General features: G+C 39.4%; 3 protein-coding genes across 16 annotated transcripts; 1 reads left to right on the top strand and 2 right to left on the bottom strand.

Moving 5' to 3' along the window:
* Positions 1-18,687: 18,687 nt before the first annotated feature.
* Positions 18,688-24,109, bottom strand: LOC114474603 (zona pellucida-like domain-containing protein 1). Its single transcript, XM_028465022.1, has 10 exons — positions 24,013-24,109; positions 22,943-23,181; positions 22,531-22,715; positions 22,376-22,448; positions 22,187-22,284; positions 21,172-21,252; positions 20,739-20,907; positions 20,568-20,670; positions 18,944-18,964; positions 18,688-18,824 (listed from the first exon to the last, which is right to left on the bottom strand). The coding sequence occupies exons 1-10, from the start codon at positions 24,107-24,109 to the stop codon at positions 18,688-18,690; spliced, it is 1,203 nt and encodes a 400-aa protein (XP_028320823.1).
* Positions 24,110-26,475: 2,366 nt separating this feature from the next.
* zpld1b (zona pellucida-like domain containing 1b) lies at positions 26,476-35,259 on the bottom strand. Of its 4 annotated transcripts, XM_028465052.1 has the most exons (13): positions 35,101-35,259; positions 34,979-35,015; positions 34,710-34,899; positions 34,321-34,434; positions 32,459-32,679; positions 32,169-32,350; positions 31,911-31,983; positions 31,415-31,512; positions 31,084-31,164; positions 30,696-30,867; positions 30,487-30,592; positions 26,899-26,928; positions 26,476-26,793 (listed from the first exon to the last, which is right to left on the bottom strand). In XM_028465052.1, the coding sequence occupies exons 3-13, from the start codon at positions 34,783-34,785 to the stop codon at positions 26,621-26,623; spliced, it is 1,326 nt and encodes a 441-aa protein (XP_028320853.1). In that variant the 5' UTR covers positions 34,786-34,899; positions 34,979-35,015; positions 35,101-35,259; the 3' UTR covers positions 26,476-26,620. The 4 variants fall into 4 exon arrangements, with proteins under 4 accessions (XP_028320853.1, XP_028320855.1, XP_028320856.1 ...); XM_028465054.1 differs by lacking the exon at positions 34,710-34,899; XM_028465055.1 differs by having other exon boundaries at positions 32,459-32,586; positions 34,710-35,259.
* Positions 35,260-46,699: 11,440 nt separating this feature from the next.
* On the top strand, positions 46,700-70,787 carry picalmb (phosphatidylinositol binding clathrin assembly protein b). Of its 11 annotated transcripts, XM_028463927.1 has the most exons (24): positions 46,700-47,425; positions 54,747-54,889; positions 55,004-55,079; positions 55,171-55,273; positions 56,439-56,532; positions 56,638-56,749; positions 56,870-56,976; positions 57,065-57,106; positions 57,517-57,528; positions 58,086-58,171; positions 58,268-58,391; positions 58,481-58,614; positions 59,871-59,971; positions 60,106-60,258; positions 60,588-60,671; positions 61,276-61,368; positions 61,557-61,667; positions 63,005-63,121; positions 63,229-63,259; positions 63,339-63,438; positions 63,754-63,813; positions 64,646-64,753; positions 65,111-65,216; positions 69,296-70,787. In XM_028463927.1, the coding sequence occupies exons 1-23, from the start codon at positions 47,296-47,298 to the stop codon at positions 65,201-65,203; spliced, it is 2,214 nt and encodes a 737-aa protein (XP_028319728.1). In that variant the 5' UTR covers positions 46,700-47,295; the 3' UTR covers positions 65,204-65,216; positions 69,296-70,787. The 11 variants fall into 11 exon arrangements, with proteins under 11 accessions (XP_028319728.1, XP_028319729.1, XP_028319733.1 ...); XM_028463928.1 differs by lacking the exon at positions 57,517-57,528 and having other exon boundaries at positions 46,701-47,425; XM_028463932.1 differs by lacking the exon at positions 60,106-60,258 and having other exon boundaries at positions 46,701-47,425.
* The last annotated feature ends 1,302 nt before the right edge of the window (positions 70,788-72,089 follow it).

Here is a 72,089-nt window from a genome sequence, read left to right as displayed (position 1 = left end):
TGCAGGTCGAACAGCTGTAAACTGCAGATGGAATGCCAACTGCAAATTTTTATTGCAACAATAATGTGGTATTTCATTAGCCTCATGAGAACAAATGCATTTTGCTGTCCATTCATGAAGATCAAATGATGTGGAGTTGCTCAACAGCAGGGATTGTAGCTGTTGGCCTTCAAAGGAATAGGAAATGATAATAATTTCGATCAAAGAGCTGCTTTTTTTGCATGATGCGATAGGAATACTGTCATCTGGAAAAAAGCTGTACTCAGATGCAGAAACAGTACAGATTGTCCTTGCACGACAGATGTTTTAGTTATAAAACACTGACCCATGAACAAACTAGTTTAACATCCTTATTGATTTTAATATGATCCCGCAAAACCACTTTGCATTTTCACTCTCTTCTATGAAAAAACACCTTTTTGTAGATTAATGGCCTGATGATACATTTTTCATTGTTGAAATAAATCAGTAATGTGTTCTTTCCTGTAATCTGGAGATTTGACTCACAAACAGCCACTCTGAACTAAGGATGCCCTAAATCAGAGATTGGCAACTTCTATCACAGCAGGGGCCGAAATGTGTTTGTTTGATCGAAGGGCCACGTTATCAACGTTTAGAATAATGACCAATTTGAGCATTAAAGGAGGTAAAACAAAGAAGTTTATGGTAATTTTTTGAGTTTTTAATGTCATTCTGTGTATGTTTATTGTTGTCCTGTTTGTTATGATTGCATATTGTGCATTTCCATTGTCCTTTTGTGTATTTTTCCTGTGAAATGTATGCTTTTTGGAGTCATAATGTGTATTTAAGTTGTCATTTTTGCTTTTTTTGGAGGTGTGCAGAGTATTTTTTTGTGCTTTTCTTGTCCTTTTGTTGACATTTTCTGTCATTTTGTATGTTTTTCTGAGTCATTTTGTGTATTTTTGTCAAAGTTTTGCGTTATTTTGAGTAATTTTGTGTATTACTGTTTTGGTTTTGTTCAGTTTTGCAAGTTTTGTGCATTTTTTGGGCGTTTTCTGTGTTTGTCTTTTACTGTATTTTCCCTCAATGTTGTAATTGTTTGTATTTTTTAATGTGTTCTTGCTTTTGTTTGGTGTATTTTTTACGTTTACTTTGGGGGTCGCATAAAATTAGGCCGCGGGCCACAATCACATGAGCCCCAGATTGCCCATGTGATTGGGGACCTATTGTGATTGGCCAATATAAGTAAGAACAGATTGAAGTGAGTTCTCATGAAAACTGATTATGGTACAAACAGGCCAAACAGAAGACGTAGCAAATGCCATAACCAGTGATGATAGTCACATCATTCTTTTTATGCAAAGAAACGTAAGGGCAGGCTTTTTGTTTTTTTTTGTGGGGTATTTTTTGTTATTTTATTTTTTTAAGAATTAAGTCTGGAATTAAATCTGCTCCTACGGTCGATAGAATTTGTTGTGTCTTGGTGGATTTATTTCACATGTTTTATGAAATAAAACATATATTCTATGTCCAGAATACAACTTTTACAATTTCAATATAACATTACAGCCTTGGGTGTTGTTGGCCAAAACTGATATCGATCCGATACAATAACGGCACTAATCATACATACTTTTATTGTTTATTTTTTAATGTGAGATGCTATAGAAAAGGCTTGATCTGTCAAGATCCAGGTTTGTGTTGAAGAACCCACATGCAGAGGAGTAGGCAAAGTAACAAACCAAAGTAACAAAATCAAAGCAGGAACGAGGGAAACGTCACAGCACACGATTAGGGTAACAGACAATGAACCAGTAATCAATACTGTGCCCAAGCTGTCAGCTAATTAGTGAGGGAGGCTTGGTTGGGAATGGGCCACACCTGGGTGGAAAACATCTCACTCACAACCTAAACACACTGACGTCACTGGGAGGTGGAGACACGAGCAGGAAGACCTGGGAACGCACGAGTTAACCAAACATGAAACAAGAATTAGAAAATAAAAATACACAGAATTAAATTACGTAAGACCCACAGAAAAAACTAAAAGAAGGGCACAAGGGCTTAACGCAAACAAAACTATGCAGACCTTGAGATGGTAAAGGGATATTACTCAGAGAACATTAGTCAGCAACAGCAGTTATGAGAAAAAACTGACCCATTTATTCATATTAACCAATGGGTTACATACATTTTACTATTAAATGACATTTAAAAAGACCCTGAAAAATAGCTTAAAGGTACCATATTGTGCATTTTTCACCAATCTCCATTTGTTCTAAGAACCCCAAAATCATAGTATTTGAGGTTTATTTTCCCAAACTCAACTGTTTTCCAGAGTTTTAGCCTCTGAAAAGTGACTTTCTGACCAACGGGCTGTTTGCTGCCTGCTTATACATATTCATAGGTGGGCGTGTCTATACACTGACTTGCCTACATGACTCGCTCTGAGACAGATCAGTGATCAAAGCAAATTTCTCTTGCTATGCACACACACTTGTTATTGTTTTCAGCCAAAAAACTGCACATTACAGTAAAACACATGGATATTGTGTGAGTCCGTCTCCGCGCTGCGTGTTCATCCAGCAGCAGCAGCAGCAGCTTCAAACAATCACTGGAGTTTTAAGCTGCTAATTCACTTTCTTCTCCTCCTCCTCATCTTTATTAAATACAGGAATAGTGCATTTAAGGTGATAATCATTTGTTTATCACCTCAACCGTTGCGTTGCATTGGGTCACAAACACGTCAGATCAAGTCAAAAGCGATACGATGTCTGCTCTCTGGGCGCCTACACTGCATTGAGTGTTCACCGTGGAGGCGTGGCATCGGCAGCAGGCACTTCCTGGAGGGGGCGGTTCATAATTCTAGTGATGTCACTAGCATTTGAACCGCTCATATTTCAGAAGAGGGCAGAGAAGCAGCTCAGAGAGCAGGATTATTGAGGATTTCTCAGTGATGCAGGAAGGAAGCCCAATAATACTTTGGGGGTGTTTTTGATAAAGAATTAACATTTAAACCTTTAAATAAATCCAATAAAACAATTATGTTTTGGAGTGCTTATATCAAAGACGTTACATGCAATTTGATATCAATATTAGATCGGGAAAGCCTTTACTGTAAATATCTTTTTTTGTACAAGACAGGTAAAACATTTGTGAATGAGACCTTACTGTCAAAAACCAAGCACAGGCTGTATCAATATGTTTACCGATTTACACTGCCAGCTCATCAACATAAATGTGAGACCACACACAGAAGTTTAAATTAGAAGTACATTTATTGATTTATATAATTAGAATAAACATATGTCGTACAACCAAGGATTAAGAGGAAGAAAAACCAAATAATGCTACTGACCTAAACCAGGTACATAGCCCAACCAAACAAACCCTGGGTGGATACAATGTTGTCATGAGATCAGTAACTAGTAAATTAAATAACTGTGAACTTGTACATAAACACTAATTTAGTTCACTTTTAAGCCCCTAAAATAAACACAGCTTTAGTTTTTGGTCATTTTCTCGTTTACGATGTATTCTCCATCTGCCTCTGACTAAAATGACTAAAATGATTGCCTGAACATAATTCTTGTAGTTTACTGGCTGTTGCCTGCCGGCTCCTTGCAGCTGGAGACAGTTTCATTATTTCTGATCATTAATGATTGCTTATAGAAAATAAAAACCCTGATAAACTCTTCTTCTCTTTCTAGTCATCTGACAAATGACCTATTTTGATTGAAAATCCTGTTTACAAACATAAGTACTTTGACATTTTGTAATGTGAAACAACATTTTCAAGTGATTACATGAAGCCTTTGCTGCCCACAACCGGAAAAGAGGAAATAGTATAGTAGCTAAGTCTTGACATTCGCACAGCAATTCTGTTCATTTGAGTCATTAGGTTAAATAAATGGTATTGGATCATTTGGTTAAAAGCTAGATAGAGATTACTGCAGACTGCAAATTATTAGACAGATGACATTTTTAAAAGACACCATGCAGCAGAGCAAGCAAATTTGTTTGGAGTGAAACAAATTAAACTTTTCAATTTAATTCAACTTCAATGACAGAAGGTTTCTGATTCCTATTACAGCATGAAAAGGGTGTCATTGTGCCTGTGATTTGGAGATCAATATAATACAATAAAAAAATAACATTTTCATGCAATATTAGTGGAAGTGCTGGATTTGACTACAAAGGGGTGTGGCTTGGAGCGTTCTATGGGGAGTTTTCATGTTCTTCCTACTTTTTCTCTACTTGTATTTTATCCATTTGCACCAAATACCATATTTGCCAGATAATGGCAGTTATTTGCATCAGTGATCCTGATCATGATAGAATGATTATATACACTTGGGAGACATTTCTATGATTAGATGCACAATCTAGATCGGATCCAGATGAAACTTTGTGGGATAATTGAGGAACCAAGTCGACAGTAAATTATGAACCGAGATATGATCTTTTAAAGTTGCTCCAATGATAAGAGATGAGGGTTTTTCAATTATTTTTAAACTGATCCAGAATTTGCATATTGATCCAGATCCCCGCCAAACTTTAATGGAATCTTTCGTGGCGTAATGTGTATCTTTGGTTTACATTTTGTCAAAATCCATTAAGTACTTTGACCTAACCCTGCTAAAAGGCAAACAAACAAATGCTGGTGAAAATATTGAAATGATGTTGAATGATGATGATGATGAAAATGTGTCGACACACCCACACAACACAATTTCTCAATGAAAGATTACGACAGGAAAAGCCTCAAACTAATCTCGAGTGTTTTCCATGAAACAGTTTCCGCACAGCAAGAAAAATCACAGAATTATCACACGAGACACTGAAAACAGGAATAGACGGTACGGCAATAAAAACCTCACGTGAGACAAAGCCTGAGGGAAACTACAGTACATGAAGTCTGGTTTTAGTCTCCTTTTAGCAGCCGTTATTATGCCTAATTCTGGAGTACACAGCAGGGATTAACAGTTAAATGGAGACAAAATTCACTGAGGGGAATTATTAACACTTTCAGGCTTTTTCCCTTTTTTTTTTAAATGGGAAAACATGTGAAGAATAGTTTGCTTTTTAACAGGATGCAATCAAATCACTGATGTCTCAAACTACTTCCTATTCACAGATTTGCAAATGTTGAAAAAGCATTTGGAAAGCTTGAGTTTGGAACCCAGAGATGGTGTGAATATGAAAAGGGCGGATTCATTCTGCTAAGTGTGTTGTTCTCTTCCTCTGGCTGTCTGCCTCCTTCTATGAATTATGAACCATGATCCCCAGAGGCTCCGTCGGCGACCACAGATGGATTGGGGGCAAAGCCGCCCATCTCAGTCCAAATGCTGAGGATGTAGTTGTTTGTGTAAGTGCTGCTTTGCCCACTCTAGCTCTGAGTACCAATCTGCTCACAGGTTAAAATGTGGGCTAAAATGATCAACATGTCTGCTTGTTCTAAAGTTATGCTTCACAAATTGAAATAAAACAATTCAATTACATACCACTACTATCCTTTTAATTTAAGAAGGGGTGTACATTCTTAGCTATAATGGTATCTATTATATTCATAAAGGCAAACTAGGATGTTTGCATTTCCTGAAGAAAATGCAATTGAGGATGCAGGTGATGGCCCGCGATGCACTGCATTAGCTTAGCGTTAGCTAATTTTAGCATTAGCCTAACATTAGCATTAGCCTAGCAATAGCACTAACCTAGCCTTCACATTAGCCTAGTATTAGTAATAACCTAGCATTAGCATTAATCTAGCATTAGCATATATCTTAATAATATATTTATCATTGTTGTTCTCACTGTTTATTTATTGTCTTTGTGCCCCCCCCCCCCCCTTGTAAATACACCTATTTATCTTTCGTTTATTTTCTCTGTATCTTGCACCACAAGAGTTGTCCCTTCTATTAGCACTAACTTAGCATTAGCCAAGCAATAGCATTAACCTAGCATTAGCTTTATTAACTTAGCAATAGCTTAACCTTAGCAATAAAGTTGATAAAGGTTGAAAAAGTTTGAAATGAGTTGAACCGTTTATTAACTTCCAATGCAATATTAGATCTTGTATTAGAATTATTTTTACACAGCTGATTATGTGAGAGTGACAGGCTTAAAATTTGTGCTGGTCAAAAAACAGAAAGTGTGTGTTTTTGAATAAAAGCGCTGCATGCTTCTAACTAAGGTATATTTCTTGATCTGATGCCGTTCGCACACCAGACTTTTTTTTTCATCATGTGTGTCAAGTCTTCTTTGACTACTAAGAACTTTTAAATTCAGACATGTCTTCTTATAGCACTGTATAGAGGAAATGTGTCTCAGAGATTGAAAGTGTTGTTTTTTTTAGTTGTAGCACTTTAGTGAGAAAGATTCTTCAAGTGAGGACTGTAATCCAGTTTCCTGTTGGCAGCTGACAGGAGTACCTGGTGTTTTCGTTCTCAACATTTGACATTTTGTGCAGTCAGAGACAGTCTTTTCTAAACTCGTGTTACGATTGGTATTGGGGCTTATTGCAGTTAAACTGTGACGTAGCGTATGTTCTAAAATTGATAGCACATTAAAAATAAAAGAGGTGAATGAGAAGATACTGCTGTTTTTGTTGGATGAAACCAGGTTGTAATGAATTAAAAGCTAAAATGCTAGTAAAAGAATAAGAAATATAAAAACATTGCACGCATTACACACATTTATCCTAAAACCAAAATATTAAATGTAATTTTTCTTCTCTACAGGTTTCTCAAATTGTGTGATTTTTTTTTTCTTTCTTCTACTGGTTGACGTCACACTTAAGTGGCTGTGTCAGTTGTGTGTGTTTTTTTTTTCCGGTTTAGGATGGATATTGATCCCTCCTCTGAAGCCCTCACTGAGCTATGACTCTGATCTTTCGACCACCCATTAGTTCGCGTACAAATCCTGAAAGCCATTTTCCATTTGTCTAACTTGGTCATCGTAAGGTCAATCCACTTTTCTTCTTTAGTCAACATTCACAAAGATCTTAGTTTTAATGGTTTTGATAAATCACGTAATGTGTGCCTTGCATTTCACTTACCGTACTAAATATTTGACTGTTTTCTGTTTACAGAATTATACATTTTAAAGTTCATGCTCTAATCAAATTCCCAACTCCATAATGTGAGCAGCAGAGTTTTTCCAATCACTAAAACAGCATCCCATCCATGAGTCAGTGGAAAGATCTGCAGATAATAAACAAGTCCGGAACTACTGCTTCAAAAAACATTACCGTGACAACTCCAGGGCATTTACAGGCAGCCTTTAGTAGAAGGCGTGCTCGGCCGTGCATTATTGATGGGGCTTAAATTGAATATGTCTTTGTTCCTCCATCGACGGACACAAGGCGTGTGTCTCCTCCACACGGAGGGTGGAGGAGGGGGCAGGACTGGGTGGCGGTTATGGCTCACCCCCATGTCCCGTCATGCAGGAGGTGATTCATCCATCACATTAAGAGGTGCCGCATCAATCATTAACAAGGAGCCCCACGTTGAAAGGATGATGGACAGCTTGACAAATAAGTTAAGATGAAGTGGGACAAGGTGATGCTGGCCTTTCTCACTTTTCAGGCAATTTATTCAAGACACAACAATGGCATATTTCCAAATGCAGCCATTGACATGATTCAGGCTAGAACACTATGATTCAAAAAGGATTAAATAATATTAGATAATGTGCTTTCTCTCTCATTCTCTCTCTGTGCTTTGAATCAAACTGAGCTCTTTGAATAAAAACCACTTTCAGGGTGTTTACAATTGTCGGGTGCAAGCGTCACCTAATACCCTTCATGTGGGTGGCCAGCTTCCATTAAAGCAATTCCAGCTTCTTCTTTTTTTTTTCCTTTTACTTACCTGCTCAAAAGCATGCAAAGCCTAACAGGCTAGAAGTCCTCAGAAGCTCTGGGGGGATTTTAAATGTCAGTAGAGTATTGGCTTAGCGCGATTAGGATTATTCCGGTATTAAGATTTGGCATTTTGCCTGTCTAGAAGTCTTACATCTATTTGTCTTTAGTCAGCATACCAAAAACCTGCAGCTACACGTGATTTTACCTTGTCAACCAGGTGCTGAAGTTTCAGATATTTATGCATTACATGGTTCACCTGAAAGTAGCTCTTGGCTGTTTTGCTCATCGATTTGATCATCTTCCGCTCATTATTTTTGGCCCTGAAACCAGATTAACTGTCACTGACTCATTTCCATTACACAATCTGAAAACAGCGATAACCTTCTTGGAATACAGTTTAGCAGCCAAATACGTGTTTTTTGCAAATGCTGCTGCATCAGCAGCCTGTTTTCACTCATCATAGCTGAAATTATCCTCCTACATGATTGTTAATTTACTGCCAAGGGTCTTAAAACCAGCATTTGATGGTCTGGACATTGGGTTAAAATTGTGTTTTAAAGCTTTTTTGGATTTGAAACTCTTTATTTTTTGATGACCAGTTGATCAGTACAGAAATATAGTGTATTTCATTAAAATACTTTAACCTTCTTAACCACAAAATCAAATTTTTTAAACTGCACTGTATGTCATGCATATGTTTTTCTGATCACCTACTGATGCCAGTGTGACCCCAAAAGCACGGCCAAAGTGACATTCCTGGTGTTTTTACAGATTGAACAAGACAGTGGCGGATGTTGATATTGTGGCCTTGACGGAAATGGAAAGACCAAAATCCCATATCGTTGTGTACATGATAAACAAAGAAGAACAGAAATGACTTCAAGGAATCACTGCAAAGAAACTAAAGAAATTACAGTAAAAACAAAATAAAAATACTTCCGAGAGAAACTTTTGTGCTTTGCCGCCATCTTTACATTCTTCTACGGCGATGAGTGAAACCTTTCTGAAGTTCAAGACATTATCATTTGATAACAACCCATTGCTATTGGTGGAGTCAATAACAAACCTTCGAGCAACAACATTTTTTGGTGAGTAAATGCCAATCAGAGGATTTATGAGAACAACTTTCAGATGAACAGTTGATTTATGTAGTTCAGCAGCTTTAAACCAACTCCTATTGATTTTAGAACCCCTAATAAAAACCATCAGTTGTTATATTATCATACCAGTCACACAACATTGGAACCTCTCGAGGTGGACTCACATTTAATCAAATCTTTCTTCACCTGATGTCCATTTATGATCCAAGGTAGGTAGGTCATTTGATTTTTTGGTTTGATTACCAAATTCAAGCTGTGTGCCCTCTAGATATATTTAAAAATCCTTCTGCACATTTTTCCACTCCACCAGTTTAGATGTCCTCTCTGGATAGACAGACAAGGCTTTTAACAGTGACAGGAAGGGGTTGAATGGTAACTAACAAATAAAATATTGTTAGTTTTCCCTCAAACTAAAAACTGTTGTTTTTTAGAATCCGAGTTTTTTTTACTAGGTACAAAGTTTTTCAGCCACAGTTTTTTTTCCCTCTCCCTTTCGGACTATTTTTAGCTTTTGTATGATTCCTCTCTGCATCTGACAGGTGTGTGGGCGTCATTCAAAAACACTTGACTGCATTTGTCCACCAAGCACACCCATGTGAAGGAATTCACACGCAGATTATCAGAGGTTTTTGCAAACAATTTCATAGACAAAAATGCCTTGTAAAGCCTAAAAGGAAACGATACTTCCACTAAAACCTCTTCTAATTTTTGTGTATCAGGCATGACGATATCTGATCATTTGGTGATTCTGAGAGGTTTTGTTGTGAAACATGTTGCGCATGTAAATGTTGTTTACAATAGTGAGTTGGCCCTGTTTCTGTTTCCCAATTTCTCCTGTGATTTCAGCTTTCAGAGCTTCTTCTGATTGCGCTCATTTCAATCAGCAGACTGAAACTCATTCTAAAATTGTATTTTCATGCTAATTTTAATAACAGTGACTGGATATTTCCGCGCTCGAGTTTGAAGGCAGTTTCACAAACACATTTCTTTGTGGCCATTTAACTCAGATAAACTCTCTGCAACGTGATTGGCCTGAAGAATTTGTGTTCCCTAAATTACAACAGTCAAGTCCATTTCATCACACCAACTGTGAATTTATGTTAATCAGATGAACTAGCTCTCACACAGACTGTAAAAACATCACATATTCCTGTTCAACTACATGAGAACTAAGGACGCTTTCACACCGGAATAGTCCTGGACACGGGGACAATGGGAGGACAACAACTGATAATTCTATCACCTTGATTTGGCTCAGTTTGAATTCACCGCTCCAAACAGCCTTAGATGCAGTTGCATGAACTAGTCAATTGGAGGTGCCATTACACGAGAAGAATACTCTTTTCACAGGAAAACTGAAAGAGAAGAAGAGGCTCTCATCTATTGGTCAAAGCGAGCGCGTAGATAATTCTGCCTTCTCCATCTGTTGCTTCACAACCTTCAACAATAGAGCAGCAACTAATTGCTGTGCTTGCGGTTCTCCTGCTTGCCCACAATGCCGTGCGCTCTATGTCAACTTGTCTTTGGCACTTCCTGTGTTTAACCCGAGCCTAGTGTTTGTATTCACAGTGCAGCTGAATCGCTTTAGACTTCAAATGGAAACGCTCTGTCTGGCCAAAACTAAAATTTACCTGCTTGATCCGCTCTAGACTTGGTTTACGTGTTCGCACCACTCAACCGAGGCGGATTATCAGAGAATCCTAGAGTGTTTTAACTGCTCTACGACAAAACTGTTATTTACGACCAAAACTCCTCATTAGTGTGAGGAAAGCCGACGACTCCAAACACATGACCCCGGAATGTAGCAATCAAGAAGCGAGCTGACTGAAAAACACAAAAGGCTGTGCTCAAGCCACTCACAACACAGTACAGTAGTCCCTCGCTATAACGCGGTTCACCTTTCGCTGCCTCGGTGTTTTGTGGATTTTTTTTCACAGTGCAATTTTGCATGCATTTTTTTTACAGTGTATGAACGCGCATTGTGTTCTGCGTCCTGATTGACTGCTCTGTTCACACCAAAAGCGTCACGATATGTCCATACGTCCAGATTACATACAAAGACAATAGATAGACGCGGCCCAGATGCGAAATCTTTGCTGTGCGGCAGTGCGGTCCGATCCGCCCGTCATTTGTTGACGATGACGTCAGGCCGGTCTGTTCACCCATTCAACCATGGAGTAGAAGCTGTGTGTGAACACCTGGAGCTGTATGACACGGCCTTCAGAACCAGGACCGACTAGGAAGGGTTTGCCGTGGAGGAGAATCAGCGAGGATGTGGTAGTAGCAGGCAAAAGTTCTCTCTGTAGTTTTCATCTTTGAAAGCTAGGATAGCATTAGCCGCTAATCACACCGGCTTTTTTCACTGGTTTATGTTTATGAGAGGAGAAAAAGGAGCGCAGCTCCTTGCTTCAGCAGGCAGTGAAACTCACCGAGTTGGATGTGTCGCTGGTGGGCGGTGCTTCGCTTCCAACTCGCATATGAAGCAAATGGGGAAATTTTTTGATCCTGCGCACTTTGAAGTGCTGTATGTTTGCAACTTTTCTCCCCGACCGACAAAACTCACAATGTCGACGTCTGTCTGAGAAAAGCGTATAAAGTGTGTGGGGAGGGGTTTTACAGCCTTAAAACACGTATAATATTTGTAAAAAATAAAGCTGACTACGCCTTATTTTTAGAATGGGGGACTACTGTATTTCTAAGTTGAAAATTTAGATCTCCAGGTTCAACCGTGTTAATCAGAAGCAAGTTGAAATATCTCAAACATGTCTGATAGCTATGATATTTTTTTTTAAAAATTCGACTTTACCCAGTAGGAGCTCCAACTTCAGGTGGCGTTCCAAGTCACTTTTCCGACTTTTCCAAGTCGGAAGTTCTGAGTTGCTTGGAACGCAGCATTAGGTCATGTTCTTAGATCTCGTTTGATCATTTGATATATCTGGCTTGGAGTAATGATTGTGTGTGATATGTTGTGTCGAGATTAACGGAGCACACACTCACACGCAATCCAATCCAAACTGTTCTATGCCTGATGTTATACCTAGTGTGCAGTCTGTAACAGATGAAACATCTCTTCTGATTTAGAAAGTTATTTGCCTATGCACAACAATTTAGATTTCTTTCATCCACTTTCAGTTGCTGTTTTTCTGACAAAAGGCTACGCCCTACACTCATCCATCGAACACTCTTTCCTGGCAGCACTAATTGGACCAGCACTGAGCCACACTCTAAACGTGAGCCATTCTGATGCTGCACCTAAACGGACAAATGTTTCACACTGTACCACATAAACACCAGCTGCTGCCAAAGAAATCCTTGTCCAGCCATTGTTGGAATTGCTGTATGTTACAGTAGCTGTAGCCTGGAGGTCTCATGCAGAGATGAGGAGAGGTCTGCAGCTGTCTGGGAGGCTCTCATCTCTTCAACTTGACTTCCTTAGATTTTTCTTTTAGCTGCACCAAACTTGTAGTCGTAACCCCCAACTGATGCTGTCTTGTGGTATTTCAGACACTTCATTAAATCTCTTGCTGCTTTCTAGAAGCACAAAATACTCATTTTTCCCCCTTTTTTCACATTAGAAGCATGACTTCAAAAGAACTCTAAACATTTTATGACTTGGTATAAAATCTGTGGCTTTACCCTTTAAATTTTTGATTAACATCCACAGATGCATTATTGCTGTTCGTCATCCTTGTTGGTTTATTGCTTGGTTTACAGGCAATTTCCTGAGAGGGCATCGCAAAGCCATACATCAACAGTGTTGTTTAAATGAGACAAGATATCATCTTAGACTGTAAATGTGATAACGACACAAGTTGTATTGCCCTGCTTTGAAAGGTTGAATAATGGAGATTCAATATCATTTGAGATCTTTGTGATTATTTGTTGCTTTTACACTAAAGTTTTGGTTTTTCGGCTCTTTGGTGGTAAAACCACTTTAAAGTTCCCATATTGTGCATTTTTCACCCATCTCCATTTGTTCGAAGAACCCCAAAATCATAGTATTTGAGGTTTATTTTCCCAAACTCGCCTGTTTTCCAGAGTTTTAGCCTCTGAAAAGTGACTTTCTGACCAACTGGCTGTTTGCTGCCTGCTTAAGCATATTCATGAGTGGGCGTGTCTATACACTGACTTGCCGACATGACTCGCTCTGAGGGAGATCAGTGATCACCAAAATGATTTTCTCTTGCTATCCACACACTCTTGTTAAAACACATGGATGTTTAAGTAGCTATTGTGTGAATCCGTCTCCGCGCTGTGTTCATCCAGCAGAAGCAGCAGCAGCTGTTTCACACATTCACTGGAGTTTTGAGCTGCTAATTCACTTTCTTCTCCTCCTCATCTTTAATAAATACAGGAATAGCACGTTTAGGATGATGATCATTTGTTAATCACCTTAACCGTTGCGTCGCATTGGGTCACAAACACGTCAGATCAAGTTAAAGGCGTTACAAAGCAGCATGGCACCGGCAGCAGGCACTTCCTGGAGGCGACGGTTCAGAATTCTAGTGATGTCACTAGCATTTGAATCTCTTGTTTTTCAGAAGAAGGAAGAGAAGCAGCTCAGAGAGCAGGATTATTGAGGATTTCTCAGTGATGCAGGAAGGAAGCCCAATAATACTTTGGGGGTGTTTTTGATAAGGAATTAACATTGTAACCGGGTTAAAAGCTCAAAAAAGTTGATTTGCATGATATAGGACCTTTAACTCTTCTTCCACTAGCTTTCCACATGGTTAAGAAACGTGTGATAATATTTGACCAGAACCATTTGTGAGGTCAGGGACTGATTTTGAACAAGATGGCCTGGCTCAAAACTCACCCCAGGGATGTTTTTTTCCGGTTGAGGTCAGGAATCTGCACAGCCCAGTTGAGTTTTCCACATCAAACCTACTTATCTTCTTTGGTACAGACCTTTCTTTGTGCACCAGTGCGTAGTTGTGCTCGCAGAGGAACAAGCCATCTCTAAACTGTTTTGTAAAGTTAGGAGCAGAAAATCACCCAAAATGTCTTGAGAGTCTAAGAATGTCCCGTGCTGTCAGGTGGAGAAACATGATTCATTTCTACAGAGGAATCTTTTCTGGAATTAAGGGATTGGATCATGTCGAACAAGTTGTGTCCATGCAGTTCTAAGGATGTGTTACTATTCCGATCATAAGGTGTGTTAGAACAAGTAAATATCTCAAGTAAAGTTAAGTGTTAAACAAGGCTAAATTTAATTATTTATTACCTTTATTTTTTCAGGCACTGAAAACAAGGTCTCCTCACTTAATTTTACAGTGATGACCTGGGGCTCTTTTTTTTTTTTTATGAAGAATCTATTTGCGTTTTGCACTACCCATGCTATGTGTTTTTTGAAAGAAAAAAAATAGTAATAAAAAACATTAACAATAATGATAAATATTATTATTTAAATCTTTAGATTATTGTCTAGCTTCAAGTTATTATTGTCTATAAAACTTTAACTAAACTCAATAAATAAATGAATGTAGACAAATAAATACATTTAGGAAAAAAAAATACATGTAGACAATTAGATAAAAGATTAAAGATGAATAAAACAAATAATGAAGAAAAAAAAATGCAAATAAACTAATAAATAAATAGCCGTGGATGTTGTTGGATGGATGAATTCCAAAAACAGGATTTTTTTAAATGTATATAATGAAAAATTGTATTATCTATTACTTTTGACTAGTTTGACTCATTGGAACCTAATAAGTGCTGAACAGCAAATCAACATTTATTTTCTTACCATTTTTTTTTCAGGTTGGGCACTAAAATAGGCACTGAAATGTACAATTTGCAAGTTCTCCCCATGCTAATATGGGTTGAACTAAACTCATAATTTCACAAATAAATACAAACATACTTAAATAAATACATATCTAGATTAATGAATCAACACAGAAAAATAAATCAATACAAAATCAAATTTTCAAATTTTCAAATAAAGCTAAATAATATAAATAATGAAAATAGAAAAATAAACAATTAAACAAATAGCCGTGGATGTTGCTGGATGGATAAACAAAAAATCTGACAGAACATTTTTTAAAAGTATATAATGAAAAATATTATGGTATTACTTTTTCATCTAGACCAGTTTGATGATATTGAGTAGCTTAGGAGCCTAGGAAGTGCTTAAACAGCAAATCAATATAATCACCATCAGCTAACATCTGAGTCTGTTTTTGTGATTCTATTAAGCTTTTCTTGATATAAATAGTAGAAATATTCAAAAACAACTTTCTCTTAGCTTCACTATTCTGTTGTATGATCATAGTTACAATAGGTCATCGTCTTACTCGACTCCAGCAGAGTTTGGTGGCTGCGGGCCAAAATAGGGAGAATCAGCATTTCATAGAGCTCTGTCCTCTGATTGAACTTGATAACATTGTGCTCAGCAGCAAGTGTTACATGTTACAGAGACAATTGTGTGGCATTAGAGCCTAAAGAGTGATGTTCACTACTCCACAGGATGATGGTCTAAAGAGCTTCTTTAGGGAAAATCAGCCGCTTCTGTCTGTGTCACATAATAAATTCCCTCTAAGCTGAAATCCTCTGATTGTCAACTTAACCAAGCCTTTTCAAGTCATGACTACAAAGAATCCATAAGAACCTATCTGCAAGCAGTCTAAGCCAGGATCACCTTTTCTTTCTTCTTTTTTTTTTTTTGAGGGGATTTGTGAGAGCAAGATAATAATCAGTCAATTGAAGAGCAGCCAGTGGCTATAGTTTGATACTCGAGTCCCAGATAGAGCCAATGATTTTAGTTTCATCAATCACCTGGAAAACTCCACGTCCGTGGCCCCTAAATGTCTGTTAAACGCATGCAGGGATTATGTTGGAAAAGGTTTCTCCAATCCCTTGTGGTTGAGCTTTCCCTGATATGACGTGAACATTACATTACACGTTGTCTCTGAGCTCCATTGTTTTATTACTAAAGGTTAATGGAACAGACGAACCCGTGGGTTGACTTTGCCTGCTATGACCTCGGCTCTTACCTTTGTCAGGTTTTCATCCTTGTGTGTGTGTGTGTTTTTTTTTTTTGTTTGTTTTTTTTTTTTTTTTAATCACAACAGATCAGACCATTGGCTAAGATGGATTATTCAAAGCCATCATAATAAAATACGACTTCACTTGTTCCTGTGCCTACGATGAATTGCAGTTGGCCTATTAATTTTTTATAATTGTGCTGTCGATTAAACCTGCTGTATAGCCTACGGATAGATTTGTGTGCATATTAATTGGATTGGAAATGACAGCATGGTTATTCATTCAGCTCAGGATGAAATTAATGAAAGCAGAGAGGTAATAATGTAAAATTAACAAAAACAAACCAAAACAAATGCTCCTTTTTATTCTCACACATACAGTATTGGAAAATAATGAACACATTTTGGTGTGAGTGAAAAACAGCTCAACTCCACAAATGTATGACTTTACTTTTTTAAATTTTTTATAAATGATCAGATATGATGAAAACATGCACCGTCAGGAGCCACATACGAGGCCATTGTTACACTGATTTCTCTTTGCTCCTCACTCCACTTCCCTCGTGGCTATTAACATTTTAGAGAGCAAGGCAGCGTGGATCCAAAGGTTAATGTCCACACCATTAGAGAACAGCAGAGCACAAGTTTATCCCTGTTAGTTTAATTAAATTACAGAGGACTCATAAAAGTGGGATTTATCCTGAACATACAGTAACTGCAGACTTAATGGAGCACCGCCTTCCAGCTCAGCTGATTTATACCCCCTTTTGCTCCAAAGTGGGATGTTTTATCATGCAGTTTGTCATGGCCTACTTAACAACATAGGAGCTTGTAATGAGATGATTTGTCAAGCTGGTTGATTGTTTGCTTGTTGTACAGAGCAAGGTTTTTTTTAGGTTTTTTTTTCTACCTTTACCTTTACCTGGGGGTCCCAAGCTTAATCCATGTTGATAATGATGCGCTAAAAGTAAATCAACCTGGATAAGAATCATTAGATGATAGTGACAAAGAAACGATACTCAATATTGTCTGTGGGACAACAATTAAATTCACTTTTTATGATCACTGCTAGTTAAAATGGTGTTTAGACACCCTCTAGTGGAGGATCACTAAAAACTTCACTCCAAAGCAGACTAAACACACTTCTTTTTTACTTCTGTTTTCTTTTTTTTTTTTTTATCCTTAAAAACCTGCAAGCATAACTTTAAAATCTGGAGCAGCCCACACTGTTATCTTAAGTGTGTGTGTGTGTGTGTGAGAGAGAGAGAGTGTGTATGTGTTTATATGAATCACTCCTTAATATTTCCATGAGATGTGCAGTTTTCCTGTTTGTCGGGAATTATTGTTGCATTTGGCACAAAACTGCTGCTCTCAGCGTGCAAAGGAAACCACTGACTGCAGGTCTGCTGCTGGAAGACACCATTTATTCTTTCATATCCTTGCAAGCTTCAATAGCAGTATAAGCTAATGCATGTGGGGCATGAAGTATTGGCACATTTAAGTACATACTGTACATACACAGCAGCAGCAGGAAGGGACATGTTGGTGCAGCACATGTGTAAAAACTTATGGCCCGGGGACCGAATCCGGCCCTTTGGAGCATCCAATTCGGCCCGCAAGAGAAAATAAAAATGACCAAGAAAACAAAAATAATGGCATTAATGAAACTCAACAATATTTACAGAGTCACAGTTTCCCCATGATTGCAGTCATTTTTCATTTTAAGCAGTTGAAAAAACTCAAAATTCTGATATTTATCACATATTGCTTAGATATGGTCAGTTTCTTACATATTTTGTATTTTATGTATACGTAAAAGTGCAAATTAGGACCCAATAATGTTGAAATTACTTGTTTCCCTGCATAAAATCTGTGGCCCATTTGAGATGAAACTGCTCTGTATTTGGCCCCTGAACAAAAATGAGTTTGACACCCCTGGTACAGGAAATAGACAAACTACCGATGAAACTTGAGAAGGCTTCTGCAAACAAATCTGCAAATAATACATTGTATGACTAACAAAATGCAGGGAAATCACAGAGTCCCCCCCACCTTTATTTATACAAGCTACATGCCTACTTTACACATCACATGCAACATGCTTTCATTCAAAAATAAACTACTCAAACTCTTCAGATGCATTTAAAACAATGATCAGGGAGAACACGTATTGCTTCTTGATGATTTACCCACAAAACCTGAGAGCTAATCAAGTAGTGCTAATGCAAATCAACCGTTGACAGCACTCGAATCAGACAATGCTTAACTCACACTTTGATGAGGAAATAAATGACAGTTTTAGTGTCAAACCTCATCCTGTCCCTTTTTTAGTGCATGTTGTATATTGAAGGAAAAGTTGAACATGAAGGACAATCTGTCTATTCTCAGAATAGTAAGTCTCTTATGTCTACAGGTTGAAAGCAAGCTTAGCGCATGAGAAAAAAGCAGTAAACAAGTCAAAGAGACGTCAATTATTTTATGAACACCTAAATTTTCTTCCTTCCTTCCTTCTGTCCTTTCGTCTTTAATCCTTCCATCCTTCTTCGACGTGCTGAGCATAAAAAATGATGCATTAATCTGACTTCATCCTCTATAACCTGGAATAATCCATGATGGATTGTAAAGACACATTAGTTCCAATCAATAGTTTGATTCAGTACATACTCATTCCTACATACATACATTATGCACCTCCACCCGTATGGGAATGTCACCCCTGTCAGACTCATAATGTAATTTAGCCTCGTGCCGACCTCCACCTGTCAGGTCGCCGCTAGCTGAGTTGATTCAGTTTTCGATAAAATGACACAGCTGCCAAAATGGCCGCCACCCCCAGCACAGCGAGGACCGCCACTGCAATCCCCAGGCCAACGGACGTGCTCCTGCTGTCCGACTTTCCACCAGACTGCGCTGTGCACAAATGAGAGTGACATACGCCGTTATAGACGATACGGTTACTTGTTATGGTGGTTAAAGAGGATTTCCATTGAAAGCTAATTTCCTGCTGCTTTCTTGAAGGTAACACTTACCTTTTTCTTTGGTGAGAGAAGCTGCAACAAAGAGGGGAAACATTTAGGTGTCATCCTTCATATCAATGAATATAAGAAATAAGACAAGCGTAGAGGAAAACTCCAAAACACGCTGAAACAGATTTACATAAAGGTCCAATAATATGCTATTTTTCACCCATTTCCATTTGTTCCAAGAAGCCCAACAACATAGTATTTGAAGTTTATTTTCTCAAACTCGCCTATTTTCCAGAGCTGTAGCCCTCTGAAAAGTGACTTTCTGAGCACTTCGAAAAATGGGCTGTTTTGGGGCCTGCTTCTGCATATTCATGAGTGGACGTGTCTGTAGATGCAGACTTCATGCCTTGCTCTTGCGAGGAGAATCAGTGATCACCAAAGAGATTTTGTTTTGCTATCCACACACTTTTGTTATTGTTTTAAATCAAAAAACTGCACATTACAGTAAAACACGTGGCTATTTAAGCGGCTATTGTGATTGTGAGTCAGACAAACACTGTTTCAGGATGTGTGCGGCAGCAGCAGTGGAGTAAATCAGCTGAGTCAGCTGCTTCAAACATTTAATGAAGCTGCTACGTCACTTTCTTGTCATCATCTACACTACTGATTACAGGAATAGTCCATTCAAGGTGATAGTCCACTGTTGTGTCCAACCACTACGTTGCATTGTGTCACAAACACGTCAGATCTCAAAGGCAAAATGAGGCAGTATAACGGGTACTAAAAATGCTCCGGGTGCTACCGCTGCTGCCCACTGTTCATAGATTTCATGTAGTAGCTATACGTACATATATGACAATAAAGTATAATATCTATTCTATATTAAAATACAGTGTTTGTTTTAGCTGTGAGGAAGTTTGAAAGGGTGGAGCTCACATTCTAATTGGGTAGGAGGAGCCAGGAATGTCAAGAGGAGGAGTTTTCGATACTCAAATACAAACTTAATTTAGGCAAATATCGCTCCAGAAAATGATTTTCAGAAAATTGCACCTGCAGGTGTGGGGATGTAAGGTCACACATGGGTCACACATAGACAAGTTTTACACAGCCAACTAAAACAGCTTCTGGTCAAATTGACCCCAGACGAACACCAAGCGCGCAATTTGCGTTCAGCAGATTGAGAAAATATCACCATTATAATTTTTACGCTTAATCAATTGTACCCATCAAATTAAGAAAATGCATGAAATATGAAGCAAAAAACTTATTTTTTGAATGATAAACATTAAAGGCAGTGGCTATACGTATGGTTGCAGTATCAATATACCAACATTCTATCCGTACGCAGCGCCCCTCATTGGCCAGTTTAGGTCATATGATAGGTCAGTCATAGGCCAGTTTAGGTCACGTGACTAAGACTAAACCTAACTGCAAACCTAACCCTAACCGTAAAAATGTTTGCGATGTAGTGTTATAACCTAACCATAACCCTAAGATGCTACGTACGTGTACTTCGGTAAACGTACCAATAGCACCGGGGGTTGTCCGTACGGCAAACGTACAGATAGACACTTTCAACATTGAATGAATTCAAATTGCCCTCAAGGATGATAGGAAGGTTAAATGTCTCATGTGTGGGTCTATTTTCTGAATGGTCCACAAACTTAGAGACACACAGGGGACGTACGGTTCTCGCTCTTGGCCTTTATAGCCACAGTGAGGACAGAGGGCTCAGTGAGGCCTTCCTTCACCATGGTGCTGTCCACGCTCCTCTTCCTCCGGTTGCATTGCTGTAAACAGAACAGCAAAGAATGTAAAGAGCATTTCAGATTTGTAAATCCCTGTGTTGTCCTCCTACCTTGAAGGTGCTGCAGGTGCTGCTCTCACAGAGTCGTGTGATGCAGTGCAGGAAGTAGGTGGAGATGGTCTCATTCTGCTGCTCGATGAAGCGAAAAGCTGGGAAGTAGAAGCGAGCCTTCTGGCTATCCCCGTTTTCCAGCATGGTCGTCAGCGGATGTTTGGAGCACCTTTCAATAAAAGGCGAACCTCACAAGTGCCCCATTTGCTCAGCACAGGAATACATACTGATAGTAATGTAAACGGGACAAAATCAAGACAATGCGGTTCCTTTGGATTTAAGAGCTGCTTATGAGGTAAGACGCTTGCAAATGTTGGATTTAAAAACTCGACTGCTGGAAGTTGAGACAGTACTCATGATTCAGTCCTGCAAGACTGGGAAAAAAAACGAAGTTTTATCAAGAAAAAAAACACCTTTTCTATTAATGACTTACGAGACAAACAGGTTAAAGAAGGTGGAGTTGGAGGGTTGTGGGGACAGCGAGGCGTAGCATCGATCCAGGAGAACAAAATACCTGGAGAGAAAGAATGAGTCAGAAACTCCAGGTCACATTTACACTCTATCAACACTCAGAGAGAAGGAAATCATCTTTGTTTTTTTAAGACACTCTCAGATTTTTATGCAGTCCAAACCAATGAGACCTGAATTCATCAAACTTTAAAAAGTGACACATAAACAAACACAATCCTTTTACTATTTTACTGGTCCATTACTGAAAGACAGAATATTGACTTTGGTGCTTCTGACTAGTTCTACCCAACACTTTAAAATAAAAGTTTACAAAAGTCAGACACATTTTGTTTGATTATTGTGTTTATGTGCAGCTAGAATAAGAACAAAGATACATGTATTTTATGAGCATACAATAATTATGTTATCAACATTTTTACTGACCCATCAGTGGTATTTTCTTCATTCTTTTTTATACATTTTAACCCAACTTTTAATGAAAAATAAGAAGGAACACATTTGAAAACCAAATTTTAGACTAAATTTGCAAAATATACGTAGGTTGAAAAACAACAACAAATTATTTAAATATTTTGTACTTTATTTTTATTTTGATCTGCTTTCGATTTATTTATTCATTTATATCTTTTGAGGACTCTAGATGTAATTTTCAAAAGTATAAAATTATATATTTATAGGAAATTCAATTAAATTGAATAATGTTTTTTTTTTTTTTTTTTTTTTTTACCCCTTAACAAAATAGACTTTCGAGTATTTTATTTCTGATTTACTTTCAGGATTTGCAAATACTAACCAATATCTTAATCTGGGCAGTTAACAGAGGAAATATGCTAACTGTATTTATGAAAAACATCATTTGAAAACGTTTTCTTTTACTGAACTTTTTCTAAACGTCACTACGGCTAGAATGTAAATGCACGTAATGCCTGAAAAGGTGAATAAAAACACTGCAGGATTGAGATATTGAAGCTTCTTACTGTGAGGTTAAGTTGGATGCAACCACTTGTACATAAACATTTGTCCGCAGTTCAAGCCCCAGTTGTGGAATTACAAGAGGTGTGGTGTAGTTTATGTCCTAAATGGAGGAGAGGATTACACATAATGTTAGAAAAGGCTCAATCCAGAAAAGTCTGATGATTTCCATGTCGGTGTTTAAGAGGTGGCACCTTGTACAAAGCCATGCTGAGGGTGCTGATGAAGCTGCCATTGTTGTCCTTCATAGCAATGGAGGAGGACGATCTATGAGTTCATAAGAGAAGAGACGAAATTACACGTGAACAGGAGTGAAATACAAGTCGTGTGTGGGTGTGTGTGGACTTACACATCCACCTGGGTGTTGTTGACAAGGTACTCTAGTGGGTAAGCACATGAGTAGTAGTATTTCAGCTCTGCGTTGTAGGTGACGGTCCCAATGGTGGGATCAAAGGATCGGATCACCCCGCTCACGTTTACAGTTTGAATGTTGGAGAAATCTACAAATATTCCCGTTCCAGGAGCGCTTGTGGTCTGAGAGTCAATAATTGAATGAGAAATGTATTTTACAAAAGGTCAAAAAAATGATAGGGAACATAAAAACTCAATAAATAGCTTGATACTTCACACTTTACATCTGAAAGAAATCATTTCAGTTTGTGTTTGGATTGGAACACCAACTCTAACTCAGTTAAACTTTAAAAAAGGATCAATTTATTAACAGCTGAAATCCGGCCTGTGTTCATTGATCCAATGCTCACCAAAAAGTTGCTGCCACAGGCGATTCCCTCACTGATTGGAAAGCTAAATCTCAGGACCGGAGGTACCACTGAGGTGTCCATCGTCCCCTTACAATCCACGTTGTTCTGAATCCCATTCAGGAACAGTAAGCTTTCATTGTAACCAGTGTAGATAACGGGGCAGACTTGAATGGCCAGATCAATGGAGGACGTGCCACAAACTACAGCAATGTCAGTGTATTCTGGCAATGCAAAAAAAGCTGATTGTAACTTACATTTACATCAAAAGTTTGATGAAAAACTTTTAAACAATCCTATATCACAAATGTTGCAATGCATTGTTTAAGGCACATGTGTCAAACTCATGATATGCGGCTCTTTGGAGCGTCCAATTTGGTCCGCAGGAGACAGTAAAAATGACAGAAAACATGAATCATTGTGTAAATGAAACTCAAAATATTTGCTGGGCTCACAGTTTTCCCAGTGCTTATATTGCATGATTGCAGTCATGTTTAATGTTAAACAGTTGAAAGAATAAACAACTCTTACAAAACTCTTCAATTTTCCTCAATTTATGACATATTTCCATTAATTAAATAGAAATTAGCCACAAAATCTAGGAAATTTAAAGTGAAGACCCTGTTGCGACTGATATATCTTACTTATTGCCAGGATTATGTTGGTTTCTTACATATTTTGTGTTTTATGTATACATAGAAGTGCAAACTAGGGCACAATAATGTGGAAATTACTCGTTTTCCTGCAAAAAATCTGTGGCCCACTTGAGATCAAACTGCTCCTTTGAATTAAAATGAGTTTGACACCTCAGGTTAAGGGATCAAAAGCAATTATTGTACATTTTGGCAACTTTTACATCCCACAAGAAAAATAGTCAACATTGATCATTAACACAAAGCCTTGACTGTTCTTTATGCTGTAACAAAACAATATAAAAAGCAAGTATATTGTTAAGGGGGAAAAAATCTAAGCCCTCCAATAAAAGAAACATTTATAAAGTTTAAATTTATACTTTAACAAAAACTTCAGTCAAAAACAATACGAGGTTGAAGCTGATACCCTGCCCATCGTACCTGGTCTTCTTGCATGAGCTCCACATTCAGATAATGTGAGGGCCTCTCGGCCCGCAATACTCAGGGACGTCAGGATAAGAAGGATGAATATAGCCATGTTGTCACCCTCTGTTAAAATGCCACACACTGAAAATCCAAAAAGTCTGAGGTGATTTGATCAAAAAGTCCTGAATTTAAATCTGCTTCACAAAGACCATTCGGTATAGTTTGAACAACCCTTTCCTCCTCAGTCTCAGTGTAGCTGTAGACTGTTCTATGTATGGTAAACATGTCAGTTTTATGACCACAACACTGTCACAGGATTGGACAAAAACAGGGTCAAAGTCACATTGGTGGTTCTCCTCCTGTCTTCCTGAACAATCCATGTTTTGTGGTTAAGGAACTGTGGTCATCTCCTCGAGGCAAATAATGAAACCTTACACACTTCTCTTTACAGTTACATGCTTGTATGCAATGTATATGAGGCTTTGTTAGTTTTGTATGTGAAACAGAGCCCCTTACCTCCTATTTTGAAACCTAATAAAGTCAGGATATGTGTGGGCCCCACAGACAATGAAAGAAAGCAAACGTGTTTGTTGTCTTCAGAGATGTTTACACGTCTATTGTGACCTGGATGACCCTTATAATGACAAAACTGGCAGAAAACCTCTTAAATAAAACAGCTTTAGAATGTCAAAATCAAGTGACGGCTGATTATTAGCGTACATTAGAATATGTTTCAGGTCTTAAACGATTACACTTCCCCAGCAGTAGCTTTTGGGATTATGAGTCATGACGGAAATCCTCAACAGTGCCTAAAACTGGAAATTCAACTGTGAAAATAAAATGAGTGGCGAGGAATGTGAGAAATATAATCTTGTCAGGTGAGCCACCTGGGAAACGAAAACGCCGACGGAGGTCAAGCTGGAAGATGGGGCGTCTTCGTCAAGCCTTTGTCAGGTGTGTGAAATTCAGGACAGTTTACTATTGCAATGACGTGCTCGCTGAAACGTGCTGATAGTACACATGTATACGTACTAAGGGTAAACTGGGAGGAGATATCATCATGACATCTGAATACAGCACAATATGACTGCTGAAATTTGGGATTAGGTTGATGAAGACAACGCTGGAGAGTCGCGCGGGTCACAAAAACTGCTCTCATACCGAGACACGTGAGATGCGACTGCTGTGAGCAGAGATTTATATCGGTCACCGCAAAAAGAAATCAATACAGCAAAAAAAGAAAAATAAATAAATAAAAATTTGAAAGATTAATTCTGCCCGTCATAAAGCCAACTCTGGCTGTAGCTGGTACTTTGCTCATTTTCCTGAAGATTGGACACCCACGAGGCCATGACATTTGGAAAACTCTCCCAGATATATGGGTTAATATTAAAGCATAAACATTACGGAAATGAATCATAGAGTTAAATGGCATAAAAGGGACCCAGAGATGTATTCATTACTTTTGGCAATGAAACCTGGTGGCTTCCATTAAAGATTCACAGCTGCTGCACTGGTCCCTTGCATTTATTACATGTGTGCACAAAATAGCATGAAACCTTGACGTTTTTACATTGAGCAAGTTTTATTTGTCTCCTCGAAAGCTCTAAAGTTTATTTCAAACCCCTAAGGTTATCATGGAGCTTTGGACAAGCATAAATATTAAAGCCAAATAATAATTACCAAAAGATACTTTGTGTATTATACAGGATTTGTGTTAATATAGCCACAAGAGACCTTGACCATTAATACTTAAAATGAGAATTGTGGTTTTAATGAGAGCTGCGTAAGAAAGGTAGATTTACAGCTACACCACTGATACACATCCTTTTTTCATTAGTCTTGATCCCAATCCGCAATATCCCTATACAGTATATACACTGAATACTCAAATTAATGTATATATAGTTTTTAATTCACCCCCATACCCCCATGACAAATTCTTGAAATGTATATACAGTAATATAAAGAAGTATTACTGAATGTGGATACAGCTATGCTAACCTAGCAACTTACTAGAATTGTTTTTCAACTCACAAATTTCTCCTTAAAATGACAGTTGTCAAAAAAAAATGCAAAAATTCTATTCAGAAAGAAATAATGAATTTGTAGTTTTGTTTTAGATTTTTTTTTTTTTTTACATGTTTTATTTACATCCTTTTGTTGATCAACTACTCTACATGTTTTTTAAAAAGAGATAATGCAAACACATTTTTTTACACATAATTGAAACCTTTTTTTTTAATCAACAATCAGATAGATTAAAAACAACAACACCATACAGTTATTTAGTAGCATGATTAAAACGAAAGGCCTGCAGAGAGTAGTGCTTGAACAGACAGTCGTGCCTCTTAGTGACCGCTAATATTTGGCTTTTAACAAAGAGAACAATACTTCAAATGGATGAGTAAATGATATCAAGCAGAGCTTTTGTGATGCATCTCTTGATACAATAACTGACACAAAATGAAAAGATTTTTAAAAATTGAGGTATTGGAGGCAATAAATATACAACTAAACCCATATTTGATGAAGAGTGCACAAAGAAAAGCTCGCACATTTGATCTAGAAGCCTGCTGATAGATGTTATTACATGAATCCATGGTCACATGAAGATGCTTATTCATTTAAAGCTGGGATTCCAAACACCTGAGGTTGCAGCTGATGGGAGGCGGGACTTCAACAGGAGGCGGAGCAAAAGCACGAAGAAGGAAACACTGACTCCACCCAAGATGACAACACCTGAGATCAGAGCGCTGGTCACTGGGGTGATTTGGTGGGTGAGATCCCCAGAAGCTGGAACAGAGAAGTAAACCAAATTACAAATGTCAGGCTGTGAGTTAAAATTCATAATTTGAATTATACTTATTGTTTTTTCTGTTGTAAACAGAGGCCACTTACCTAGTTTGGAGTTGTTGACCGGAGTGTCGTCTAAAAAAAAAAAAAAAGTTGTCCTTAATCATCATAATAACAACAACCTTGATTAATGTAATTATGACTTAACTCATAAAATGTGAAGTAATTGTTCAAAATAATACAATCTTACAAGTATTTCCATACTAAAGCCAAAACACATAGAACTTTTGGGTAACACTTTACTTGACGTTTTATACATAAGGTTGACATTACGCTGTCATTATCTCATTATTTGCATGAATAAGGTGTCATGAAGGCTGTCATTGAGCTGTCATTAAGGGTCGTTAAATTATGACATCTTTGGAGCTATGTTGGCATTTTTGGGTTAGGTTTAGTGGAGTTAGGGTTAGGGTTAGGGTTAGGGTAACATACGACACTTAATGACAGCCTTCATGACACCTTAGTCATGCTAATGACAGATGTCATGTCATTATAATGACAGTGTTATGTCAGTCTTTATGTATAAAACAAGTAAAGTGTTGCCAAAATTTGCGTGCTTTTATTTTTTTATTTTTATTTTTTTTTTTTTTTTTTCCTCTTGTCTGCACATTCTGTCGAAGGTTAACACTACAAGAAGTGCAATCTTTTAACAGCAATGCATATTTTGTTATTGCAATTAAATAAATTTATTTATTTCATTGCATAATTGTGACCATCACCAGCCCTCCCTAGGGAAGGGTAAGAAATACTTTATTAAAGGGAGGATGTAAAAAAAGAGAGGGCAGTGTTACACCAAGGTGAGGGGTTGGAGAGGGGTGGGGAAGTTAACAGGGAAGAGGAATACAAGATAGGAAATGGAATGGGTGGGGAGTAGTCGATAGATTTCAAGTGATGCGATGTGAAATTGTGGTTGTGTATATTGTGCTTATTGTTGTGTTATCAAGCCAGTTTGGTGACCAGTGTGCGGCTTAGGAATAATGGTGGTGGCTGTGAGCAGAGGAAGAAGTGAGTGGAAATTCCATAAAACAGGTATTTGGGAACAACGTGTCTGTGGTTGAGCCCAGTATGAGTGTTATCCCACAGCCCAAGGCCAGTGCATCCATGACAAATGTATTTCCAAGAACCGCCACTGCAAAACCCACGAGCCGCCCCCGGGCCCCGGAAGCAGCCAGGCCAGCAGCAAGAGCGGGCAACCCGGGGGCCCCCGGCGACCACCACACTGCCAAGCAGCCCCCCGAACGCCCCCAAGATCCCAAACCGAGAGGCAACCATCGCCCCCCCCAAACACACCCGAGAAAGCCCCAAGGAGCCAAGGACCCAGCGCACCATGCCACCAATCCAACCCCCAACCCCCAGACCCCCCACCCCATCCCCCCCCACCCCCCCACACCCCCGCGCCCAACCCCCCGAGGGGAGGGCCCAGAGAGCTCCCCGCCCGAGACCCCAGCGGAGGAGCCGAAGCCCACGCCCAGCAGACGACCAGAGCCACGCCGAACGGGCAGCCGGCGGGCACCCGCCGCCGGGCCCAGAGCCAGCAGGGACCCGACCCCAGGCCAGAGGGACCCGGAATGAACGCAGCACCAGGAGCAGCCCGCCCAGGGAGGACGACCACACCCCAAGCCGCATAAGGCACCAGGGGGCCGCCGGGAGTCTCCCCGTCGGCCCCCAGGCACCCCAACCTAGCCCCCCATGGCGCCCCAAATCACCTATTGTTGATGTCGCCCGCGCCACGGGCTTTAGTTTTTTTTATTTATTTATTTTTTTTTTTTAAAGCCAGGGCCCCCTCCAAGGGCCAAGCCAGACCGCCTTGTGCATCCCCAGCACCCTGCCTCATGGGGCACTGCCCAAGCAGGGGCCGTACCATTAGGTATGCAAGGGCGCGGCACGCGGCACCCGCCCCGAAAGACCCCCACCAGGACCGGCCCGGCCAGCCAGCCAATCACCCCGGGCCCCAGGAGCACCCCCCGGGACCAGGGCCCCCCAAGGGCAAGTCCCCGGGCCAAGCCCCCCGGGACGCACCCCCCACCCCCGCCCAGGACCCGGCCACAGCCCAGCAGGACCGCACAGCCCCGGACAGCCCAAGGCCAGCAGCCCAGGGCCCGCCGCCCCCCGGGTAGCGCCAGCCACGGAGCAGCGCCACCCACCGGCCCGCGAGCAACCGGCGATCCCCACCGCGGGGACGGAGGCACCCCAAAGGCCCACATCAAGTGCGGAACCGCAGCCCCGAGCCAAAGATGCCCCGGACCCACCCACCAGTCCGCAGATGGCAGGACAGACCCACCAGGCGGCCGACAGCAACCTCCACCACCGGAACAGCTAGCGCCGCCCCCCAGTAAACAGCATCGCTCCGAGGCACCTAGCAACCCCGCCCCAACCCCGGTGAGGACACCAGCACACCCCCAGCACACCCACCCCCCAAACCGGCGAGGCAGGCCGCCCCAGGCCCGCACACCGCGGGGCCCGCCCCCAAGGCCACCAGCCGACGAAACAAGCACCAAGCCTCACCCAAGGGGAGGAAGCGCCCCCGCGCTCCACCAGGCCGACACCGCCCGGAAAGACCCCGCAAGGAGAGACCCCAGCAAAGCCCCCCCGAGACCCACCGCCACGCCCGACCACACCATCCTGATGTATTTTCACTCTATGTAGTGGCCCAGCCACCAACAGAGGGGCCAGGCCCCCACCGGAGAGGCCCAAATATGTGAGCCAACCCACCACCCTGTTATGGTGCCTCTCCATTCCCCAATGGAGAGGCACTTCCCTATCCCCTGTGTGAGTGTGTGTGTTCAGTGAATGTATGGGGTGTAATTAAAAGAAGGGGGATGGAGGGGAGCGGTGCTCCCCATCCTACCTCTGTGGATATACGTGTATGTGGTGTAATAGGCCGGAGGGTGTAAGTGAGGGTACACCCTCCGGGGGGTGGCATGTTGAGGTGTGATTAAAATTGGAGGGATTAGTAGGGTAACTAGAGGTGGGAGTGCCGCCCCCACGCCACTACACAGTGACACAGGTGGCGGCCCCCTCCACCCCCAGTCCCACCATCCAGCCCCCCAAGGGTTGGGTATGGGTGTTGACCGGAGTGTCGTCTAAAAAAAAAAAAAAAGTTGTCCTTAATCATCATAATAACAACAACCTTGATTAATGTAATTATGACTTAACTCATAAAATGTGAAGTAATTGTTCAAAATAATACAATCTTACAAGTATTTCCATACTAAAGCCAAAACACATAGAACTTTTGGGTAACACTTTACTTGACGTTTTATACATAAGGTTGACATTACGCTGTCATTATCTCATTATTTGCATGAATAAGGTGTCATGAAGGCTGTCATTGAGCTGTCATTAAGGGTCGTTAAATTATGACATCTTTGGAGCTATGTTGGCATTTTTGGGTTAGGTTTAGTGGAGTTAGGGTTAGGGTTAGGGTTAGGGTAACATACGACACTTAATGACAGCCTTCATGACACCTTAGTCATGCTAATGACAGATGTCATGTCATTATAATGACAGTGTTATGTCAGTCTTTATGTATAAAACAAGTAAAGTGTTGCCAAAATTTGCGTGCTTTTAAAAAAAAAATCTTGGACAACGTCAAACTTGAACTTTCTGTTCAAGTCATTTTATCATTCGTACCACTCCTGGTGATGATTGGGCCAGCAGTGATGATGGCGTTCCCTGACGCCCCAGTCGGAGGATCAAGGCTCTCCTGAGCATCTCGTCTGCGCCGTTTCCCACAAATCTGCCAATCACATCAAATTTCAGGCCACAAGGATGTTGGGTAAAAAGCGGGTGGTGGTTCAGAAACTGAGATCCATTTTTCTTTGATTTCTTTTCTTTCTTACTGGTATGAGCATGATGCAGTCATCGGCGCGACAAAGCTTGGTGAGGCAGTGCAAAAACACAGTGGACATCTTCTGGTGTCTGTGTTTCACAAAACGGAAAACCTCAAAGGAAAACCGCCCCATCTGAGTCTTCCCATTTTCAAAGACGGTCGTTTGTGGGTCTTTGTAGCATCTGCGTCAAAACATCACAAATGCTAAGACACATAAATACTTATATTTTTTACAGACAAATGGCAGGTCTGTAATCTTGATGTTTAGGAAGTCATTGTTGGAGGGGAAAAAGTAGCATTCATGAGAATAAGCCAAGCAGATAGGCTGAATGAGTAATGAGTCTCCTTTGTGCTTTATCATACCGTCATCTGGAGGAAGAAAAAACACACACGATTACCCAAAGAAAAGGTCATAGCGGAGTTCATCATTAGGATTCCCTGAGGGGGTTGTGTAACAGTAGTCCATCAAGATGTTCCACCTGCAAAGAGACAAAACTGTGAGATAGGACGGAGACGGGAGATCAAACTGCACCAGAAAGCTAAAAGTCTGCCTTTATTTGTTGCAGACTGGCGCCTACTGACAGAATAATAACATAATGGCTTTATGAATGTAGCTCAAGCTGAAAATAGGCCAAAATCCATTTAAAAATAATGGTGGGAAACGTATAAGGAAGACCTTGTCCAATATAGCATCCCATGGTCAGACAGTGATTATTAAGAGACTGGTACCGTTTGTCTAAGTTTGTAGCTTTCACTGCAGCAAACACCCTTGTCTTGAGAGCCAGTCCGGCCAGTGGGATTGACAGCGGCTGGTTGTAAGTTGAATCCTGCAAATGTCAAAGTAATAAAATCATGAAACTTATAAAATCTACAAATTAATCTAGGAAAACACCAAAAGCTAGAGTGATTCCATCAGTGAGCATCTATGGACTCTAAATTTCACATAACACAAAATATCATCTAAAGGTTTACTGCATCATATTATAACCATATAGATAACAGCAAAGCATGAAAGGTATTCTTTTTATGAGCTATCATTTTCTAGCACAATTACCTACTGTAGCTACTGTAGGCTAGTAGGCTATTTCAAAAATAACAATATGATGTAAGACAGATATGAGCAACTGATGATTTTGAAACCTTTCTACAAACAATCGTTTGGACTTTGTAGAATCCAAATTTGCTAAATATAAATATATTAATAATAAGGTACCCATGTACTCACATTGTACAGTATCATACTCAGAGTGCTCACAAATGTGCCGTTGTTGTCCTTGACAGAAATGGCAGCAGAGGAGCTGTGAAAAGAGAAAAATATTTTTTTTTTACTCCATTATCATAGCTGGCTGATTCCATTATATATGATTCAATTCAATTCAGCATTTATGAATTACAATAGCTTTTCAGTGATGCTGCTTTTCTCTGTGCTGTTTTGAATTTCCATCAACAATCTTTTTATTTGAACTTCTTTTCAGCTACTTACGATGCAAGTTGAGAGTTATTGACCAGATACTCCAGCGGATAGCTGCAGCTGAATTTGTACAGCAAACCAGGAAGGTAGCTAATGATAGTGGGTGGGTCTGGGGTGTCGATGTAGCCTGACACATTTCCAATTTGAACTAGAGACATGTTCCCATAGGCATTGGCTCCGAGGGCTGTGCTGACCTGCAGAAAGAAACACCTCGTTCACCTGTTTTGGCTTCTTTCAAGTCAGTATATGACGTGACAAATGAGTTAATGATTCTAATAAGACTAAAGTGTGGTTTTCTTTACCACCAGACTGTTGCCACAGGCCTCCAGAGTGCTGAGGCTGATGCTGAAGAGAACAGCTGTAGGAAAAGTGTTATTGTTGATGAAGCCACGACACTGGGCTTCACCGTGACGGCCGTTGAGAGACAAATCTGCGTCGGTGTAGCCGGAGAAGAGCACAGGGCAGAAGTTGATCTTTAAAGTGATGGTTTGAACCCCACAGTATACGCTGATATCTCGCTCACCTGGGTTAGAGCAGGCAAAGAGGGAGGCAGGGACGAGGAAAGTCTGAGATAAAGCTCGAGAACATGCACAACAGTAACTAAATGAATTACTTTTAAGTCCTGAGCAGATGTTCTACATTGATTGTTGCACAACGTGGCAGATTTGCACCAACGACTGACTGACTGACTAACTGTCAGAGGTGAAAGTAATGAATTACAAGAAGTCACTTTACTATAATTGAGTTGCTTTTATGTACTTTTTTAATGTATTTCTAAATCAGTAATTTTACTTGTTCTTAAGTACATTTTAAAAGAAGTAAAGTCATTTGTTACATTTCTACACCCAACCGTTCCTGGGTAAATTATTGTTTTTTGTGATTATTTTATTATTTCAGTTCCATGGTCTCTTCATAATTTATGAAGATACATTTAACATAATTCATATATTCTTAGTCGTGTCTGATCAACACCCAGCCACTTTATTGGGTTCAGGTTGGGGTTTTTTATTATGTTGTTACCCACATGGCACATTTGGCATGGCACTGTTTTAGAATCAGAATCAGAATCAGAATCAGAAATGTTTTTAATGGCCATGTACAGTTTTAAGGACAGTACAAGGAATTTGTCTTGGTCGTTGGTGCACAAAACAAACAACAACAAAATGTAGCTATACTCAGAGCCAATTAATTTTAAATTGAATGCATAGGTGTTATTATATTCAAAATAGAATTGTACATTTTGACAAACCTTTTATTTTATACAGAAGTCTTTGTGGAAAATAAATTAGGTTGTAATTGTGCAAGGTTTCATATCCTCCTTTTTAAGTTTATACAAGAGATTACTGTATGCAAGGTAACTGTGGCAAGATTTATTACCAAAAATAAACATGTGTGTGTGTTGGTGGGGAAGTAACTAGTCATTTTTACTTCGAGTACTATTTATATGAGCTACTTTTTACTTGTAAATATTTCATGTATGACTTACTTTTACCCAATTTCAATCAAGTAAAAGTACTTCTACTTGAGTAGGATATAGCAGTACTCTTTACACCTTTGCTAACTGTAACTAAATGGATATCTTTGCAGTGCACATTACGTATTTGTATATATACATATTTATTCTATTTTGTATTATTCTATTTTAGTTATAGTTCAACTTCTTTTTTAATATTACAGTTTCCTAATAATAAACTTCTTGAATTGATTAGTATTGATTTAGTAAATGATTAATTTAATATTTAGGCAAAATAGTCAAGTGTATTAAGATTATTATAAAATGGGGCTTGCAAACTGGAAATTATCATGACTTAAAAAAATAATCCCGTGCTGATAAAAGAGGTCTTTGTTACGGTTACTGCTGCAAAAGTGATCCATGATCAGATTGGAGTTACTTGTCAGATGCAAAAGAAGATTACCAAACGATTCCCAGGGCATCACGAGGGTCAGATACATTCCAGTTTTAAAACATTTATTGATATTATAGAACTCTTTTGCAGGAGAAAAAGAGAAGAAAAAACTTTCATTGCTTGAAATATAGTATGTAGTTTTCAATGTTTATTAAATTATGTTTATTGGCACAGTTCCTTATCATACTGAAAAATTCTGAATAATAATACACAGATGTTCTGAGGAGCAATCGGACTGAAATTAAATGTTTTCTTACCAGGAAACCTGCTGTGATGGCTGGCATCACAGTTGTATCCATTGAACTGTGTGGACACAGAGCCGGTGTTACTGATCAGCAGCACGACAAGGCACATCGGTATCATCTCAGCACCTGGGAGAGGTTTGCCTGTGGTCATCTTCAGAAGGCCAACATTGCATCAACCACATTCCTTTTCAAATATGGTCAAAAATATTTTCCCTCTCTTTTTTGACTGCTGTACACTCTGACCTTTTCCCACAATCCTTCTTATTCTGCTCCGTTCTGAAGTTGCTTTACCATAGCAGCTCCGGTTGACCCATTACCCCTGTTACCCATTTATATTGCACTAAAGTCTCCCCCTCTTTCTACCTCATTGAACCCTAGCCCCTTCCTCCACACCTCTTTACCTGTCTCCTGCCTTTTCCAAAGTAATTGGCAGAAATCCTTCCTCTTCTGGTTTATGACGAGAGAAAAGTCCTGCATGTGGCGTCCAAGAACTTTTTTTGGACCAGAACTAAACCCAACATCAGGTTTGGGCGTATCTCATGAGCGCACTCAAGATGAGAGAGATATTTCAACAAAAACCTTTCTGCAGCACTGAACATGGGAAACTCTATCAGAAGTGAATGGACGGGACAAATCTTTTCACAACGTGAAGAAACCTGAGCGCACTCACAGGGTTCCCACTCATCCCTCCTCAGTCTGATCTCCATCTGTCAGATCACACAAACACCGGGCCTCAGCGGGGGGGGACCCTGCTCGAGAATTAAGCTGTCATCGGCTGCTGCTGCGGCCTACCTTCACATGAACATAAAAGTCAACTCATGGTCTGATGCAGGGCTGTGTGTGGATAATTGTGATGCACAAAGCATCACTTAGAGTGAAGGTATTCACGGACGTACACAGCTCCAGTGTGTTTAGAGCTGCAGAGAGACAAAACAGAGTAAGTTTTTTACGCTTTGCTGCTTTCCTTCAAGATAACAAGAATTACATTAACACATTCAACCTGTAGCTGGAGGAAAATACTGTCTTCCTCTTATTTTTTTGGGGTTTTATTCCTGTTGAGTATATCTGAGCTGAGTTAGAATGGCAGAGGAAATGGTGGTATTTTTCATTATCAAAGTCTTTCTCACAAAGAAAAGTGCAACAGTTCACTGCACTTCTATCTACAATGACTTTGTGAAGTTCAGTTCCTACCCAAACACTCTTAGTAATAACAAACATTTTAGAGGAAGCAGATTTATCAAATGTTTTAGTTATAATGAATGTTACGTAGGGATGCACAATATTGAATTTTTGGTCGATATCTGATATGCTGATATCTCACAACTCATTTGGCTGATAACTATTGCAGATACCAATTTTTCACCCTATTTCTAAGAGACCCCAGCCAAGAAGAAAGCTCATTTCGTCTGTTTGCATCATGTATCTTGTCCTCTTGATCATGACTATAGGTGACGAGAGCTTTGCCTTTCAGCTCCACGCAGAGTATACGTCACCGCTGACGGCGCACCAATCTGCCAGTCGATCTCTTGCTCCATCCTTCCTCACTTGTGATCAAGACCTCAAAGTAATTGAACTCCAACCCGGAATGAGCACTCCCGGTTTTAGGGGCCTTCCAGACAGCACAGGGGTCCTTTTCCTTTCAGTTTAATCCTGTGTCATCCCTTGTTGACATGGAAATGCCCTAAAGAAAGACACATGTCACCACTCAAGGTGAAGGGCTTAAAACATGAATGTCAATCATTCTGTGGACCGCAGACTTCAACTCTTTAGAGGAGAAAGGCAGATTTACTATCATTGTTCTCGTCATATCACCAAAAGTTGCAGTGTATTCATCAGTAGATCCATCTATCAGTGTGTTTTGTGCGACAACAAAAGTTGCTAATTTTAGGCAACTGTGTGGTGGATGGGACTGAAAGGAGATAATTGTTTATTTAAACCCTAATTCCAAATTATTGTGTGTCAGACAGACTAATCTCCAAAGGAAAACAAGCAAGAACTTGTCAAATGAGCTTTGAGACACGTCTTTCTGCTTCAAAAACTAGTCTACAGGCAACCCTTTAAATTATCCTGTTCATAAAAGTACATTATGTAATGCTGAACCAGACAGGAAAGGACTCAAAAGCGAGACCCAGAATCAGAGTTCATTCCAAAACAGGTTCCGTACACAGGCAGGCAGTCAGATTCAGGCTGAGTTACACAGGGAACAGGCTGAGGCAAAATCCAAAAATCAAAAGCTGGGTCAAAAACTGGCAGAGTCAGAATAGTACTAGGAAGAACACGGGATCACTGGTCAGGAATTAACACAGACAATCTGGCACTGGAGTTGGGAGATGGCCAACACTAAGTAGGAGAGGGTAACAAGGAATAGCTGGGTGAATAGGTGAGAGTAATGAGGAATCAAGTGACCTGAAATGAAGACGGGAAAACAGGAACCACAACATGGCATCAAAATAAAACAGGAAGTGCGCAAAACAAACCAGAACCCCCCTCAAGGGCTGGCATCAGATGGCCCAGGAAGGTCGGGGATGTCCCGGGAGGGAACCCAGTAGCATTCCTCTGGCCCGTATCCCTCCCAGTCCACCAGGTACTGGCGACCGTGTCCTCAGCAGCAAACGTCCAACAACTTCTTTACTAAGTAAACCGGAGTGCCGTCTATTACCTGGGGAGGAGGAGGGAGCCTGGAGGACGGCACAAGCCTCCTCCATCAAGCCTTGGGCGGCTTGATGCGGCTCACGTGGAAGGTCGGGTGAATGCTCCACAAGGATGGGAGCCTAAGTCCTACAGAGGCAGGACTAATAACCTTACATACAGGGAAAGGCTCCACAACCCTAGGGGCAAATTTACGAGAGGCAGTACGGAGGGGAGGGTTCCTTGAGGACAGCCATACTCACTGACCTAGCTGAAGCAGGCGCTGGCCTACGACGGCCGTTGGCCTGGGTGGCCAAGCGAACCGAGGAGCGGAGTAGCTCAGATCGAGCCTGTCTCCATACACGCTGACACGCAAAGTCGAATGCAATGGAGGACCAGGGTGGCTCAAGGTTGCGATGGTCAGTACAAACTTAAAAAGGGTGAGTTGCGCCCTCTAACCAATGGCGCCACTCTTCCAGTGCTAGCTTGACGGCCAGTCCACTCCGCATCAGGCAGCTTATGGGAGAGCTTCTTGTCCGCCGGTGATCGCTGAGACAGAATGGCCCCTATGTCCACGTCAGACGTGTCCACCTCGACCATGAACTGAAGCCCAAGGTCAGGTTAGGTGAGGATTGGAGCAGACATAAAGGCTGTCTTTAGTCCCCTGAAGGCCGCATCAGCAGCCTGAGTCCAGGAGAACCTGGTTTGTGGAGAGGTAAGCACATGGCGGGGTGAAGCAATGAAACTATAATGCCGAATGAACTGTCGGCAAACCCTAGGAAGAGTTGTAGCTCTTTCCTGGACTCGGGGACTGGTCACTCAACTACTGCCTTAATCTTATCTGGATCCATCTTGATTTTACTGGCAGACACTATAAACGGGGTGTTAAAGGCAGTCTTCCACTCATTCCCCTCCCTGATAGGCATTTCTTAAATCAAGCTTGGGGAAGATAATTACCCCTTGTAAAATATCAAAAGCTCCTTAATAGTGATATTGTTCAGACCTTGGTAATCAATGCAGGGTTAAAGCGAGCCGTCCTTCTTGCCAACAAAGAAGAAGCCAGTCCCAGCAGGGGACGAGAAAGGACAGATGATTCCAGCAGCAAGAAAGGTCTCGATGTAAATGTCCATTGTTGCTCGTTCGCCTGCCGTTAAGGAGTAAAGACGGCCCCGGAATGGAGATGTGCCAGGAAGAAGTTCAATGCAGCAGTCGTACTCACAATGAGGAGGCAAGGACATAGACCTGGTCTTTGAAAAAACTTCATGGAGTTCCTGATAACACTCGGGGACCCGGTCCATAGCTAGATATTCCTAGTCAGGAGATGGATGCGGTGGATCCTTGAGGATAGAGCAGACTGACAGACAGGGGGTCCTACCCTGGGGATCCCAACAAATAACCTCCCCCAGTTTATGTGAGGGTTGTGTTTAGTCAGCCAAGGAAACCTCAGTACTATGGTGTTGAGAGGAGAATGGAACAGATGAAAGATAAGTGTTTGGTATGGCCCTGAGCCATCCTCAACTTGACAGAGTAGGACCAGTGTCTGATCCTGCAAAGCAGTCCGCCATCCAGGGTCCTTGCCTCCTACGGTACTGGAAGAAAGTCAAAACTCAACCCCAGTCTCTGGGCTAACCCCCTGTTTATGAAACTTTAATCAGCTCCAGAGTCAATTAGAGCCCTGGAACTGATGATAGAACCAGGCAGCAAAAACTCGATCTCAGTGTATGGTCGAGAAAAAATCTTGGATGTGGTCCGACTCACCAGCCTTTCTCTCACCGTTGGAGGTGTAGATCTTCCGAAAGGGCACTCCATATGGAAATGTCCACTGCGTGCGCAGTAAATGCATAATCCCTCTCGCATGCGTCGCTGACGTTCCTCTTCAGAGAGCTGGAATTGGCCCAACTGCATGGGTTCATTTGGTGGCACGGAAGCAAGTGAGGGGGTGGTGGCTGGAGAGACGTGGCGGCCTGGGATGCCGGGGGTGCCAGAGTTCAAGAGTTTATTCCAAAATAGGCTAAAAAAAAGCTGGGTCAAAAACAGGCAGAGTCAGAATAGCATTAGGAAGAACACGGGATCACTGGTCATTGGAAGGTATTGACTGAAGTCTTGAATTCCAACATGTAAGTAAACTGTTGTAAAAGAACAAACAAATGCAAAGATAAAACATTCAAACAAGAGCAAATAAAAGTATAAAGCCTACAATTAATAATCTCTCATTGTTTCCATCATCTTTTAGTAATGTTTTATTTCAAATTAATACAGATATAATGTAAAAAATAAACCCATGGACTTCTCATTTCATACAAAAGTATCTTAAATTCTTGCTATATCCATAGCCTTTAAATAAATGAGTCTCTCTTAAAGTAGTCTGTTTTTAGATTTAAATTACCTCTAAAGTTATAAGGTTTATGCTCCAGTGTCTCAGAGCAGATACTCTCTACACAAGGGTTCAGTCTAATTGGCTTCCTCTTACATCACAAAACGTTGTTTTTTTTTAATTCAATGACTTGTGACCATAAAAGGAAAAGGGAGATAGATAAAGTAGCAAAGTCTTTATCTAGAATCTTGTCAATAGTTTTTTGTTTTGCTTTTAAACAGTGTAACTTTACTTCCCACCCATACTGGGTAAGGTTCCCATTCCCAGATCATTTTAATTGAACAAAAATTTAGATTTGGGTCATTTGGTGAAATGTTTTTTGTTGGATATACGGCACCTTGATCACTGGTGAATGAATGTGAAAAAGCACAAAACTGTGAAATACTGTAAAAAGAAAGAGTGAGTATTGTTTGGATTATTATGCATTTGTAATATTACCAAATACCTGTATTTCAGTTGTAGATATCTCAGCCCTTCTAAATACACAAATGTAATGAAACTCAACATTATTTGGAGGATCGCAATTTCCCCATGGTTTTATCACATGACTGCAGTCATTTTAAATCTCAAATTGTTCAAAGAACTCAATTTTATGGAAATCGTTTCACATAATTTTTCCAAATTAAATACAAATTGGTCACAAAAGCAATGAAAGAAAACCCCGTGGGGCCTGATATCTGTCAAATATTGCCTGGATATTGTTGGTGCCTTTCATACTTTATGTATCATTTTAACACGTTGTGCAAACTTGGGGACAATAATGTTGAAACTGCTCTTTTTTTCTGACTAAAATCTGCGGCCCACTTAAGATCAAACTACTTTGTATTTGGCCCCTGAACTAAAATTACTTTGACACCCCTGGATTAGATGGATGTAACACTCTGTGAAACCTAAATATTAATGTTTGTATTAATGTAGGACCAAAAAAATAGGAGAATTCTACATTCTAAGTGCAAAGAACATGTGGAGATGTTACTTCCTTTCCTCGTCCTGCAGTCCAACACACATCCTGTGCATCCCTGGACTGGGAATGGGCTCACATGTCCCAGCTCAGAGCCACACAGGCACCTGCTGGTCCTGAAGGGCCCTGGGAACCACAGCTGGGTTTTCACCGCAGCTCACCTGCCTATCCAATGAGGTATAGCCCTGAAAACAAATATGATTCACAAACAAGGAGACAAGTGTCATTCAGAGCAAACAGGATCAAATGGCCACATGTGAAATGAATACATACATTGAACTAATTACCATCCTTCTTATTTTACAAATCCCACCCAACCAATGACCTATTTAGCTTAACGTACAGACACACAATCTATAAATTATATTTTCAGTCCCAACACTGTTAATAAATTTTGAGAGTCTTACTTACAGTTACTCACTTACAAACACAAACCCCCCTCAACTATTGCATTCTTTGCAGAGATGTTTGGTATAAAAATCCAAAATAACACAGATTTTACTACAACCCTGCTGCAGGTGGTCCCGCTCTGACACTTTTAATGGCTCACAATCGGATCATTCTAATAGATTATTCTCATATCTAATAAACCTCAAACATCCAGACCCAACAAACATGTCTAAATCACACACAATCTGGGCTGCAGCACAAAACCCGTGAGAGTGTAGCTGTAATGTGATGCTCCACGTTTAACAGACAGGAAAGCAAAACCCTCATCAAAGGCCGTGCTGTGATTTCATCCTCTCTGACTAATGTTTGAAAAAGCCAGTGGAAACTGGTGGCTGAGGGGCAGTTTGCCAGTTACCTCTAACAATCTCTGTTTGCTAGACCTAGACCTACAAAGGCAAGCTTTCATGAGCAAAAAGAAAAAAAACTCCAGACTTTTTGTTTTTTAAAAACCCAGAAATATCTTTAAAAAAATTAACTAACTTGAATCTTTTTCATATCTGACCTTGGTAAGTCTGTTATTCAGTGAAATGTATGATATTTGTGAAGGAATGTTCGCGTAACTGTAGAAATTTGATTGAAACGACAGTTCTTTTCTATTCATCTTTTATTTTTCAAGCAGAAGGAAATACAGATTGATCATTTATTTAGTAAATCATTTTCCTTCCGATAAGAATGTATGCAGCCAAGTTTACTGTTGGATTTTATTGAATCAAGTTCGAAGTGGTTAACAGCTAAAACCTCAACCTTGATGTTGTAAAGTAAACTCTGTGTATTAAGTTTTTGTTGCAACAGGTTGTGAGGATTCAAGTGGATACAGAAGAGCAGAACTAACAGGAGGGTTTTCATCTTGAATACCACTGCAGCTCTCTGCTGCCACCCTGTGGTTACTGTACCATCCTGAAGCAACTGGAAAGATCCTTTCAGCTAAATCATGTAGAATTAAATAAAACATGTAATATCCTGGAATGTTTGTATATAAGGAAATATATTTTAGTAGAAGTGTAGCAATTGACATCTTATTAGTAATAATAAGACGTGTTATTTATATAGAGGTTCTGCAAATGACATGTTGGAGGATACATTCATCATTTTCCCAAAGAAGGGTTGCCTTTTCCTTCAGTTTATTCTAGATACAGAAAATAAATTAAAAATGTATTTCCTGGAGGGGAAAAAAAGGATAACTGTAACATAAATAAGACATTTTTCTAAAAAAAAAATAGCCCAATCACAAAAAATGAACAAAGGGATTGCTTTCTTTCTTTCTAAAAACACAGTCCACTTAAACATGCTAAAAAACATTAGCAAGTGTTGTGTTAAAATTGATATTATTTTACATTTACTTTTACATTTTACATATATTTTCAGCTGTTCAAGCTAAACATCAATCAAAAAACAGGAAAGAGCAAAGAATTTTAGTAAACCCTTGAATTTTTCCACATTTTGTCACATTACAACCACACATGAAAATGTACATAGTTTAAAAAAAAAGAACCAAAACACCCACCTCCCAAAAAGACAGTCAAACATACACAAAATGGCAAATAGGATCAAAATAAAGACACAACGATGAAACAAATGGTAGTCCTAAAACAACGTAAAAAATAAGCTAAGATGTGATACATGATAAAATGTACAAACTAGAATGAAATAGACACAATAAGAAAATAAAATAAATAAAACTTAAAATAATGATTAAAAAAAATAATAATTTGTTAAAAGCTAAATTAAACAAGTTTGTCTTGAGTCTACTCTTAAAACATTAAGACTCTCTGCAGCCCTGAGGTGCTCCGGCAAACTGGGGGCCATAAAACTGAAATGATGCATCACTGTGAGTGTGTGTCCTGACTTTGGGAATTATTAGAAGGCCAGTGCCAGAGGACCTCAGGACCTAAGAAGGCTCATAGGGTAAAAGCAGTTCTGTGAAATAGGAAGGCCCAATTCGTCAGGACACGTGCCGCAGAGTTCTGTAATAGTTGTAGACCTGAAATAGTCTTTTTAGGAAGACCAGAAAGCAGGGCATTACAGCATTTACATCTCCGTGTTGGCCCGAGAGAGAATAGGGCAGACTATGGCAATATTTTTTAAATGATAAAAACCCAGTTTTGTTACATTTTTAATATGAGCGATAAAGGGAAGCTGAGAGTCCAGAATAACGCCCAGGTTTTTAATTTGTGAGTTAAAGATGCAGCTTGTAATTTAGGTGAAAGATTCTCTCTCTGGGCTTCAGGACTGATAAGTAAAACTTCAGTTGTGTCCTGATTGAGCTGGAGAAAGTTTTCTGCCATCCAAGATTTGATATCTAAAATACTGTTTAAAAAAAAGCATCCATTAGACTCGTGTCATCAGGAGACACAGAGATATACAGCTGGGTATCGTCAGCATAGCTGTGGAAGTTTACTCCATGTCTCCTGATGACATCACCAAGAGGGGGCATATATAGATTAAATAAAACAGGGTCGAAAATTGATCCCTGTGGTAAATCGCATGTTATTTGTTTGAGAACATTTGTGAACAAATGTCATTATGAAGGCCAAGGAACACACGAGACGGTTCAGGGAGAAAGTTGTGGAAAAGTTCAAAACTGGGGTAAGTAATAACAAAACCAAAACTTATATCCCTTCAACATTTCACGGAGCACTGTGTAAGGCAACCCAAACCATAGCCGCCAATCCAAGCTGAAAGGCTGGGTAATCTAAGCATTGATTAGAGAAGTAGCCAAGAGGCTCATGGTAACTGTAGGTGGATCTCCAGAAATCCACAGATAAGGTGGGAAAATCTGTCCACGGGATGATAAGTCATGCACTTCACAAATTGGGTTTTTATGGAACATAGGCAAGAAAAAAGTTGGTAAAATGAGGACCATCAGACCCCCCCGGAGGGGATTAATTCTCGACCGCCCCAATATTCAAACAAACGTTACTCCCTTGTGTTGAGCCTATTGAATAGTTATTTGCACATTCTGTGAATATTGGCATTTTGGTCGGTTTGATGTGGTAGCCTAAAACCTAAATGTTATGGTAGCAGTTATGATAGATGAATCTTGTTAATACCATAGCATTTAATTCCTTTAGGACACCGAATCATTAAACATGGGACGTGATGTTAAATTGTCCTTTGTGCCAAAAGATGGTAGTAACATGAGGTTTACCATTTGAGAGTGGCATGGAGCTGTGTTTCAGATATGAGAAGAATGTGGGTGATTGGGGGTGGCCTCCGTGGGAGGGGGTGCTCTGCTGGCGACGTTGGTGTGGGGTTGCTGTGCCTGGCTGGGGGAGCCTGTCGGTCCGTGGCAGGCGGGGTGGCCCTGCCTGGGTGGTTGGTGGCGTCCTCTCTCGTCGGGGGGGCCGGGGCCGCCCACCTGTGGAGGGTGCTATGTCGTGATGTCGTGCGGGCCTGCGCTGGCCCTGGTGTGGGAGCTGGCCTCTCTCCTGCTCAGCCGCTGCCTGCTCTAGCGGGGCGGGCCGCTCTGGGCCGGCTGGCGGCGGGGGTCGCCTCCTGGGCTGCTGGGGGATGTGGCTGGTGCCTGGTTCCGCCTGAGGGGGGGGTCCCGCCGTGCTCCGTATGGCCGGCATGGTTCGGGGGGGTGCCGCGGGGGGTCTTCGGTTGTGCTGCTCGGCGCGTCCCTGGGGCTCGCAGTGCCGCGTGCCCGTCTGCACCATCTACCCTCTCCGGTGGCCCGCCACACGGATGGGCCGGGCTCCTACCAGACAGGCCTCCTACATGGGGACTTCACATCACTCACTCCCAGCTGGTCTGGCTCACCCACTTGTTGCACCACACTCACATACCCAACCCTTACGGGGCTGGATGGTGGGGCTGGGGGTGGAGGGGGCCGCCGCTTGTGCTACTAAGTAGTGGCACGGGGGCGGCACTCCCACCTCTGGCTGCCCTCCAATTTTAATTACCCCTCAACACACCACCCCCCGGAGGGTGGGACAACCACTTCCACCCTCCGGAGCTATTGCACCACATACACATATATACACATAGGCTAACAAAAAGACTATTCTGGAAGAAAATAGAGATTGTATTTGTGTGGGGAAAGATGTATTTAACTGCCAACATGCCCCCTTAATATGCATGCTTGATATGTTGGAATAAATTATCATGATCATGTGTTATCAAATTCAAGTTATTTTTTGTAGCCCTTCAAATCCAATAACTCATCAAATTATTCAATATTATTTGAACTGTATAGAATTTAATACACTGTATTGTCTTCCTTGAGATGGTATTTTTTCGGCTCCGGAAGCACTTTATACCAGGCGAGATTAAGCAAAATGGCTCCATTGAGAGTAAAGGTTGCAGACCCCTGCTCTCCAGGGACAGCTGTAGATCTTCAGAGGAGAACAGATTTTTGATTAAGTTCTCTGACGACACAGTTTTGGTGTTGCTGCTTTCAGGATCAGAGACGAGCCATGGCCTGTGCTGGCACAATTTGTCACTTGGTGTGATGATCACTATCTGGATCTAAACGTTGCTAAAACCAAGGATATGGCCATTGATTTCAGACGTGTTGTCCCAAACAGTGTTAGTGTCATTCAGGGTGAGAATATTGAGATTGTTGACAGTTATAAATATCTTGGAACAACAATAGACAGCAAATTGAAGTTTGACCTGTAACACCGATTTGATTGTAAAACGAGGGCAGCAAAGAACATACAGTATCTGCTTTCAACATAAACAAAATAATTCTTAATAACTTTTATTGTTAATAATAATAATGGCTTGGATTTATATAGCGCTTTCTTCGAGGAGACTCAAAGCGCGTTACAGAAACCATTATTCATTCACACCAGTCACTCACACAGTCATGGTAAGCTACAATGTAGCCACAGCTGCCCTAGGGCAGACTGACAGAGGCGTGTCTGCCATTTCGCGTCTACGGCCCCTCTGACCACCACCAACATTCATGCACAATTCATACTCACTCATACAAGACAATGTGGGTAAAGTGCCTTGCCCAAGGACACAACGACAATGACTCAGTTAGAGCGGGATTTGAATTCCCAACCCTTCGGTTACTGGACAACCAACTCTACCACTGAGCCATGGTCTTATATCAGATGAATGCAGTAATTTTTTTTTTATCGCAAGATTATGGAAAGAAATCTAATTTTTTCCAAAAATTTTGTAGTTTCTCACAAATAATTCCACTGTATTATTAGAGGCGACCGTGGCTCAGTGGTAGAGTGGATCGTCCAATAACCGAAGGGTTGCAGCTTCTAATCCTGCTCTATCCAAGTCATTGTCATTGCGTAGTATGAATGTGGAGTGTGTGTGTGTGTGTGTGTGTGTTGGTGGTGGTGGTTCGAGCAACCAATGGCGCACTATGGCACCCTTGCTTCTGTCAGACTGGCCCAGGGCAGCTGTGGCTTCAGTGGTGGCTTACCACCACTGTGTGGAGAGAAAATGTAATGCTCATCAATGTAACAAAAAAGTGTTTTGATTATCAATGAAAAAGCTGCATAAAATCAAATGCATTATTATTATTAAATTACACAAAAATTGGTTACAAAATCAATCTTTTTTTAAGTGAATATCCAGCAGGGACTGATATTGAACAGTAATGTTAAAATTGCTCTTTTTTTCCCCTCCCTAACATCTGCGTCCCACTTGAGATCAAACTGGTTCTATTTGGCGAGTAAACTAAAAATGAGTTTGACACCCCTGATCTATACTGTTGTTGGACTGGACACATTATTTAAAACAAATAATTACTGGTTTTGAATTGAATCACTAGTATTATCTTTTTAAAAATGTGATTTTTTTTTGTTTGTTGAGAATAACAACCGTAAAATATAATTGTTGTTATTGTATTTATTTTTCAAAATCAAAAAGCTTTTTAGGTCTTCAACTGAATTCATGTGATTAATTGTAATTCAGTCAGTGTGGGGCCTGCAGAAGCTAAATGTGCAGATACCACACCACACCACCACCACCAGGCCTAGACTCAGCCTGTGTTTGGAACTCTACAGCTTCACAAGCTGTAGACACCACAGCTACTTAAACGGACTGTGCTGGAGCACAGAGGCCCGCCATTTACCCGGTTCGCCTCGGAGGCTTTTCTTTTTCATTCTGCCTCTCAGAGCCGAGCGACCGAACAGCGGAAAGGGAGGAGGCGGAGGAAGAGGAGGAGGAGGAAGACGACGACGACGACGAAGAACACCGGCCGCGGCGGGGGCAGCGGACAGACGCAGGGATCTGGCGTTACTACATCGGGATGAGATACCGATAGACACCCGGGTCGGATGAGCCAACTATAGGAGCCAGCTGAACCATTACAGTATCCGTAGAGGCTGGGTGAGCCCGGGCAGCTCGGCCAGGAGACACAATTCAACCTTCTTGTTGATTGTTGTGCTTGTTGCCAGATCCTCTTTTTTCCGCCCTGCGCCGGCCAGCATAGCCATAGCCCGGTTTTGATTTTTTATTTCCTCCGAGGCAGAAAGACAAGGAGGAGGTGGAGGCTTCACTCAGATTTGTGTGTTTCAATACAAGCTGATATTAAACGACACAAACACCAGACGAGCGTCACGTTTCCAAAAGTCTTTTGTTGCATCGAAGTGAGCCGAAGATGTCGGGGCAAAGCATTACCGACCGGATAACTGCAGCCCAGCACAGTGTGACGGGATCCGCCGTGTCGAAAACAGTTTGCAAGGCTACCACACACGAAATCATGGGCCCGAAAAAGAAACATTTGGATTGTGAGTATTTCATTAAAGCTCGAATGTTGGCCTTTCACCACTCCAGTTCAGTGCCGTTGAGTTAGGGCGATGGTGGAGTTGTAGGCCTCAAAGCCTTTGGCACCAGGCTAAATGCTAATGCCTGTTCATGTCAGGGAGATTATAATGTGTTCACATTGAGGACAGGCCTTGTTGACAATCAACTGTACGTAACTGAAAGGGTTTTTAACCTGTAACTCTTTGTATTACTGTCCAATATCACCATTTTATACAGGTTTTTATTCTGTAATGAATCCTGTCATATTAGCCTGCCTAGCTGTTTGGTTTTGTGTTCCTGATACTGTTATAGCTTTACAGCTATATATGGCACCTCACATTGTGAAAACTTGAATTCAGTAATTAAATAAAATTTGACGTCTTTAGGAGGAAATGTTATTAGAAACCCTTTTCGAAATATCTGCCTTAGTAGGTTAAGGACAGGTGCAATGGAAAATATCCAGAATTGGGTAAAATCTTTATTGTCTCGCATGTTACGTGCTAACACTGGATAGCAATATCGATTAATTCCAGAGCAGGAGAGAAAATAGTAAACTTTAAACGAAGCCCTGTGGGCTGAACTGGATTAGTGATCACTGATAAGAGAGGTAGGACTTTAGTCATAGATAAACAGTATGATTATTGCAATAAAGACTAAACCTACAGCAGCATAATCTCAGATACTGATTTCATGATTATAACAATGTTATTGGCATTGTTTCTATGTTTTTTTTAAAAAATCACTCAATCATCCAAATACTGCTAAGTTTATGGTGATAGTGGAGGTTTCAGGCCTTAAATGCTTTGCTAAGGGTTTATGCTTCTGCTTTTGCCTCTTCCTGTCAGGAAGTTAATATTCTGTGTCAGTTTAAATCAAAGTACATGAACCTGATGATATTTGAACATTTTAGAGTTTAACAAAGTTATTATTAACAGTGAACTTGTAACACAGAGTTGTGGAGATGTAATAGTGACAAACACAAGCCATTGGGACTTTACAAAGGTGGGATCAACATTACAAGAAATAATCACCAGTAAACTACACCAATCACAGTCTGACACAAAATATTAGTTTGTGGGTCGTCTAATCCAGGTGCAAATTTTTGTCGTGTACTTTTCCATCATTCATATTCTTTGCGCAGCTGTTCAAGTATAATCACCCCAGCTTTTTAATAATAGGCAGTAGCAATTTATTTATGGAGGTGTCAAAGATACTAGACCCATAAGGCCTTAGCTTAAGCTAATATATTGTTTACACTCAGGATAGACCCTTTTAGCCAAAGGTTGTTTACAACCAAGTCACTCAAATTGTTACTTTTATTTTCCCAAGAATGTAAAAAAAAAAAAAAAACCCAAAAAGAAATGTTGAAAAGTGGGCTACAATAATTTTCATTTTGTTTATTTCGTTTTACTTAAAAAAATAAATAAATACACTCAGCCAAGTGTAAGCATACTGAAATGGATAGGTAGTACCGGTAATTATCTAACAAGTACTTTGAACTCATAACTAGAGATACAACACTTGCCAGCATAAGAAAAGGCATTAGGTGAAATTTAAAGATAAAAAAGTCACGCAATTTCTTCACTCTCGACAGGACTAAAGTTAATCCATTGGTAGATTGAAACATGATAATCAAAATAAAAAAGACATCAAGACAACTGAAAAGGAGGGAGGAGAACAATATATTAACCTATGATCACAGTCTACAACTTTTAAAATTGATTTAACACACTTAAGTTATATTTGTCAATATGTTTGATGATTTTATAAACTGGTTCTCAGTTAATAAACATGTTTTTTTTTTTTTGCAATAGTGTAATTTTTCATGTATGCTTTTACAAAAGGCTTGCGTTCCCTTTTCAGTACCTTCATGTCCTCTCTCAATAGGAAAAGTTTATTTTTGTGTCTCATTGAGTCAACCTGATGGACTGGAAACCTGTTCAGAATATTGTGGATAATGCAGTGTAGAGATTTATGCACATATCTTGTCCATTTTACTGCATTAATTAACACATATATTTTGATTAATATATACTTTACAAACAACAATTGCAATTAATGCCCATTAAAGAGCAGTACTGTATACAAAAGCAGTTTTATGATTTAAAAAAAGAAAAATCTTAACCTTGTTATAGTGTAACAAGAAACACGAGCATTAAAATATAAAAATCACAATTGAGGAAGTGACATACAGCCTTGCACTGGAACTGAGACATTCCTGTAATGGAGCATTGCCAATAATTGTGTTTTCAACCTTTGGGCCTTGTTGAAGGTTCCTATGGTATTAAAAAAATAAATAAATAAAAATATGACAATCTTTAATTTAATTGATTAATCACACAAGATGTTAAAGCAGGTTTTAACTGGCCTAGCCACCATTTCCAGATGCTCACTGGTTGACTATTTACAGGAAAGTGCACAACCCTACTGTATTGAAATGACTGAGTAATGTGATCTCTTCCTAATGCTTCAGGCACACTGAGGTGACTCTAAAAGGGCAAACAAAAAATAGCAATGTGTGGTGGTTATGGTCTGTCAGAGGCTACAATATATATTTAGCACTACACAAAAGGAGTAACTTTTTTTTTTTTTTTTACTTAAAATTTCAAAGGAAAATTTGCAAACCTGTGGAGCAAAAACTCAAGCAAATATAAGTGTAAAAACAAAAGTCAGAATGCAATCACCGGCAGTGGCCTGTATTGGAAATTCTTATCATGGGGGGAAAATCTCTTCTGAGAAGCATTGTTGTGGAACAAACAAAACATGTTATGAGGATAAATCCTCGTCTGCTCCCATGGACTGAGAGGAGTTAGTGCCTGTCTGTACTGGCAGCTTTTCTCTATATCGATCGGCTCTTGAAAATGCATAATGACGTCAATATAAGTAGGTTGTATGAAAGTCCTGCATTATTATCCAGTGATTTTTACTATCTCTGTGAAGAAAATTCTTATATTTCAAGCTAGAGACCCGTCACAGTGCTTTGTGGATCAAAGCGGCACTAACTGGTTTAGTTTGCTGGTTAATAATTTGCTAATAGGGCTGGGTGATTTGATTCCTGGTTCCTCACCAGTGACTTTTTGCCCCGGGTTGAGGCGAGTGAAGGTTGGGCAGGGTGAGACTGTTGTTGGACAGGGATATTTGTCAGTTTGGGGTTCCTGCATGTGCACGGATAATAGCATCATGTTCTCTGGTTTTAGGCCTCGCTGAAAACATTTGCTTTGGGTGGCAGCCAGGGCAAAGTAAACAGAAATTTGAATGATTTATTTTTTTTTTTTTGCTGGACGTCTATTATGGTAGGGTTACAGCACCATTTTAGGGACTGGTGTCATATTGGTGAGTTAAAAGGGCCAGTAGTTTGGTATTTTGGATATCACTTTGGCAAATAGGGCTGGGTATTGCCAGGTACCTCGCGATGCGATATTTTTGCCCACGATACCAGTATTATCACGATACAGCAATTCTGCGGTATTCAATATATCATGGGACATTTCATCCACTATACATTACAATATCTGTGTCACTGAAGAAATTCCAAATGTATTGACTGCTCTGAATCCTTTCACAGGAATTACAAAACATTGTCAATCAATTTCACATGAATTACAGCCAAGTAAAACAGTGTATACTGCACAGTGGCTCTTCTGAACACACACCGACCACAATTAGTCCAATGTTGTGTTATGTTTAAGTCTGTAAGGGAAGACTGATACAAAATAATAATGCTTCACCAAAATATTGTTAATGATGTTTGGGCAAATTAACTTTAAATCATTAAAAAGAAAATGAATGCAGAAAATACTCATTTCAGTGCTATTATTATCATTTTCTCTGTAAACATGGACACATATCAGTGCTGCTTAACAAGTAGAATTAACTTGCTTTATGAAAACTGGAAAATGTCACTGCATATGTAAAATAAACATTTCAGTCAGTGCATTATAATATTAACAACTGGGTGGTCTATGAACACCGGGGCACACATTTTAACTTATACTTAACACCATGTGTAAAGTTAATCTTAAACCTGCACTGTAGACTGTACTTACATATCAGTGCTAATACAGATATCAGTTTGTTCTTCGTAAACATGAGAACATTTAAGTTGTGCTTAGTACTGAATTTGTGTAAAAAGAAAAAAAATAGTAATATTCGGAGGGAGTGTTTCGATAACGTACAGCAAGAAGAAATATTGCTATATATCGTATCAATATTTTGGCGCACCCCTATTGTCAAATCTTTTTGTGTGAAAGAACGACCAGTGAGATTTTTAATATTGTAGGATCTTGGATTTTCGTGCGAAATACCAGCAGTATATAATGTTTTCACCAAATGCAAAGATATAGCTTCCCTAATGTTTATTATGAATGCATTATACTAAATGTTCTTCTCTCGGCAAATTGTGCTTACATGTTCTATTTTTACATCATCTGCTATTGGAGTAAATCTCAGCAGTTCATTTAATAATGTTTGTGAAGCAGAATTCTGGTTTCAAATTTTCCCAAATCCAAATTCAGGGTATACGTAGTTCTGTTTTTATCTATTTCATTTCTATTCCTGTTTTAGTGGCTTTTCCATATTTTGTTATTACTGACTTATTAAGTTAAATCTTGTAAAGTATTGCATTTTTTTTATGCTTCAAAACTCAAACTAAGCTCAAAAATGGCGAGATCAAGCATGACCAAATGGTCTAGCCATATTTCTTGGGTTAAGATTTTAAGCTCTTTGACAAAGTCCATGTGTTTGTCTTTTCCATTTTCTACACATTTAACCACTTATTTAATGGGGAACCCATGGTGCCAATGTGTGGTGATCCATCAAAACATGTAGGTGAGGTTATATCCCATGTCATATTGCTATTTCCGTCCGTTTTTCGAAATCACAGAAAATATTGAACTCTACTCTGGAACTTCTCCTTTTTTTTTCTTTTTTTTTTTTTAGAATGAGCAAATTAATTTTTTTTTTTTGTCATCACAATGTTTGCTTTGCCCATTTGATTTGCTTTCGTGGCTGATGAGGCCTGATACAATGACTCAAGTTAATCCAAACATTGTTGAAAGATAGACTTGAGTAACAATCTTACAACAATGTCCTTCAGCAGGGTTGTTGAACTGATCAATGTATTTGTGTTCACAAAGTATCAGTACTGTATTAGTAATTCTAAGTAATCTCATTTTAAGCTAAACGTCCCTCAAAATCTGATGTTTATAGGATACAATGTTAAAGTTTTGAAAGATAAGTGATCATCTTTAGAATATTAGAAATAGTAACTTTATGCAATTTTGTTTGATCTCTTAATTAAGCATCTGACTCTTCACATCCACTTCATGCTATCCAGTTAACCTTGTTTAGGTTAAATTGTCTCCTCTCGTCTCTATTGATTAACACACATTGTGAATGTGATATATATTATTTTATGTTGTATCATCTATTAGGTAACATTACTTTGCCCTGAGTCTGCATCAAGCACCTTGATGGTATGTGAACTAATTCAGAGAGCAAGAAATAATCTTTGTGACATTATCATATGCCACTGATTGTAGCATCGTCGTCGTCTTCCTCCTTTTTGTCTTCCTTGATCAGCCCAGTTACCCAGAGTGATGGCTGCTTCTCTGGAGTTATCCTGCCCCACTTATCACCAGTGCCCAGCTTTTGAAAAGTCAGATATAGGTCAGAGAGCAAGGCCCAATTACACCATCAGTCTGATCATCATCGCTATGAATGTTAGGGTCGTTAGCACTGATGGACTTCCACAAGCGTCATTCAGCCAACACATGAATGCATTTATGAACATGCGAGCGGAGGAAGTAGGACAGACTGTGCATGGTTAACGCTGACATGTCCTGCTTTTTGTGGCTCTGCGAGGAGGAGAATGTGGTTTTGGCTGTTAACAAATTCATAGAACCACATCTGTTGAAATTACTCTGAAGTCAAACACAAAATACTTTACTGTTTCTTTTTTTTTCTTTGATTTTCTTTTCTTCTTCAGCTGTTGGCCCTTTGAACTCTTTAAGAGCTTTAAAAAACACACTGCTTTCATAACAAACCACAGTTAAGACAGGTTTGGTTGATCTAATGCTTTTATTTAGGTCTGTTAGATATTAGGTTTTGAATTATCTCCAGTTCAGTTCAGGCTAAACTGGTTGATGATGATCAAAATGAGCAAAGTGCATGTGTGAGCTGCTGTGTCACGTTTGGACGTTGATACTTATTTTGGGGTCGGTTGACTCACAGCCAATATTGGCAGGTAGCCTAGTAGCTCAAATCATACAAGCAGTTTTCAGGTTGAAGTCTACGTTGTAATTTTTTTCCATGCTTTTGGTTTATGTCTGTAATGTAAGTCACTGATCCAAACTAGGTCCTGACAGCAGGTGCTGGTTAAAAATTGGATGCGTTTTCTTTTACCGTACAGCTGAAATCTACATCTAATTCCCAGATACATTTCTACATTTTAGCAAGTTTTGCTTTTAATCTGGTGTCTTCCTGTTTTCCAAAATTGGGTTTTAGTCGATTGTAATTTCAAGAGTCAAGGATATTTAATTGTCATTATGTGCATATCATGAACATAACAAAATAATGTTCCCAAGTTTCCCATTAGGCCTTTAAAAAACGGAGTAAAAGAATAATGGTATTAAACAATAAAAATAGAAAATCACCAGTAATATTGATTACAGAATCTCTCCTTGTCGGTTCTTGTCAAACTGTCCTAAGCAGGTCAGATGCCATCATACTGATAGAATTTATCAAGGTTTCTTCTCAGAGGCTCTGTCATTGTTATTACTACCACTATCAGCAACATACAAAACCCTGAGAGCACAGAACAATGGCAGATTGATGGGACACACGCACCCAGACCAGTCTGCTTCCAAAACCCATTGTCCAAATAACCCCTGTGTCCACATCTGACCAACAACCCTAAAACTTGACTTCTCATTTCATCCAAAACTGCCACAACAAATATGAATAGAATATATTCCAAAAAAATGCAAATATACAGTAACATTAATGCAACAATATACATAATACAACAGAAATAAAACAATAGTACCCAAACAGCAACAGCATTATAAAGAATTGATGAATCACGCAACATTGATTGATGAATTGACATGATTTACACGTGAATAATGTTTGTTGATCATCTTGTGGTGACCAAAAAATAAAGAGTTTATGCCAGAACTACATTTATTACAATAGTAATACTGGAGGACGTGTTTGTAATGTGTGGTGTTTATGACGGCAGACGTACAGTGTGTTCATTGATATTGAAAACTCACTCTGATCATCTGAGTTCTATTTTGTTTTCAGACTTGATCCACTGCACCAACGAGATGAACGTCAACATCCCCCAATTGGCGGACTCGCTGTTTGAGAGGACAACCAACACCAGTTGGGTGGTCGTGTTCAAATCACTTATCACTACACACCACCTGATGGTCTATGGGAACGAGGTACCGCTTTAATCCAGTATGATCCTTAAGCAACGCACTGACCCGCCTGTGATGTCGTTGCTCAATCCTTATGTGTTTATTAGTCATCACTGACTTTTTCTGTCTCTCACGCAGCGTTTTGTGCAGTACTTGGCTTCAAGGAATACACTTTTCAACCTCAATAATTTCTTGGATAAAAGTGGCTTACAAGGTAAATCTGACTGATCGGCTTGTATGTTTAGTGTTTTGGAAAAACTACTGTTTACAAAACCTTAAGTTTGTTTTTCCTTTTGGCATTTCAGGCTACGACATGTCCACGTTTATTCGGCGGTATAGCCGATATCTCAATGAGAAGGCTGTTTCGTACCGACAGGTTGCCTTTGATTTCACAAAAGTTAAACGCGGGTACGGTGTTTTTTTTTTTGTTTTTTTTAAGGTCAAAAACTAAATATTGATTTTTATCTCCAAATTCTCACCAATGAAATGAATGTAATTCAATAATTTGTGAAATACAGACATTTGATACAGATATGGTGTGACTGAAAAAAAAATCCTTGCTAATAACTTTACTCAATGAAATTTGGTAATTGTGAGCTGATGGTAAATGGTAAATGGACTTGATTTTATATAGCGTTTTATCACCACACTGAAGCAGTCTCAAAGCGCTTTACATATCAGCTCATTCACCCAATCACTCTCACATTCACACACCAGTGGGACAGGACTGCCATGCAAGGCGCTAGTCGACCACTGGGAGCAACTTAGGGTTTAGTGTCTTGCCCAAGGACACTTCGACACATAGTCAGGTACTGGGATCGAACCCCCAACCTCTCGATCAGAAGACGACCCACTACCACCTGAGCCACGGTCGCCCATGGAATAGAATGAATACTAACATTTAATTTAGGGAAAAAGTGTCCTTGACAAAACTGATAAAATATTGTTACTCAGTGAAATAAAGTTAGTTATATGGCATAATTTGTATAGACGGCCAACTGGGTGTTTGACAAATTATATAAAAAAATTATTCAGTGTGTGTTATTTGGCTTTGATGCCTTTTTTTAACCTTGGGGTCGTGACCCCATATAGGGTCGCTTGAAATTTAAATGGGGTCGCCTGGAATGTCCGGTTATTAATAAAAAATAATTTCTGATTAAAAACATTTTGAAATATTTAATTGCTATTCTTTTTCAAATTAAAACACAGTACACAATCTTAAACAACTTTATTCAACACTTTTACTTTCTCAAATACAAATCTAGTTCAAATAAAATGCAGTTTAAAGAAAAGAAAGGGAAAAAAGAAGAAATATAAATAAATAAATAAATGAATGAAATACAGTATAGAAAAATATCTGAGCTGGCACATCATGTCACCTTGTGCACTAATATTGGCTACTGTGTTTGTTACACAGTAAAACAAATGTGATCAATAGTCTTTGGGGTCACCAGAATTTTGTGATATCAAAATGGGGTCACGATCCAAAAAAAGTGGTAGACCACCACTTTAATGGCTCCTTTGTTTTCTTTTCCCTCGCTTATGCATGTTCTTTCTATGGGTGTTCACACAGAGTGGACGGCGTAATGAGGACCATGAATACAGAGAAGCTGCTTAAGACGATCCCCATCATTCAGAACCAAATGGACGCCCTTCTCGATTTCAACGTGAGTTAAAAAGAGAAGCCTGGCGCAGCTTTGCTGATTCATCTGTGCTGTGGTTTTGTAGAGAAACTGCAGGATAAAACGGCTACGCTGATTGCTTTTTGTCAGGTTAATGCCAACGAGCTGACTAATGGAGTCATCAATGCAGCCTTCATGCTCCTCTTCAAAGACTCCATCAGGCTCTTTGCAGCCTATAATGAAGGCATCATTAACCTGCTCGGTAAAGCCTTTGGACGATTATTCTCAACAATCTTTGTTTTGGGTTCACTTGTTTCAGTGCTTGAGTGGTGCTAATAATAATAATGCATTCTTTTGCCTTCCCCTCCCCCACCCCAACCAGAGAAATACTTTGACATGAAGAAGACTCAGTGTAAGGAAGGTTTGGACATCTATAAGAAGTTTCTCACTCGTATGACGCGGATATCAGAATTTCTCAAAGTAGCCGAGGTACTTTGCACATGGATTTTTTTTTCATCGAAAACTAATTCTTAATGCTACAGATGAATAAATGTAACTCCGTTTTCTCTCTTAACAGCAAGTGGGCATTGATCGAGGTGACATTCCAGATTTTTCGCAGGTAAGAAAAACAGCTGCTGCAAAGCAACCTAAAAAACACAAGATTCACACTCTTAAACAAAGCCCCTGCTGTGCAGTTTTGCTTTTATTTTCCATCACATACTATGTAGTATTAGCAGACTTTGTTTCTCGATAGCAAACCACAGATACACTAAGACCCTGTGCATGATTTCCCCCAGTTTTTCTGATTCCTTTTTCCTCCTGCACTCACTTTCTCTATCAAAACTCTGTCAACAGTAAATAAAGGTGTAACTGCAATCCACAAATTAAATCCATATAGCCACAGCTCTCACTCTACATAGAATATTCTGCACATGCTGTTGTGCCGAGTGTGTAAAAAAAAACGCATTCCCCTTTTGACTATCACCACCTTTATATTCTGTATTTTCCCTCCTTATCTTTCCACTTTAGTTCACAGTTTGTGTAAGTACTATCATTTCACTCTTGGATGTCCGTGACTTGCCTCAGTGTTGTCTTTTTGCATGCCTCTGCTCTGACTCTGTCTCCAACATCGTGGTGAAAAAAACAGTTGAAGGAAAAAACTCTGGCTGTGGTAAAATTCTTTTTGTTTTGGTCGTGGTGCAAGCCAGCGTAGCTCATCTTTTGTAAAAGCGGCTGCTGCGCTGTTGTGCTTAGACATAGCCACTTCAACAATGCTCTGGGTTGTTGAAAGCGCTATAGTGCAGTAATTCATCCCACACCGATGTAACCCTCCTCCAAAGTAGCCTTTTTTTTTGGCTGGAGTGCCATTCTCAACCAGTGGTGGGGAACTAGTGTCGTCTCAAGTCATTTAAAAAAGAAAAAAAATATCTAAATCATCAGGTGATTGGCTGGTTTTTTATGGCCTAGTGTGATAAATAGCGTGTGCAAGGTTCTGTTATCTTTTGGTTTCCCACCACTGCCTAAACCTGATTTTGATGTTTATAGAGATTAGTTTTTGCCTCTAGAAGTTGCTGACTGTGCATATTCTGTCACCACAGGCTCCAAGCAGCCTGCTCGAGGCTCTGGAGCAACATTTGGCCTCTTTAGAGGGTAAAAAGGTCAAAGACTCCACTGCAGCCAGCAGGTACATTTCTCCTCTCGTTCGTTAAATTCTCCAACACTTTTTTTTCTAGCTACGCTGCATTTTGGTGTGAATTATACTTTTTTTTTTCTCCTGCAGAGCCAGCACTCTGTCCAATGCGGTGTCATCGCTGGCCAGCACAGGGATGTCTTTTACGAAAGTTGATGAGCGGGAGAAGCAGGCGGCTCTGGAAGAGGAACAAGCTCGACTTAAAGCTCTTAAAGTCAGTATGTTTTTAAAAAACAATTTCCTCAGAAAGTTACACAAGTTTGCATTGATTGCATGTTTAAAACTACTTCCTTCTTTAAACAGGAACAAAGACTCAAAGAGCTTTCCAAGAGGCCTTCTTTTGCAACCACCGATACATCACCCATCTCCACCACTGGGGGCACCATCAGCACAGCACCAGCCATCGACCTCTTCTCCACACCCAGCTGCTCCAATGGGTAGCGCTTTGTCTTTAATCTTCATACACATGCCAGAAACCACAGCAAATTATTTTGTGTCTACTACTTAGAAACATGTGATTGTGTTCATATTGGTAATATTAAAGACAACAAACAGGTTTGAAAACTGAACTATAATGTGCAAAATATATTACAAAAATCAATGGTAAAACATTTTCAATAAATTATTCAACTACTTCTGCTTACGTACAAGTCAAAATATTAGCTTAGCTTAAAAGTAGGGATTCACAATATTGGATTTTTGACTAATATCCGATATGCTGATATTTTATAACTCATTTGGCCAATACAGATATTTTTTTTCCCAAGAGCTAATTTTGGAGTTCATCTACTTCCTGTTGTGGAACAAACATACATAATCATTCTGCATAATCTTTATCATTCAGACATAAGACAAAAAAATGAAAATAATGGAACATCACTAATCATTCCTTGTGCAAAATAAGAAATATACTTCAACTTGTGTTATGCAAAACATGTCATATTTATTCACGCCAATGGATTTTAAACAAAACAATTAAGATATTTAAATCAGTTACTACTTACCTACCTACTTGAATTTTGTATTTGAGTGGTAAAAACAGCATTTTTAAAAATTCCAGCAAGTTGTTTTTGTCTTCTTTTTGAATAATATGTTATGGGTTTCATTTATTCAGACAAATTTTTTCAGGAAATGTACTTTCTTGCTGGAATTATTAGGTGGAAGTCAAGGACTGGACTGGCAGTTGACGGTCAAAACATGTCAGGAGATCAAAGTAAATTTCCTGAAAAAAAGTTGTCTGAATAAATGAAAACCTTTACATAAAGCATTTTTAAAAGCTTCAAGCATTTTTTGTCATAGCTATATATGAGGAAGAAACCAAATTGTTTGGAAATCAGGAAATTCAGTGAATAATTCTACTTTGAGATTGTGGCGTGCCTCACCACACATTCTTTACGCCTCTTCACAGGTGAGGATACGTCCACTTACATGTCTATGGATTGATCTTATTTTATCATTTAATTATGTCAGTGTAATGACCGATATACAATTCTGCATTTTAAACCCGATATCCGTCGATACCGATAATGTGACAATATCGTGTCTCACTACATAAAAACGAATGTGTACATGCACTTATCTGTTTCTGTGTTAGTTATCAAAGGGACAGGAAAAAAAAAAACTTCCAATCAGATTAATAATCTGAACTGTTTTGACATGAATTAGGTAACTTTTCAATGCTCCCACTTTGCAGTGCTGTGAAGATGGAGAGTGACCTTTTCGATCTGCAGTCGACCTTCCAGCCCCCAGTTCAGCCTGGATCCACAGGACTTCCTGTGGCCACAGCGTGGGCAGGTACTTCTCCTGCCTACTTCTTTCTTTCTTCATTGTTCTGCATGTTCTCCTTCTCTTGTTCTTGTCTGACTCTCCCTCTCCACTCTTCTTCTTCTGTCATTTTCCTTTTCTCTGTCTTTCCTCTGCCTGCATAGATCCTTTCACCTCTGCTGAAGCTGGAGATGAATCCATGCCAAATCTTAACCCTTTCCTCTCAAAACTCGTTGTCGATGCCACTCACTTACCTGTCGTGTCGTCAGACGGTGTTAGCTATTCCTCTAGGACATCTGGTCATGAAATGTTCTGTGGTAATGACTCATTTTGTTCTTCTCTTGTCACTTCTGTTCATTTTTCTGTACCTGAAGCATGGAGAACCTGCATGTTTACTGTGTTTATGTAGCTTTGAATGCTGAATCTCTGTCTGTGCCACAGTCTGAATTATTTTTTTTGTTCTTGTTGCTCATATCAAGCCCAGATTGTGTTTATCAGCTGCATTCCATAATGCCTCGCCTCATAGGCTTGAAACAGCTGCATCTTTTATTGAGCACTTTGTTTTCTTGTAGGGCACAGATTATTTTAAAGCTATTGAGTTGGAAGTCGTTTTTTATTTTACCAACACTTTTTTTCAATTCTCCAGATCCTCACAATCCCTTTATTGACACAAAATCATCCGTTTCAACCAATGTCAAACGCACTGTGCGGATAGAGCACTCCATATCAGGTACTATGATGACGAGACATCCCAGCCTATGTTTCCTGGCAAACATAGGGCATGATACAAATCCCAGTGAACCAGAAGTGCATATATGTCTCAAAGAAATGTATCGAGTGGTTTACAGAAGGAGGAAAGTTTGACATTTAAGGAAAATGTCAGAATTTGTTAAAATAGAAAATAATTTCTGAAAATGATACCTTCTTTGATAGATTTTTAACTCAATTAAAGTATTAATAGTTTACAGCAAATCCTTTTTTTATATTTCTGATTTTAAGACAGATTTTTTTTTCCCTCTCTTGGCTCATATTTGGAGGCATGAGAACATATGAGTCATCAGTGTTGGACCATTCTTGTGCAAAATAATTTTTCTTTTATGTCAAACTTTTCTTTTTACTCTACCACTCTGGGATGCTTAAAAAATGTTCTGCACATTTTTCCCTTTTCAAAGTAATGTTATAAACATTAACAGCTTTGCTAATGTCTCACATGCTGACATTTCCTTGCTTTTGTCATTTCCTGCTCATCTCTCTGGCCTTAAAATGCATTTTCCTCCTCTCTCTGTTGTCTTTCTTTCTCTCTTTGTCTTCCTGCTTCGTCTGGACTGTGTCAGACTCGTTCTGTGGTCCAGTATCTATAGCCCAGCACCTTCCACATCAGGCTCCCTTCCCCACTGAGCCCTCTACCGTAGCTGGTCTATTCAGAGGTACTAAGTAGTGAAGCAGCTGCTGAGCTCTGCTAGTTTTGTCCTCTGTTCAGGACATTTTGCTCACTGCTAAATGAGTTAATACTTTCTCAATGGGTGCTGCATTCACCTGAGGAGATACATAGACTTAATACTAGCGGGTCACACTTTCACATGTAAAACTTTAAATATTTCATCTCTTTTTGAAGGATACTCGACACCCCAGCCCCCCCCACAGCAGCCAGCAGGAGGACTCCAAGTGGACTTTGAGTCAGTTTTTGGAGCCAAGGCGGCAGGCAGCAGTGGCCTCATTTCTGATGGTTGGTTAACACAGCAATGCAGAAATGAACTAACATAAGCTGACTTTAAAACTGAAGAAGCAGAAAGAGCAGCCTTAAAGGGTACATGACATCAGTTTTTACATTCAATTCAATTCCGCTTTATTTATATAGCGCAAATTACAACAATGGTCATGTCAAAGCGCGATCAAAATATGAAATTCTTTAGGAATAAAAATCAACAAATCCACATGAGAATGCACCAGCTACACTGGCGAGAAAAAACTCTCTTTTAACAGGGAAAAAATCTCCAGCAGAACCGGGCTTAGAGGTGGCAGTCATTTGCTTTGACTGGTTGGGGTTAGTGGATGGATAAAGAGAGAGAACATCAGATCTTAGGTTTTTAATACCATCTTATTCTATGAAAACATATCATGCTGATATCTGGTAATAAAAATGCCAAATGATGCTCAGTTTTTCCGTAATCTTTAATTTATCATCACATTTACTATTTCTCCTGAGACCTGCTGCTAAAGGTTTAATTTCTTGATAAATTCACTTAGAAAATGGTTCACCTTCATGCTCAGATTAATCTAAGTATGAGTTGCAAATAGACATTAAGTTTTAAGGATTAATTCAGCCTTATTGATAAGAACTAGAAGATTATTTATTTTCTTGTTTATAAACTTTTAAATCTATGCTCCAGAGGGCACAACAATAACACATGTATCATTAACAGTGCAATCTCTTCTGGTGTTGTTTTTATTACGTATTTAAGGTGTATTTAATTAATCGGCTAAATGACACACCTAAAATCTCTCTGGCATTGTGGATAGTATTCCAACAAAAAAACTTTTAAAAAGTACTAAGTCATCAATGTTAACATGTTGGATGATGATGGATTTATAGAGTGCTTTGAGGGTCTACCTCCGTCAGTTCAGCTTTCAGAAGCTTTATGGCTCTGCTTCAGCATCACTGCCCTCAAATTATTGTTGTTGGATGTATCAAGCAGCACTTTTCCAGTAAACAGTCTTTAAATGGCAGAGATTTTAGGCTTCACCTGAATCTCGACCGGGGACCAGTAATTAGAGCGTAAATGTGAGTGTGTGGTCATCTGACTAGCAGGTAAACACACAAATTAGTCATAACAATATGACCATGCAAAGTATCTGGCTACAATGCCACCCAGCAGGGCATTATATAGTAAGTGTGTGTGTGGGGATCAGTTTAAATAAGAATAATCAAAATAATAAAAATAAAGCTACAGAATTAATGACTTTCCTGAAAGTGAACCGTATTGCTGCAATATTACATAACACATTATAGTTTTTTAAAGCAAACTTTACGTGCCGAGTCACATCGTCTGCTTATGATGTCAGATATGACCGGAGGCATCCTGAAACCAACCCTTGCCGGCTCCAATCTGGCCTGCAATCTGCAGCCGGAGAAACTGGTGTCGGACGACCTTGACTCTTCTCTGGCTAACCTTGTCGGAAGTGAGTGTGACGACGCTTTGGCCGTAGCTGCTCTAATTAAAGCAACGTCATCATTTAGGCTGTTTCTTCAACTAACGCAAGCCTTTTTTTTTTTTTTTTCTCCTCAGACCTCGGCATTGGGAATGGAACGATGAAAAAGTGAGTGACGTCTGGTAGGCGTGCGTCAGATGGGGCCAGTTCTGAGCGTGTGCTAACATTAGTCTGTTTTAATGGGTAGTGACATCCACTGGAGCCAGCCGGGGGAGAAGAGGATGACTGGGGGCACCAACTGGCAGCCTAAAGCAGCGCCTACCACGACCTGGAACCCTGTTTCCATGGTGATGCATACAGTTGTGCTTGTGTTATCTCTTAGGATGTGACTCAGAAAGCTGATGTAAAAAAAAAAAACAGTCCTTCACATTTCTGCTTGCTGACGTAGATAAACTGAGCACATTCCTACCAGTCAGTGGTTGATGCCTACACCATCGCACATTGGATGCCTTCAAACGCAAGCTGTAAAGCAAATGATTGTAAATAAATAGATTATAATAATTAGTGCAATTTACCTTAAACATTTTCAATGTTTATGGATTTAATGCTTATTATTCAGATTTATTCATGAATTCTGACCCCATCCTTTTGTCTCTCCTCAGCCATCATCTGTTATGGCTTTTCCTGCCACCACACCGACAGGCATGATGGGATATAACATGGTATGTGTGTTACCTTCAGCAATGTATGCATGGATCTTATATAACCTTTTAAAATGAATGAATGTAAGGAAAATCATGATTGGATGTTAAACTACGAATGCTGATTAAACACTTATTTGCTCCTGATGTTTAATGCTGTATATGAATCTAATTCAGCATGTGCATTTATACACAAAAGCTTGTGGCAGCAGAGGATATGATTAGTCATTGACTCAACAAGTATATATTAAAGAGTAACCATGTATGTTTAGGCTGGAAATAAAAAAAGGCCTTCATTATGGGCAGGGCTCCTGTAAATCTCGAAAGAACATTCTATGCTATGATAACTAGCTACTCATTACACAGGAAAAAAAATCACAAACAAACATCCACAGTCAATTTGTAAGTTTAATTGTAATAGCTGGGTTTCAACCCATAGAGGGTCACTCCTACATTTTTGCAACAAAATGTGCCAAATCAAAATACTTTGACTAAAATGTCAGAGTTTGACAAGAATCAATTAACACTGCGACTTTATACCCAAATACATGTGTTGTTAGCTGAAAAAATTGGAAGATCAATAATCAGCAATAATTGGAAATCAAATTTATAATTGTTTATAATTTAAAAAAAAAAATGGTTATTTGAATCAAGACTTCAATATTGGGATATTGGGCTAGTTAATCACCCATAGTTTTAGTGCAGTTAACATTGTTGTTGTTTAGGAGTAAAACTCTGAATTAATTAATAGTTGATAAATATAATAATTTTTAAAACATGATGCCTGAAATGAAAGAATTTCATCTTGGCTCTGTGAATCAGAAAAGGTGACTTTGTGATTTGTGTTGTCCAGCCTCCACATATGGGCTCTATGGGGATGATGAACCCTCCCACTATGATGTACTCCCAGCCCCCTGTGATGAGGCCCCCCAACCCCTTTGGCTCAGTGTCCAGTGCTCAGGTACGTGTATGGTGTGTCTATTTGCACAGTGATCAGGTTGAGCCAATCGGTGTTCTCCATTGTGCTGTGTGTGGACCATAGTTAGTCTCTGTACCAGCTCTGTTGTCTGTGTGAATACTGCTGAGGTTTGATGACAGTTTTTCACAATAAGCCCTTCACTCTGAAAGGGAACAAAACTGTGAATCGCCTCCTTTTGTCGAGACTCCCACTTCCAAACAGCTTTTATTTATTTATTTTTTTTATTTATTTCTCAAATAACCCTTCTTTCATCCATCACAGCTTCTCCAAACTAATCTCATCCCTCCTTCAGTCTCTGTTCTGACTTCTCCTCTTGGTCCTTCACTTTCCTCGTAATAGCCCTCTGCAGCCTCTAGTCCTTCCAGCCAGAGTCCTCTCCGAGCCCCTGGACAGGACCCGTTTGCACACCTCTCTCTCAAGGATTTCTTGTAGAGCATCTCTTTAGGTACATCTTGCTCTTTGATCGCAGATGCACCAGCATGCTTTTGCTCAATCTAGACCGTTTCTGTATTTGTATTCTTGGCGTCCAGTGTGTGAGTAGATGTCATGTGTCATTGTTGCTTTCTAATTGGGTACGATTGGCCTTTTGACGCTGGCTTGCTTTGAGCGATTTAATTACACGCATTCTGACCCTTTGTTCCCTTCACTGCCATCACATTTGCTTGTAGCCTGTCGCCTCTGATCATTGCCAAATGATGGTGACTGTTTCAATGGCACGTCTGATCAAAAACTCCAGATAATGTCACTCATTACCAAACGGCAACTATTGCTACTCCAGCTAAGCTAATTGTGCTTGGGTTGTATTTTTCAGCTAGTGTTTCTAATTTGTAGGAAAAGGGAAAAAAAGATAACTGCTTTGCAATAATTTGGGATCAATCAATAAATGACAATTGGTGACAATAGCATCTCTTTTACATTAACATTCAATTACACAGATATGTTTAAATAGAAAAGAAAAACAATCATTCTGATAATGATCCATGCTGTATTGCACGAGTGCTTTGTAACGATTAGCTAAAATCAAGGGGTTTAGAAAATATTGCATTTGTGGCAAAGACTTGTGGAAAATAAAACGGCATGTTTATTCCGACACGCTGGAAATAATACATTTTTTTATGTAATATTATGTAAATTACAAGTCAATGATATGACAAGATGGGCTAGTTTACGAAAAATCAGTTTGTTTTGAATACAATTTCTATTTAATGGCCAGATATTGATTGAAATCCTGAAAATCAGTCATTTAAAACATCTTTTTTAAAGTGTGTAATGCAGTGCTGCAGTTTTGTGGGCTGAATTTCCAGTGATGAATTCATATTTTTAATACAGCACCAAGTTAGAGTTACTGTCTACCGTTTATAGCATTGGTTCTTTAATAATTTCTTGCATGCTCATGTAATATAAGTACTGTGACTTGGATATCCTTTAATCAAATATCAAATTGAATCGTATTGAATTGTGCCTTTGTGAATCGAATCAGTTTGGAAAATTCGACTCAATACCCAGCCCTAATGGCGACTCAATCTTGTTCAAAGGGAGGATTCTAATATTTTCTTGCTCCAATCATAGATTTGTATCGTACTTGATTGCACTGCTCTGTTTGACTAATGTTTTAGTTTTAGGCACCTGGACTGAGTCCCAGCAAACTTTATAGTAATTTAAACTTTTTTTCCTTGTTACAAATCTGTTTATAGTTACTAATAGTGCTGCATGCTACTGCCAAAAATAATTACTTTCATTGTTAAAAATGTAAATCCTTTGGGCTTGATATTGAGCACTTAAAGAGTAACTAAACCCTTAAGTTTGGGCTGGAGCAGTTAAACGCTAACTAGCTCCTCAATACCCACTAAAACCACCATTCTCAGCCAATAGCAAAATCTCATTGTAATAGCCAGGTTTCAACCCATAGAGGGCAGTCACTCCTACATTTTTACAACAAAATATGCCAATGTAAAATAATTGGACTAAAATGTCAAGAGTTGGACCAGAATCAATCAACAGCACTACTTTATACTCAAACACATTGGTTTTCAGCAGAAAAAAGTTTTGGGCTTTACTTACGCTTTAACATTTGCATGGTTGCTGTGATTATTAAACACATGTACACCACTGGACTAACTCAAAGAAAAAGTCCAAATCTTCTGTTACAACAAAGCAAGGTTGGCATCAATTACATTTTTCAATGACAAATACCTCTTCAATTATTCATGTTCAGTTACAACTAAATTATGATTACAGTGATCAGCATTTTTTCCAATTACAATTTAAATTGTGAAAGTCAATTACAATTACATTCTCAATTAATAAAGTTGAATTACAATTAATCACAATTACTGAGCCTTTAATAAATAAGCCTACATAAAACGTAACGTTCCTAGTTGTCATCTTGGGTCTGAGTCTTTTTTAGGCCGGGCTACTAGACTCAAAACGTCCCTCACTTTTTTTTTCTTGTTGTTGTTGTGTACACTAGTTAAAATCGCTACTCCTCTGTTATTTGTGGACGGATCAGGAAGAAAGTTGGTCGGTATATTCTATGGATGTGTACGCATCGACGCTCAGAGCCCATTTTTTGATTTGGGGCCACAAAAGAAGAGAAAAATACAAGTCGATTTCTCATTTTTTTGCGAGTCAAATATTACGACGGTTGGTGGTACCGAATCATTGGCATATACCAATATATAAATGGGGCCCATTACCCCGTACATGTCACAGGGGGTTCTAGGGGACCCCATTCTTCAAGTGACCACTCCTCTGTTAGTTCTTGTTAGATTGGAATGCAGTTTGGTATGAATACTCTATGAATGAATATGATGAGACGCACAAAGCCCTTTTTTTGAAATTGGGCCTGGGGGCCCACCCCCCCATTTCCGGTCATTTTCAAAAGTATGGGAACATAGTCGTGTGATAAATCGTTTCAAAGTAATTCAATGTAGATTACGATTATGCCTCGCACAATTTGATTAGGGACCCGTTAGCCAATCCTTCTTTTTTCGGTAATTTCCATTAAAGTTATTTTCTCATTTATTTGTGAGTCAAATATTGCAACAGTTGGTGGTACTAAATCATTGACACATACCAATATATGAATGGGGCCCATTACTCCTTATGTGCCACATGGGCGCCAGGGGGCCCCATTTTTTCAAATGACTAATGTTGAATCGGGCTGTAATTTGACATGGATATTCTATGAGCGGATGTCAAGACCTTTTTTTTTTTTTTTCATTACTCGGTGGAACTGAGTCATTTGACTGAATTCTCGGGAACATGGTACGTGTATTTCGGCTCAGAGACGTTCCGCGGACCCGGCCGTAGTTCATCCAAACTTGTTCCCATTCAGTATACTCGAGAACTGACAGGTAGTGGTACAACTTGATATGAAACATATTTGAATAATTGTTAATAGGGATTATTCGTAAGGCAGTTAAAAATCGATTCATAGGTATCACAGTTCATATCGATTCTCTGAACATTGAATCGCAGTACTTTTTTTAAACAGCAAAGGGCACTATCTATTTATCCTTCTCTTGTCCAGAAGCGTAGGCGATGGGCGGAATCGCCTCCTACTCTTAAACATGTTTAAGAAAGAAAGAATATCTGTAATATTACATGAATATCTGTAAAAGTCACATTTTTCTATGAGCTCTGTCTGCTAGCATACAATCTCTTCTTCACTGCTAGAATATCTGCATGCCAACCGACCACTGGGTTACCAACGCCCTCTGCTGGTCCAAACAAATATCTGATGTAAATACAGTGCAGTGTACTGTGTTTTTTTTTAAAGTCCAATTGTTAAGGCGCAAAATACATTTTCAGTTACACTTTTAAAAAGAAAAATAACTATTATACAGTTTTGCATTATTTACTATAGAACCAGAATTTAAATTAATAGGCTTCTTCTTCATTTGTATTATTTTTTTATTTATTTCATTCAGGATTTATTTTTAGTTAAATTGCATTGTTTTGAATAGTTTATCAATGAATTCTTTTGACAATGAAAAATAAAAAGAAAATAGTACAGTATTTTCTAGTTTTTCCCGAAAAAAATAAAGGAATATTTTTCAGTCATTTGTCTACAGTCCCATTTTGTAAAATAAATCGTGAGAGAATCGTATCGTGAATCGTATCGGGAGTTGAGTAAATCGTTACATCCCTAATTGTTAATTATATATATTAAGCCATAGAGCTCTAACATGGTTCCCCAGTTTTGCATTTTTTTTAGAATTTTCATACCAATTACAATTCAATTACAATTACAACAGTAACAGATGTTTTTAATTACAGTTTCAATTATTACACCATATTTGTAATTAAAAATCAATTACACAATTATAATTGACCCAACCCTGCTATAACGCAATGGTGTTAGTGTTAGAGTTTCTGATCAGTGTGCCTGGTGTCGCTTGCTGTCATTGGACAATCGGTTGCTTTGGGGAGAGAGGTTTCATGAGATAATTGAACTCTCCTTTTCCTTCCATGTGACCTTCACCCATGTGACTGTGTGTGTGTGTGTCGTCTCTGTTACAGATGCAGTTCATGTAATTTAAGAAGAAGTGTCTCTCGGAAGATGTAGCACTTAAGCAGCAAACCTTTGTCCTACTCGTTGAAGTCTTAACTCTTCAGAGAAATTTTCACAACCCACGAACACAGACACACACGGAGACCGACCACGGTTGTTCAACGTCTGTCAGAAACAATGGTAACGTAACGTGGCGTTTGGCCATAGCTCGCCTCGCACCCATCATTTCGTCGAGTGCTGCTGCTGCTGTCTACCCCACTCCCTCCGGTCCAGAGATTTCCCCCATCCCCCAGTTTGGGTGATGAGAAACTTAAATGTTTTGTATGTGGAGATGCTGTGGCTGGATGTAACCTGGAAATGTAAAAGGGGGGAGGGGTTTGTCGGCAAGAGAAATTACGTAACTTTTTTTTTTTAAATCCAATCGTCTGCCATCCATCCCTGCAGTTATTTAACTGTCACTGAGTAGTGATGCTAATGACGTTTACACTTATTTAGTTTCTGTCTTTTTTACAGTGTTTACAGTAGACATTCCTTGTGTGTTGTATGTATTTATTTATGATTATGGTTTAAGATTTTTGAGGGGGGGGAAATAATAATGTAAAATCTTCAATACAATGAACACATGTGGGAGAGCTTCACCATTAAAACAAGGTTTTCAGACTATCATCATGAGGTAGAGTAAAAAATAATGAAAAAAAAGAATAGTTATTATATTAAAGACACCTATTAAACAAGAATGATAGAGCACTAAATATTCAGAGTTTTTGTGACAAGAACATTTTCTACTAGATGAAAGATTTCACAATCTCCAGTGTACTTAAAGTGCAGGGGTTAGAGTACGAGTCAGTTACCAGTATATATTCAGTTCTGTGCCTAGGGATTTACTTTGCAATGGATCTTCTTCTCCTGATGAGTCGGTAAACACTCGATCCACCAATTCCGAAGCATCACACTGGGTGTTGGGCTTCATTTTGCTTTAAGCTTGGCATGCCATTGACTCACTGACTGTAATCAAAGGCTGCCTTTACTCTGAATGTGAAAGACTTGTCTTCATGTTGCACACATCTTTCCACGCTGCGTTTCCTCAGCCAGAGGGGGGTGTGGGACGACTCGGCACCCAGTAGAGTTGTGACACCGTGACAGGGGGAAAGGGAGGATTGGTCACAGATTTGATGTAAATTTAATTGTAAAAAAAAAAAAAAAAAAAGATAAAAAAAGAGGAGAAAATAAAAGATGGTGAGGTGAAGGGGAAGAGCGCTGTTGATCGGCGCTCTGTGTATATAAACACGGACTGTTCTTTGAGTGCAAAAAGTGAAAGATGTATGAAATATGAAAGCAATTCAATCAAATTTGACTCTACCTAAGTTTGATTCAGGAGATTCTCTGCGTCGGTCACCGCAGGTTTTGTTTTTGTTTTTTTTTCATTATGTAATTAGAACGTGTAGCAGACAACGACTGAATTCTTTTCTTTCTTTTACAAATAAAGAGCAGCTTCCACAACACGTGTCAGTGTAATGTTGTCGTCCATCTAGCCACACACCCAGCCTTCTGCCCTGTAACATGGCCTACAAGGAGATAATGTATGGACAATTGTAATTTAAAAATAACGTTTTTTATTTGCAACAGACATTAACACAGGACATTACACTGACAGGTTACTCACAAAACTAATTTCTACACATTGTGGGAGTGTTATGGATAGGGTAAAAAAAGAAATGTAAAATTGTAATAAATGTTGCTATTATAAGAAAGAACAATTTGGTAATGAGAGAAGAAAAACAAACGCACGCGAATATAATAGAGGAAGTACAACCACTATGTTTATTGTCAATCTTTTAAGTACATTTCCTGAATTGAAACAGTCTACACACACAGCAGTGCTATTTCCATACTTTGTTCTTGTTTTACAATTACTAATCAATTGTGCTGAAAGCATTCTTTTGTAAAAACTTTGATTAACATTCACCTTTGCTCACATTTTGCAGGCTTTTTTGTGTATCGGAATGTTAAAGACTAAGTAACCCACGTTTTTTCACTGTGGGAGAAAAAGTTGAGTAGAGCAACACATGGAGTTACTCAGTTTGGCCACAATTCCAGCTCAGAAGCTTAATTCATGTTACACAAATTAAAGTGTTTAAACAAAACTTTCAAGCTAGTAAATTAAGTTTGTAGCGTGAAATTCTTAAGTTACTCCTTTGCAACAATTCTCATGACTAATCCAGTGACTTTCAACTGGTTTGTTCAACTTCTTACATGTTTGCTTAAAAAAGTTTACTGTTTATTTAAAAATCCAAATTGATGAGCATTTTGCTATAGGTTGACATTAACAGGTTCCTTTTATAAGGAAGAGCTATTCTCTTATTATTTTTAAATACTAATAATAAATCACTGTAAAAGGGTCCCGACCATGAGTTGAAAATCTTAATCCTATGAAACCGGGTCCAGAACCATTATACTGATTAAATTTCCAGCAGCATTAACAAGAAAAGAAAAGCAGCAAACATGGTTGAATTAATATATAAATATAGAATATACAAAAACAGAATTATACAGAAATAAATAAACAAAAATGTGTAGCCAACAGTGGTCGCATGTTTATGCCAACAGCCTTGTGACCCTGTTAGTGTGGAAAAAAGTGAAGCTTTTTTTTTTTTTTTTTTTTTTTTTTTTTTTTTAGAGCTCCCTCTGCTGACTGGCTGCAGTATAAGTCATAAACCCCGCCTCCTCAATGTTAACGGATGGGATGTTGGTCAAACTGTAAAGTTAAAATACTCGTCACATATTTTTTTCCTAAACCTAAAT

Source organism: Gouania willdenowi, chromosome 13 (assembly GCF_900634775.1).
Source record: "Gouania willdenowi chromosome 13, fGouWil2.1, whole genome shotgun sequence".
Lineage (NCBI taxonomy): Eukaryota > Metazoa > Chordata > Actinopteri > Blenniiformes > Gobiesocidae > Gouania > Gouania willdenowi.
The sequence above is the reverse complement of the archived record's forward strand: the minus strand, read 5'-3'. Positions and strand labels throughout refer to the sequence as shown.

Coding starts and splice junctions, on each gene's coding strand:
- picalmb (XM_028463927.1), top strand. CDS start 47,296: ATGTCGGGGCAAAGCATTACCGACCGGATAACTGCAGCCCAGCACAGT. Junction 58,615..59,870: donor ACACCCAGCTGCTCCAATGG/GTAGCGCTTTGT, acceptor CCCACTTTGCAG/TGCTGTGAAGATGGAGAGTG. Junction 60,259..60,587: donor TGGTCATGAAATGTTCTGTG/GTAATGACTCAT, acceptor TCAATTCTCCAG/ATCCTCACAATCCCTTTATT.
- zpld1b (XM_028465052.1), bottom strand. CDS start 34,785: ATGCAGGACTTTTCTCTCGTCATAAACCAGAAGAGGAAGGATTTCTGC. Junction 34,435..34,709: donor TTGGAAAAGGCAGGAGACAG/GTAAAGAGGTGT, acceptor AACCTCTCCCAG/GTGCTGAGATGATACCGATG. Junction 32,351..32,458: donor CCTGTGGCAACAGTCTGGTG/GTAAAGAAAACC, acceptor TTCTTTCTGCAG/GTCAGCACAGCCCTCGGAGC.
- LOC114474603 (XM_028465022.1), bottom strand. CDS start 24,109: ATGGCTATATTCATCCTTCTTATCCTGACGTCCCTGAGTATTGCGGGC. Junction 22,716..22,942: donor CCTGTGGCAGCAACTTTTTG/GTGAGCATTGGA, acceptor ATTGACTCTCAG/ACCACAAGCGCTCCTGGAAC. Junction 20,671..20,738: donor GCACCTGCAGCACCTTCAAG/GTAGGAGGACAA, acceptor TTCTGTTTACAG/CAATGCAACCGGAGGAAGAG.